The sequence below is a fragment of the Triturus cristatus genome, chromosome 7, assembly GCF_964204655.1.
Source record: "Triturus cristatus chromosome 7, aTriCri1.1, whole genome shotgun sequence".
Classification (NCBI taxonomy): Eukaryota; Metazoa; Chordata; class Amphibia; order Caudata; family Salamandridae; genus Triturus; species Triturus cristatus.
This window is the reverse complement of record NC_140590.1, coordinates 1,821,614,582-1,821,686,670: the sequence shown is the minus strand read 5'-3', so window position 1 is coordinate 1,821,686,670 and position 72,089 is coordinate 1,821,614,582. Positions and strand designations below refer to the sequence as shown.

The 72,089-nt window shown below is 42.9% G+C and overlaps 1 protein-coding gene and 1 pseudogene across 1 annotated transcript; both read right to left on the bottom strand.

The window, feature by feature from the left end:
• Positions 1 to 26,179: 26,179 nt before the first annotated feature.
• On the bottom strand, positions 26,180 to 27,109 carry LOC146813275 (olfactory receptor 5AR1-like). Its single transcript, XM_085615352.1, has one exon. The coding sequence runs from the start codon at positions 27,107 to 27,109 to the stop codon at positions 26,180 to 26,182; it is 930 nt and encodes a 309-aa protein (XP_085471478.1).
• A 6,441-nt stretch (positions 27,110 to 33,550) lies between these two features.
• On the bottom strand, positions 33,551 to 48,671 carry LOC146813274 (protein mago nashi homolog 2 pseudogene; annotated as a pseudogene).
• Between the last annotated feature and the right edge of the window lie 23,418 nt (positions 48,672 to 72,089).

Genomic DNA, 72,089 nt, shown 5'->3' with positions numbered 1-72,089 from the left:
GGCGATGACGCCGAAACCGGTCGGAAGCAAAGAGTGTTGTGAGGCTGCCTGCATGCGACGAATAAAAGTCAGCTTGTCAAGGAAGACGGAGTTGGGCTTTGCTTTCTGTGTGATATATATATATATATATATATATATATATATATATATATATATATATAAATATATAAAACACTTTGACTTTTACAGCTCTGAAGAAGTTCACATATGTGAATGAAATGCGTTGGCTGTCCTCGTGTGTCACCAATCGCAATAAAGATTTTTGGGGATTCTAAACGACCGGATTAGACTGATATATTTATATTGGACTCTTGACATTGCTGTCTACTTCACATGTGTGTGCTTGAAGAGCGTACCCATTTTGAATAGAATGATCATTCAGGACTGCCTTTACTTTGACAACCATAGAGCTGTCTTATGGTTGAATCATATAAATTCTGCATTTTTAGCAGTGGGTTGTCCCAACCTCTTTACACCCCCAGATGGGATCACTAAAGACGACTATCAGTTGGTCAAACAAAATTCTCTAATGTGACTATCAGCTAACCGTGAGGACATTGAGTTCTGTAAACCGTTGGTTTGGGTTTCTTGATGCCTGATTTCGGAAGTCAGTTATCAGGAGCCTTACTTAACCTGGGTGAACAACATTTATCACCGCCATCTTTTATCCAGGTCTAGGATGAATGTGTTGCTCCCACTGGCTAATTTTCCTAAATCATGGGTGGCAGGTTGCTGTTTAGGCCCCAGTGGGTGTGGTGGTTTCTCAGGGCAGTTGATGCTGCATGTTGTAATGCTTTACAGTTATTATACCTTGCCAAGGAAAGAGTATTTCAAGTCCTGAAGGAGGCTACATTTACTCGAGCAAGACCAGCCAGCTTTTTCTTTCCATGTTAGGCAATGTTCACATATGTGTATGTATGGGTCACTTTTTGAGCAGTCTGGTACAAATTTGAGGTGCCTGGCCATAATGCTTCCAGTGTTCTTAAAGAATGTCTTTGGTTTTTATTCGAACCTATATAGTTTGGATTTCCTGGTCGACTCTCTGTTTATATATTCTATATTGTGAGTCAAGTTTACATTTTTGATGTTTTTACTCTGTTTTTATTATATTTTATATATTTTATGTTTATTTATTTAACAGAATAAAGACATTGTTTTCTTCTTCTAATGTTCTGGTACTATGTATATACTTTTCACATTGCCTCTAAGTTAAGCCTATCTGCTTTGTGCAATAGCTACCAGGTAAACTATAGTAGTTCACTATAACAGTTATAGAGTTTATTACTTAAGGTGGGCTATCACCCCCTTAACTAATAACTCAGTTTCCTAAACTAGCATTTACTTTTCAGCTGTAAAGAAGCCCTAAAGACACTAAGGTAGCTCTATGCACTCCTGTGCATGACTTTGCTTCAAATGCGTACGCTGGGTTTTATATGATCATTCCTATTCAATCAAGCATGGTAATTGATGCAAAGCCCAATCTGCTAACAATTATATATGACTCTGGACCAGGGGTTTGGGCGCTGGCGCGCCGAAGGCGCGCCTTAGGCAAGCCCGTCTGCGCCCGTCCGCGCTCGGGTCGCGCACAGCGCCCAAACCCCTGGTCCAGAGTCACTAGGAGCTCTTAGGAATCACGTATACACTAGAGAAGCCTTACTGGGACTGAGAGGTGCTGCCTGCGGGTTTCTGGTTGCTGACACAGTACCGAATGTGCCAATCTGCTGGAAGACTATGGTATTAATCTTGCATTTATTACGGAAACCTGGACGGATGAAGCGTCCGGCCCAGATCTAGTTAAAGCCACTCCCCTCGGGTTCCATTGTGAGGTACTTAACAGGCCTGACAAGAAGGGTGGCGGTTTGGCTATTATTTATCACAATTTGATTCAGGGAACTTTTAAAACTGTTAATCAGCCCGCATGTGAAGCCCTTGCTTTTAATTTCAATCTAACACACCATCACTCTTTTAAGGGCATCTTAATATATAGGCCACCCGGTGCTAGACTCTCATTTCTCCCTTCTTTGGGAAATCTCTTGGAAGATGCATTTCTGGGCGATTCCTATACTATTCTTGGAGACTTTAATTTTTATTTGGAACTCGTTGATGACCCAGAGACAGCCCGATTATTGGATTTAATGGAAGCCGCAGAGCTGTCTCAGCACGTGAAAGGTCCCTCCCACCAAGCAGGTCACACCTTGGATGGTGTTTTTTCCAAGTTTCCAGGGCTATCTTTCATGGGCCTTTTGCCTTTGGTTTGGTCAGATCATGTTGGGGTTTTGTTTAATCTCAATGTGAAGTCTCACAAGCCTAAAGGTAGTGATTCACGGGTACAGATTGTAACCAGAGCTTGGAATAGGGTGGAAGCGGAGACCCTGTGCAAGGTTTTGACTTCGTCTACCACCCCCAGCTCATGTGGAACAGAGGAGGCAGCCGCCTCTTATACAAGATGGCTCACACTGGCGTGTAAAGATCTAGCCCCTCCCAAATCTGTTTTGTTAAAAAGAACTTTACCCTCAGCCACCTGGTACTCGGAGGAATTAAAATTGCAAAAATGCACATGCAAACGACTGGAGCGGAACTGGAGGAAGGGCTATCTCGACAAAGAGAAGCTAATATATAAAGCCAGCATGTTTACTTATAAACAAATGGTTCGACTGGCCAAACAGAATTTTTACGCAGCTCAAATTGAGGCAGCTAAAAACTCTTCTAAAGAGCTTTTTAATACTGTTTCCAATCTGACCTCTCTCAGGCCAGCCTCTATCCAGTCCAGTACGGAGCTCTGTGAACAGATTGCCGCATTTTTTCAAACCAAAGTCACCAATATCTTTTCTAGCCTTTGTGATCCTATAAAAATTGGACTGGAGTCAGTGACTGAAGGCGGAGACACGGTCATGCAGGCAGAGACCTTGGAGTCTTTCAGGTCATTAACCATGCAAGACACTCTGGAACTTTTAGTCAATGCTAAATCTGGTTCCCCTCTGGACCCCTGCCCTTTGAAAATTATTAAAATGGTCCCGGCCCCTATGGCTTGCTATCTTACCCCTATTTTTAATGAGATGTTTGAAGGCGGTCAGTTTCCAAAATTGTGGAAGAAGGCCTCCATTCTACCGCTGTTAAAAAAACCTAGGGCCCGATTCACAGAACTAACTTAAGACTAAATCCTAAACTTAGTACCAATCTGGTATTCACAGAATGCACCTAGTACTTCTGGTATTCACAGAATGAACTTACTACTTTTGCGATTCACAAAATGAACTTAGGACTTTTGCTATTCACAGAATCCATTTACGACCACTAAACTTACGTCCGCACCCGGGCCGGATTTTCCGCCCCCGGAGCGGAGTTTCCGGGCCCGGAGCGGGAAGTCCGCATGCGGGCCGGAAAGTCCGCTCCGGGGGCGGAATACCCGCTCTCGGGCCGGAAACTCCGCTCTCGGGCCGGAAATCTCGGGCCGGAACATCATTACTGTTGCCATTGATCATTTGAGCCAAGGGGAAACACCTGTTCAAGTCCCTACCATCCCCCACCATGCATCAGCTGACGCACTCCAGCCAATCCCAGCCAACAGCTCCAGTTAGCCATCATGTTGCTAGTGCCTACCATCCCCCACCATGATCCAGCTGAAGCCAATTAACACAGATTGACCAGCAGCAAAAAACATTTAAAAGCAGCACACAGTGAAGGCACCGGTTTGGCCACACGCAGTTTGTATTTCCAAGCAGAGACCGGCCAAGAAAATGGAGCTCATGAAGAGAAAGAGGAACTTTACAGCAGAGGAGACCACCATGCTTGTGGAGTTCATTGTGAGGCACCATAAACGCCTCTATGGACTCCCACCCTACTGCACCAGTGGGAGCCAGAAGGCAGCCCTGTGGCAGCAATTAGCCACTGCTGTCACAGCATTGGGGGAGGACAGGCGCACTGTGCAGGACGTCAAAAAGAAATGGCAGGATGAGCGGCTGAGGGTAAAGGATAAATACTCCAGGATGGAATTACAACAGATCCTCCCAGCCGCACACTCTGGACCACGCATCCGCCTCACCACACAGGAGGAGGACATCCTGACGACCATACACCCCCACTTGGTCCATGGGCTGCCTGTCAGTGACGTCCGCTACGTGGTACCAGGTAAGTGGGATGAAAAGTGAAAGTGCATGAATAGAAGGTCTGTGTTGCACTGTCAGTGTGAATAAGGAAGTAGTCCAAAGTGTATTAATTAATCCGTAAGTCACAGACTCCTGTGTCACCCTCTGTATGTAGCACTACAAGTCCCACAATCCTTAGGGATGGAAATGGCAAATCCCTCCTCCACTCCTGAAAACATGGCCACTGTCCAGTTGCATTAATACACCAGCATGCTAAGTAGCAATTGACAAATTACAGCAGAGATGCCCCAGTAACAATGCCACACCCAATCCAACTCTTGTGCAACCGCGGATGCGTCACATTGACAATGCGGTGCACTGTGGCGCTGGGATAGACAGATGGGTGTCGCAACTGATGGCATCAGGGGGATGCTCTGCTGGAGTAGTGTCGCAAGTGTGACGCAACTCCAACTATGTCCATGGACCGCTTACACCTAACGCTCAGGGCAACTCATTACAGGTGCCTCAAGCTGGTTTAAGTTTGCATGGCAACACCCTATGAAAAGTGACTACGTGAAATGCCGTCAATTACAATGCATCACTTGTACGAGGCATAACCAAATAAACACACACCCTGCCAAATCACAGCTGATGCATGTTTAATGTTGCGCAGGCCCGCACACCGTGAGGCATCAACATAGATGCATAACATTGGGAATAAGTCTGAAGCCCTAATTTTCATCTCTACTGCTGTACTCAGAATCTTAATCTCAGCAGCTTGGAAAGATACACAGGCCCCAACATTTCAAATGTGGTTATCCAGATTTCTAGGTATACATAATGTGGAGGCGGCTCTGTATCAACTTAAGGGGAAAAAATTAAGAGAATTGGGGTTGAAGATTTGGGCACCAGTGGCTGCCTGGCGCACTAGTAGATTGTCATAATCTTACTGATTTTCAGAATATAGCTACGTCTGTCTTCTAATATTTATATCTTCATTAGCTATACGTTCCTTCTCGCTCTCTTTCTTCCTCTGATTGTGGCAGATGGCTCTTTGTTTTACTATATGTATCTTAACTTCAATATCAACATCGACGCCACATCATTCTATGATTTACAACCTCCAATCTCAATTAGACACTAGAAATGTAATTCGTCAACCGACTTCTACATGCCTTGTTCTTGCTTTATCCATATTTTTTTTTTGGCTATTTTTGTAATTTGCTTATACCTCATTCAGCTTTCTTATTTAGTCAAAATGTATTCATATTGTATTGCTATAGTGTAACATGAATCCTCAATAAAAATTTAAAAAAAAATTTAAAAAAAAAAAAAAAAAAAAAAAAAAAAAGGGAATAAGTCCAAATGTGTCACCTGTATTACCCCACCGCTGTGACACAGAAGTGACGCAACTGCCGTGTTAATGTATTACAAGGGGCGTGGAAACATGCCACTAAATCTCTATGAAGTAAATCACCCTGTGCAAGCTGAAAGCACAAAGCAGAAGGTGAGAGAACCATCTGGTCCAAAAGTCAGACACCTATTCTGTTGTAAATTTCCCACCCTGCCACGCCACTACGACCCCAATGCACCACTGCTCCTACCTGCCCAGTCAGCAGCAGTACTGCAAAACACTGTTAGCATGCAGAAGAAATGGGGAAATCACAGAAATGTTCCACCAGCACATATTCCAGTTGTTTAGTTTTCTCTCTTCTCACCCATTGACACATTCAGCCAGAGCACAGACAACTGCCGTAGCGGAGGTCCCTGCATCTACTGGGAGGCATCGCCACCGTACACCCTCACCGACTGGTAAGTCAAAGTGGCCAGGAGATGGTCAAAATGCATACATTGCCAGGAGTGACCGAGGGACATGTAGTGCCCACATATGAAAGTCAACCAGAGATGTACAAATCGCTGCATTACTATTGGAGTAGTCAATGGACATCCACCTTTAGATAATTATAATTGTGAACAGCTGAAGACAATATATTACATGTCTTGGCTCATCAAACCTTCGTAATTGCGGAACATGACATGTTTTACAGCAACAGGCCCAGACCTGGGAATCCAATCCTGTTATCGAGTGCCACAACTACTCAAAAGGGTGTCCCCACTATGTTGTAATGGTTTCATCTCTACTGCTGTACTCAGAATCTTAATCTCAGCAGCTTGGAAAGATACACAGGCCCCAACATTTCAAATGTGGTTATCCAGATTTCTAGGTATACATAATGTGGAGGCGGCTCTGTATCAACTTAAGGGGAAAAAATTAAGAGAATTGGGGTTGAAGATTTGGGCACCAGTGGCTGCCTGGCGCACTAGTAGATTGTCATAATCTTACTGATTTTCAGAATATAGCTACGTCTGTCTTCTAATATTTATATCTTCATTAGCTATACGTTCCTTCTCGCTCTCTTTCTTCCTCTGATTGTGGCAGATGGCTCTTTGTTTTACTATATGTATCTTAACTTCAATATCAACATCGACGCCACATCATTCTATGATTTACAACCTCCAATCTCAATTAGACACTAGAAATGTAATTCGTCAACCGACTTCTACATGCCTTGTTCTTGCTTTATCCATATTTTTTTTTTGGCTATTTTTGTAATTTGCTTATACCTCATTCAGCTTTCTTATTTAGTCAAAATGTATTCATATTGTATTGCTATAGTGTAACATGAATCCTCAATAAAAATTAAAAAAAAAAAAAAAAAAAAAAAAGGGAATAAGTCCAAATGTGTCACCTGTATTACCCCACCGCTGTGACACAGAAGTGACGCAACTGCCGTGTTAATGTATTACAAGGGGCGTGGAAACATGCCACTAAATCTCTATGAAGTAAATCACCCCGTGCAAGCTGAAAGCACAAAGCAGAAGGTGAGAGAACCATCTGGTCCAAAAGTCAGACACCTATTCTGTTGTAAATTTCCCACCCTGCCACGCCACTACGACCCCAATGCACCACTGCTCCTACCTGCCCAGTCAGCAGCAGTACTGCAAAACACTGTTAGCATGCAGAAGAAATGGGGAAATCACAGAAATGTTCCACCAGCACATATTCCAGTTGTTTAGTTTTCTCTCTTCTCACCCATTGACACATTCAGCCAGAGCACAGACAACTGCCGTAGCGGAGGTCCCTGCATCTACTGGGAGGCATCGCCACCGTACACCCTCACCGACTGGTAAGTCAAAGTGGCCAGGAGATGGTCAAAATGCATACATTGCCAGGAGTGACCGAGGGACATGTAGTGCCCACATATGAAAGTCAACCAGAGATGTACAAATCGCTGCATTACTATTGGAGTAGTCAATGGACATCCACCTTTAGATAATTATAATTGTGAACAGCTGAAGACAATATATTACATGTCTTGGCTCATCAAACCTTCGTAATTGCGGAACATGACATGTTTTACAGCAACAGGCCCAGACCTGGGAATCCAATCCTGTTATCGAGTGCCACAACTACTCAAAAGGGTGTCCCCACTATGTTGTAATGGTGTCTGTAGACGTAAGCAATCAAAGTAATTGACTGAAATATGGCAATGATGAACAAGTTAGATCCCAGGGTCATTAGTATTGACAATGCATACACTGTCCAACTTTGAATGTTTCCAATATAGATGAAATGCCCAGTCCACACAGCTGGTCATGTACCACTTACATTGTCTGGCTTCTGTGTTGGCCATCAACAAAACACGATAGTGGACCGCACATCAGGATCCGTAGACATGTCATTGTGATATAGGTTGCATCCAGGTAGTGGGCCCATTCGAAGTCATGTGGGAGCAATCATGATATTACGTATAACACATTAATGCAACGCTGGTGCCCACAACTGCTTGTGCTCATCCTTTGTGCCAGAAATCTAGTGCATCACATGTGGCTGCCGGAATGTTAAGTAGCAAAACACACTTATCATTGTAGGTACAACGAGGTCCTCCCAGAATCAAAGACACATACTGACTTCTGCTACAAGGTTGGCTGTGACATCTGTTCAGGGCCCACACACTGTTCCGGTGCTGGGCCAAGGGAGGGGAACCCAAGAATATATCAGGCTGACTGCTCAAGAAATGTGCCTTTCACGTCCGCCGTATGTTGCATGTGTATTACAACACTGTTGTCCTGCATCACAATATGCTCACATATGGCATTTGAACCCATGCACGATCAGACCCTGGTGGCTAATGAAAGGATGACACAAAATGTATGCCAAGTGAGTGCAGAATGGACATTCAATAGTACCATGAGTCATATGAAGTGACCAAAACACAACCGGCTTGCAATTCAATGATAGGAAACACCACGATGATATTGCGTGGCTGAGGCCAACACTTATGCCAGTAGTGTACCTTTGAGATGAATGTAGGGGCTGCTAAGGTGAATCTTCATGTAGTTACACCTGCTAAATGACTAGGCTGAAGAGCAACACGCTAATCCAGTGCAGGCAGAAGGCATCAAAGCCTTTCAGCCTATCCGCAATGTTACATTCTGCTTGCCTCCTCTCCTACTGTATTCACATGTATAGGTTAGTGTTTGACAAAAGAGGTTTGGATGTCTGCTGTACAAGACACCAATCGTCGTCAGCTAAGTAGTACCATGATCTGGGAAATAGAGTACGCAAAGAGAGGACACTCAAAGGACGGACGTAAGACATCTGTGTTCTCTCATACAAATATGTGTGACTTCATGCGTGGGGAAGCACAAATGAGCAACATCATGTCCCTGACAATTGTAAATCTCACACATGAAACCCTTTCTGACTTGACAACAAACAACATGAGACTCTGGAAATATGTAAGTCTGAATGGCAAAGGTGATAGCAGTGTAATGGGGAGGAATCGGGGTCATTTATCCCTTCCTATCAGTAATCTTCTAATACATGTGTGTCTGTTGATGTGTCATCTGATTGATGTCACTGCTGTGTGGAGGGAACGGCTGGCAACTGCTGCATGTGAGCAGGTGCCTAAATGTAAAGTTCAGGAGCTAAACATGCTGCACATAGTCCTGGATTACCCACAAATGGTCTTTGAGAATGACATGTTGGCTCCGAACTACCATCTGTTGTTGCAAAATATAGACCTGTATGTCTTATCACAGATGCTGACCGGATTACACCCCAGCAGCGTGCACCATCCCGGGCACTCAATGACATCCTGGCTGCAGCTGTTCACCCCTCGCGCAGCCGTCCCTCAGGTAATTCTAGCATGAGGTGTCTGTTGATGTGTCATCTGATTGATGTCACTGCTGTGTGGAGGGAACGGCTGGCAACTGCTGCATGTGAGCAGGTGCCTAAATGTAAAGTTCAGGAGCTAAACATGCTGCACATCGTTCTGGATTACCCACAAATGGTCATTGAGAATGACATGTTGGCTCAGAGCTACCATCTCTTGTTGCAAAATATAGACCTGTATGTCTTATCACAGATGCTGACCGGATTACACCCCAGCAGCATGCACCATCCCGGGGACTGTATGACATCCAACCCTCGCGCAGCCGTCCTTCAGGTAATTCTAGCATGAGGTGTCTGTTGATGTGTCATCTGATTGATGTCACTGCTGTGTGGAGGGAACGGCTGGCACCTGCTGCATGTGAGCAGGTGCCCAAATGTAAAGATCAGGAGCTAAACATGCTGCACATCGTTCTGGATTACCCACAAATGGTCATTGAGAATGACATGTTGGCTCAGAGCTACCATCTCTTGTTGCAAAATATAGACCTGTATGTCTTATCACAGCTGCTGACCGGATTCCACCCCAGCAGCATGCACCATCCCGGGGACTGTATGACATCCAACCCTCGCGCGGCCGTCCTTCAGGTAATTCTAGCATGAGGTGTCTGTTGATGTGTCATCTGATTGATGTCACTGCTGTGTGGAGGGAACGGCTGGCAACTGCTGCATGTGAGCAGGTGCCTAAATGTAAAGTTCAGGAGCTAAACATGCTGCACATCGTACTGGATTACCCACAAATGGTCATTGAGAATGACATGTTGGCTCAGAGCTACCATCTCTTGTTGCAAAATATAGACCTGTATGTCTTATCACAGCTGCTGACCGGATTCCACCCCAGCAGCATGCACCATCCCGGGGACTGTATGACATCCAACCCTCGCTCAGCCGTCCTCCAGGTAATTCTAGCATGAGGTGTGTCACTGGCTTCGACTCCAAAGCCATGACAGAGATCCTGATTCCCCTCTGCATGTAATCAGCAGTTGTGTACAAAGTGAAATACAAATCAGGAGTGTCATGTGCCTGTCTGACAATTGGTGATGCAGATAATTGAGAATGTTGTCACTTCCCTCTACAGCTGCTGGTTCAGGGACAGCTAGGCCCGTGAGGAGACAGGTCCAGCAGGTGACACTAGGGGGGAACACCAAGGGACAGAGAGTTGTGGCTGGAGCTGGTGAGTTTGCCTGTATCTGTGTAACACCTCAGTGCTATGGTGTGAGCTGTCATTTGTGGTGGTACCCTACACAGGTCACATGATCCTCATCTGTTGATGCAAAGTACAGTTGATACAAACCCTTGTTTTGCACCACATGTCATACAAGGTCAATCCCTAATACGGTTGCAACCTCTGTTCCAGGGGATGCTGATGACGAGGATGACAGGCCTATGACCAGTGCGGGCTGACGTGGAATCAGAGGGGAGAATCCCCTGATCCTCCAAGCTGTCATGTCGGCTGCAAGCACTGCTCAGGAGGAGGAGGAAGAATATCCTGAGGACCTCTGCTTGGTGGATGGTGAGGACTACATGTCTGACGATGAAGATGGCAATGCGCGATATCGTGCCAGACTGGCTAAATCGGTCAGGGCATCAACTCCTCTGCCAAGCAACGTCCCTCCGCCTCCTCCCAGGCATACCATGGCCTGTCCCCAGACTCGAGCAAACCAGCCACAGCACACACGCATCACAACACAGACATCACTCCCTCACAGTCCTCACGTCCAGGACCAACATGGTGGTTCCCCTACCCACTCTTCCCTAGACAGTGTATCCCTGCCAGCCTCTCCACCATCTGGGGGTAGTACCAGCCCTGTTGTGCTGCTGGAATCCCCTGGGCACCATTCACCTGCCCACAGGCTCCCACCTCCCACCCCACCCCCTGCCGTAGGACCTGCACATCCCATCCATGGCAGACAGCTGCAGAGAGGGCCTGCACCTGGCTGTGATGACCAGTGGGAGCAGGACTTCTTCCAACAGCAGAGCGATGTGAGGCAGGACATTAGTGCCATAGGGGCTACCCTGTCCACCATGTCGGACTCCCTGCAGGACATGGTCCACTTCCCTCAGGCGGTGGAGAGGCTGAGCCAAGTGTTGGATAGGATGGATAGGACTTGGCAGGACATGTCCAGAAATATGCGAGACATGCTATCCATCCAGAGGGAAGAGAGTGCAAGACACCATGCCTTGGCCATGAAGATGATGGAGGGCATTTTGAGAGTGAGCCAACCTTTCCCTTCACGGTCAACGCAGGGAGGGGAGCCATCATATCTGCCCACAGGACAGCACATCCCCACACCTGTACCAACTGCACACCAACACAGCGAAGGGAGACATCCACACCAGCGGGCTGAACTGGCACTCCCAACACCACCCCCTGTACAGTCACTCCTGCCACCTGCACAACCATCCCCACCTGTACAGTCACTCCCGCCACCTGCACAACCATCCCCACCTGTACAGTCACTCCCGCCACCTGCACAACCACCACCACCACCACCTGTACAGTCACACCCGCCACCTGCACAACCACCACCACCACCACCTGTACAGTCACACCCGCCACCTGCACAACCACCACCAACACCACCTGTACAGTCACACCCGCCACCTGCACAACCACCACCACCACCACCTGTACAGTCACACCCGCCACCTGCACAACCACCACCAACACCACCTGTACAGTCACACCCGCCACCTGCACAACCACCACCACCACCACCTGTACAGTCACACCCGCCACCTGCACAACCACCACCACCACCTGTACAGCCATCAAGTGTGCAAACACCATCTGCCACAGCACATGTGGATGACCCTGGACAGTCCCTTGGACAGTACCCACCTCCACGTAGGCGGCGAGCCAGACCTGAGCACTCGGAGCGGTCATCCCCCCCCAAATTGCGGCGTAGCACTCACCAGTGACAGGAACCCGGGACAATGTGATCACGTGTTTGTGTGTGCACCAAATAAACACCTACCAAAACTAATCATCTGTTGTGTATCATGTCCTGTGTAACGTTGCAGGTGGCCTGGAGATGTGAGAAGGTATTTGTGTGTGTGACACAGTTACAAGTGTGACCCATCGTTGCAACCAGCCATTATGTGCATAGCAGATGACCCACCAAATATGTGTCCATATTCAGAACCAGACATTCAGAATGAAGTTAAACAAGTGGAAGTTATGAGTATTCCAAATTGTATTTTGAGAAGGTACATAAGAACAACCGTCCGTTTGGAAGGGAGAAAGGAAAACAAATGAAGATCTTAATGCAGAGGGAGATGGGAACCTGGATTGGGGTGGGGCAAAAAAAATATAACACGTCAGGGAGCGTCAGGGAAAACAGTCTATTTACAAGGGGAAAATGAAATAGTTGTTCACGTCTAAAGTCAAGTGTCCTTCTGGTCATCCTCTAGGACCACAATGTCCAGATCCTCAGAGTCCGATGCAGGCACACGTCTGGTGGGTGCAGGAACAGGCACCACTTGGGTTCGTGCCACACGAGGAGTACGGGGGGAAACAGTGTGGGGCAATGGACAGGGGGAGACATTGACAGTGGTATGGGAAGGGATTGGGGAGACAACAGACGACATGGCTGCGGGCAGTGAATTGATGGCGGTGGTGAGGGTGGCCATACATCGGAGCATGTCCTCTCGCATCATGCGTACCTCCATACACACTTGTAGCGCGATGCGAACGGACATGTCTGGCTGACCCTCACACATCCACATCAGGTCCACTGGCACAGCCACAGGAGGAACAACACCGGGAGGGGCCTGGGGGGAAGAGGAGGGATGTGGTGCCTGAGGTCCGGAGCCAATGATGTTGGGGAGCTGGCGGCTACGATGAGGGGGACTGGTTGCAGGGGATGCAGCTGGGTCCCCCGATGGAATGGGGAACTCTAGAGGTAGGGAGGGGCTGATGGCAGGCCCAGATTGTTTGTTGGCCTGCCCCGAGGACACCTTTTCAGGGACCACAGGTGAAGAATCCTGAGGAGAGTTGCTCTCCAACACCTCATGGTCCGAGGTGTCGTGTTCACCCCCCCCCCATTCAATGTCTGCAGCCTCCACCCGGGATGTGGCACCAGCATCAGGGTGTCCCTTGTCAGTCTGGGTGGGCGCAATCCCCTTGCCTCTTGATGTTGAGGGTCCCTCCTCATCCTCCTCTTCCTCGCTGGTGGAAAGTGGGTGTAGCCGCCGCCGCACTGGTGGCCTCTTGCTCCGGACCAGGTCCTGCTGCCCTTCTGTTCCGCCAGCTGTGCCTGCTGAAATGTAAGCAAAATCCGAATGTTATGTTTGTGTCATGCAGGACGAGACACATTCATAGGATCCAAGGTCAGACTTATTTTCCTCCGATCACACTCAATAGTTGTCAGTGTCTATGAGCTGACATTACGTGTATGTTCACCGTCAGTTCCTGGATTGAGTCTGACATGGCCATCTCACGTGGATGTGTGTGGCTTACACGACTGTATTGGCCAACCCTCAACCTGGCATTCTGGGGACCTGTGTGTCCTGCCACAGCTACATGTGCAGGTTCCACAAGCAGTCCACCAATGGAGAACATGAAGTCCCGAATCTCAGATTATGGCCATTCATAGGGAGTCGCAGCTGTTGAAGGTCTGGACAAGTGTCATCTGCTTTGTAGCATTGTATGGGACACGACAATTGGCGAATGTGGGTCACACATGCACTGAGGCTCTGGCCTATTTCTGTAGCTAAATTGTGAGTCTAGCCTTTGGCTGTCCCCACACATGTACTGACAATCCAGTGGCACATATTGGCTTTGGTGACTGATATGGTAATGCTGTACACCGCTGAACACTGGGGGAATTTAGTGACAGCTACCTGTACATGTGAAATGTGAAACAGGCCACTGAGGCTGAGCCGTCTGTCAGTGAACACCCCTTGTACATTTAGAAGCGCTTAAGAGTGATGAAAGGATGTCAAAGTCTGTCTTGACTCCATGCCACATGATGTTTTGTCACAATTGGAACCCACACTCTAAAAATGCTATGCAAGTCATAGCATCCAATACCCTTTGGCCTGCCATGCGCACACAGGACAGTGTCTGTACCATTGCTCATCCAATGCACACATGATTTCCTAGTGCCAATTGTAGTGGTGCGGGAAGAGCTGATTTCAGTCCAAATGCACAAATATGGCTCATTTAGCCAGTTGTCATGGCGAGACTCCAACTCCCAAAATGCACTCTGCCCTGTACAGTCCATATGCCACAGTGTGCCTTTTTAAGCTTGGTTACTGCTGCATGGACACGGAATCTGTGAATGGAGGCATCGGACACACAATGGTACAGCACTGTTTCACTCACATCATACTCCCAGACACATTTAGCATATGATGCACTTACCATGTCCCTGCTGCTCATGCTCCTCCAGCTGAGCATGGAGGGTCGGCCAAGCTGATCGCAGGACCCTCCTGTACAGTGGGGATAGGCGAGGACGATGCACATGGTGCTGGGAAGACTGACCCACCAGCTCCTCAGCCTTGTGCCGGGCCCACCGTTTTAGGTCCTCCCAGCGCTTGCGGCATGCCCTCGCACTCCTGGTGTGGACTCCCACTGCACTGCAGCGCTCGGCGATGTTGGCCCACAGCCTGGCCCGGGCTGCATTGCTCAGCTGGTGTTCAGGGTCCCCATATAGCTGAGAAAATTTGGCCAGCACCCCCTCAGCCAAGATGTCCAACTCACTTTCAGTGAAAGGGGGTGCCTTCTCTTCGTAACCCTCAGCCATTATGGGGATAATAAGAAGGATGAGAGCAGCAGGATGTCAGAGGATCTGTCTGTGATAGAGGATGACTCAGAATGAACACAAAATGGCAGCAAACTATTTCCTGTGATGTATTTCCTGCCTCCCACTTCCTGTAAAACATTTCCTGAATGAAATTATGTGTTCCGGGTCATTTTCGGAGTTTACGGCCCGTAAACGCAGTTTCCGGTTCCGGAGCGGGAGGTCCGCACACGGGCCGTACGCTCCGTAATCGGCGTTTCCGCACACGGGCCGTACGCTCCGTAATCAGAGCTTCCGCTTTTTGGCCGCAAATTCCGAAAATGACCCGGAACACATTCTTCCATACAGGAAATGTTTGACAGGGAGTGGGAGGCAGCAAATACATCACAGGAAGTAGTTGCCTGCCATTTTGTAGTCATCCAGATCCATCCACAATCTGGGATCACATCTACTGCCATCCTGCTGTTCTGTTGTGGATAAAAAAAGTAAAGACAGTGCATGTGAGAATTAATTAAATGTGACAAGAGGGTGAAGTGACCATTTCAAGACATGTCTGCAGTTTCTGTTTCAGTTTCTCATGCTTTGCATTATGGTACATGTAGTCCATATTAGGTGCTCATTTGCAGAGTTGTGTGATGTGTTCCAGAACATTGTGTTTGAGAAGTGTGGATATATCACAAACACAGGGGGCAGAGTTACGGCTACGGACGCATCTCTGCTAATCAGCAGAGATGCGTCAGAAGAGTTGCGATGCATCTGCCCACCCGTGCGCCAACACAGATGCGCGGCATTGAAATTTCGGTGCACCGTGCAGCTCGGATGTGCAGATGCGTGACGCATCCCCCGTTGGAAAGGCGGCGCATTGCTGGAGTTGTGTCGCATGCACAACGCAGCTCCAGCAAGGCTCGGGGGTGCCCTATCCCTATGATGCTGCGTCAATCCTTACGCCTGCTTCAAGCAGGCGCAGGGTTTTGACGCAGCATGGCCTTAAAAGTGACTGAGTGAAATATTGTAGATTTTTAGGAGGCGTTTCTGCGCACGGAAGGCCCCCCTCCCCCAGCACCAGAACGCCTACATGTGGCGCAGGCCTTTACAACGTGACGCATCTCCCAGATGCTTCATATAGTACATTCCCCGCAGCATGGGACTGGCTTTGCACCACCGCAGCGTCACAAAAGTGACGCGCGGCAGCGTGAAAGGGCCGCAAGTCCCACATTAATCTGCCCCATGGCGTCTGATTGACCCATTGCATCACTCACGTCGTGGGCGCATCATTTGTGGGGGAGTCACATCTGTTGATGGCACAGGGCCGACAATGCTATGGTTATGGCCTTTTCTGATTAAGAGACCCATCCTCATGAGGTCCGGCTGTGTCTCTCAGTACATGTATCATCTTGCATCTGTGGCTATAGATTCTTTCGGGACATCCACTACACTGATCGCTGACATGGGCACATGTGCTGATGCAGGCTCAACATTTTGACTACTGTCAAGAGCTGTGATTAACATGCAGTTAGTGTGGCTTGCAAAGTAGCCTCAGGAAGGAATTTATTGACACAGTCGTGTATATCCAAGTTTCATCATTGGCAACAGACAGCAATCCACATTTGGTCCATTCCACTACAGGTTGCTCATGTGAAGAACGTGGCAACAAGCTGCTCACGGACTTGCATGCCCTGACCTCGGTTATGTGCCATGGCCCGGTTTCCCAGATTCATAGGTAGCCGAGGTTCCAGCGGTATCTGTAAGCCATGCGTTAAGGCAATGTTGTGCAAGACACAACAGGCTAATATGATCTTGCACACTACTTCTGGGGAGTACTGCAGCACCCCCCCTGTACGGTCGAGACATCTGAATCGCGACTTCAACAGACCAAAAGTGCGCTCTATGATGGCTCGAGTCCGTATGTGTGCCCTATTGTACCTACGCTGTGGTACAGTGTCTGCATGCCTGTAAGGGGTGAGGAGATGTGGGGTAAGTGCATACCCAGCGTCACCTGAGTAGAGGGGAAAGGGCAGTTGGTTAGATTTCCCTCTTTGACTTGCACAGGACATGATCTATACTGTATTACATGCATTGTCAGGTGGGCCCTGTATCTAGCTTTATGAATCTTAAAGTACTATGGTTAATTTTGGGGGGCATTCAGACATTTCAAAAACACATAATCCTCCTTTCTAACGCTTGGTACTTACCCAGTAGCCACATGTTGCCAAATTCTCCCGCAGCTATCCGCCGGGCAAGAGGTGATATGCGGAATATGAAGCTGTCATGGGTACTGCCGGGGAACACCGCATGCACATCAATGAACCTCCCTCTGGAATCACAGACAGCTTGCACGTTGATGGAATGCCATCGGTGTCTATTGCAGAAGATGTGTGCAATGTGGCGGGGTGGCTGCAGGGCCACATGGGTACAGTCAATTGCACCCAGCACACGTGGAAATTGTGCAATGCGAAAGAAATCTCGTACTGCCCTTTGTCTCAGGGCCAGTGTCGGTGGCATATGTATGTGGAGGTGGGATCTTGCAGTGATGCATCGCAGTACCTGATGCAGGCACCGCGACTGACTTGCCTGGGATATGCCCACATGGTCACTGGAGACCCTTTGGAATGAGCCAGTGGCGAAGAAATGGAGCGCTGATAGGATCTTGAGGTATGCTGGTATTGCATGTGAGCAGCAGGTCACGGAGTCAAGTTCCTGCTCCCACTCACATACCATTTCCAAGATGATTTCTGGAGGGAAACGGTACCTGGCCCTTATATCTTGACTGGACATTCCAAATAAGTTGATCCTCTGTCTGAAGATCCTCTCTGCTCTGGCTCTCATCCTCCTCCTCCTCCTCAAGTGGTTTTGCTGCATGGCAAGGGGCAGTGCAACAAACACATTCAGTGACATGTTGAAAGGGTTTGTGTGTGTCTGCTCTGCAGTTATACGTGGTGCCGAGCTAGGATTGGCTGGAGTGCGTCAGCTGATGCATGGTGGGGGATGGTAGGGACTTGAACAGGTGTTTCCCCTTGGCTCAAATGATCAATGGCAACAGTAATGATGTCCCGGCCCGAGAGCGGAATTTCCGGCCCGAGAGCGGAATTCCCGGCCCAAGAGCGGAATTCCCGGCCCGAGAGCGAGTATTCCGCCCCCGGATCGGACTTTCCGGCCCGCATGCGGACTTTCCGCTCCGGGCCCGGAAACTCCGCTCCGAGGGCGGAAAATCCGGCCCGGGTGCGGACGTAAGTTTAGTGGTCGTAAATGGATTCTGTGAATAGCAAAAGTCCTAAGTTCATTTTGTGAATCGCAAAAGTAGTAAGTTCATTCTGTGAATACCAGAAGTACTAGGTGCATTCTGTGAATACCAGATTGGTACTAAGTTTAGGATTTAGTCTTAAGTTAGTTCTGTGAATCGGGCCCCTAGTCTGGACCCTCTTGATCCGAACAATTTTCGACCTATTTCTCGCTTGCCTCTCCCCGCCAAGCAGGTTGAAAAGGCAATGAATAGGCAACTTAGTGCCTTTCTGAAGAGGGCCCTTTTGCTTGATTCGTCCCAGTACGGCTTCAGGGAAGGGCACAGTACTGAATCTGCCTTGATTAAAGCCACGGAGGAAATTAGGTTAGCAGTGGATCAGGGAGGCAGGGCGGCTCTGATCCTTTTGGATCTTTCGGCCGCTTTTGATACGGTCCATCAAAAAAATCTTGATTCTGCTCCCGCTCAACTGTCGTAAAACTGTGGTTACGGCCCTGGTTTTATCCAGGTTGGATTATTGCAACAGTCTGTACTTAAACCTACAGCAAAATTTGTTGCACAAACTGCAGATGCTTCAAAATGCTGCGGCTAGACTTCTGACAGGTACCCCTAAATTTGCTCCTATTTCTAACGTAATTCAAAAACTGCACTGGCTCCCAGTTAAGAATAGGGTACAGTTCAAAGCACTTTGCTTGGTTTTTAAAGCATTACATGATGAGGGCCCAGATTTCAATGGTATTCCCCACCGCGCTTGCTACGATCATCTGAAGCTAAGCTGATCACTGTTCCCTTGATAAAAAAGGCCCGATGGGGCGGGCGCAGCTTTTCCTTTGGCGCAGCCAAGTTGTGGAATAAGCTGCCTCTGTACCTAAGAAACATCAATAATCTGCTATGCTTCAGAAAGTCTCTGAAGACCTGGCTTTTTGTGAATTAATTTGTTTCCGCCCGGCGCTTTCTTTGGAGTAGTAGTTAGTGCCAGGACACCTATTTGGTAATCGCGCGCTTTATAAATCGCTTTAACATGACATAACATAACATGATGTGTTGCATCACTTTGAGGCTTGTGTTAACTTGGAGATATGTTTTTATTTCTGCAAATGTTTGAAAGCTTGCATGAATGCTACACTGTAAAAATCTTGGAAATTTTAAAACTAGGTCTTAGCACAGTATTTTACACTGGAAAGGGATCCTTTTAGTAAAAACCCTATGCTTGACATCATTCCGATGCCTTTGAACTGTACTGCAAAGATTTGTGCTTGGTGCTAGGGTGCATTTTTGTGAGCCAGCGCTAGAGATGACAGCAGCTCTATCTGTCTAGCGCTGCTCTGCTCCTAGCATCAAGTAGCACATCTATTTCCAATTCTTGCTGACTCACTCAATTTATGACAAATAGACTGATACTTAGAGTTGAATAATGAAAATTTTTAAATTTACAAACATGTTACAGCGGATGAATTGTCACAACGTACTAAGGTAATCAACACTGATAAATTGCTTTGTCTACAGCCACAAATTAAAAAGCTTTTACCTCATGTCAAGAATAATGAAGACCACAGTTAGAAACATTTATTTTGTAGTCTTTGAGGATTTTGTGGTCATGTGGTTGAAGCTAGCACACTAGTCCATCTTTCTGTACGAATTAGAGTACAGAAATACCAGCATAAGGCTGAAAAATATTATTGGGGACTCCAGTGAATTATCAAGAGTGTCATCGGCCTTAAGCTGTAAAATAACATATCCTTTCTCCTAGTCGGGAAGAATAATACAAACTTATGGGAGAAGATGTGGTCTAACTGTCAGAGGTGCTGTTCTTGGAATTTGGGAACAAGGTTTGAGGACCTGCGTTTGTTCAAATTCCTCTGATCTTGCGCAAATAATTTAATCCCCTAAGACTATGTAAGGTGCATGTAATATGTGAGGTCATAAGCAGTGCATTGTGGGGGCGTGTGTTAAAAGTTAACTTAGGTAGCTGTAACTGTCGAATTTCACTGGTTTCTATTAGTAAAATATGAGCCTAAATATAAACTCCCTGCAACCTTTGGTTGTTTCAGTGATTTTCAAAGGTTTTTCAAAAACTATTTTCAAACTAAAATGTCCCTGGAGCCTTTGTTTTTTAAATGAATTTCCATGTTTTCTTTAAACCTGTAGTTGTGTTTACAGATTGCTGGAGTAAGAGGACCAGGCCTCCACTCAGCTCTCAGGAATTCTGCAGTGTCGGACATACTGGAGGTAACAGGAGGGCCTCTGGGCCTCCAAGAATCCTTAGAATCCAAGAGGACTTCATCCCCCCACCCAGTAGTGTTCCAGGAGGCGTGTTTGCAGAGTTGTGAAGAAAGGGAGCTTGGCCTCTGAAGATCTCTCAGCAATCCTGTTGTGTGGGACTTACTGGAGGTAGTAAAAGGGCTTGTTGGCCCCCATGAACCATCTGGACCCCAGGGGACTTCATCCCCCAACCAGAAGTGTGCCAGGAGGTGCATTTACAGTGTTGTGGAGAGAGGGAGCGGGCCTCCAGCAACTTGCAATGCCAGCCTTTTATTTAAAAATATTTTATTCCGGAAAGGGGGGCAGTGTGGCTAAAAAACCCAAAATAGCAGCAAATGAACTGAGTAAGTGCAGTTCAACACCCTCCGTTAGAAAATAATTGAAAGTAGGGAACTAAAATAAAACCTGTTGAAAGAAAGGCTACATTACATTAAATCAAATAAATTGATGTAGCTAAAAATATAAATAGTTTTGATATAATATTAACAGATTATCTAAATCTTAACTATGCTTTAATTTTAGCATATTTTAATAACCGTTTACATTTAATAATTAATGTAACACTTTTTATTGAAACATAGTTACATCACTTTTACTGAATTATATATATCACTTTAATATTAATAATTGCATCATAAATATATAATTTTGTTACTGTAAGTGGACTTTTTGTTTTTCATTTCAATATAGGAAAAATCAATGTGGAATAATTACATTTTGGATTTAGAGTAAGTTAGCAATACCGATACAATTTTTTATTTTATTTGGTATTTAAAATAATTAGAACATTAATATACAGTTATTTTCAACATCAAAGTATTTGTAATATTTTTATCAAATTCTACTTTTTTTTGCTTTCTTTTGTACTTTACCATAGGAAGATCTCAACCACAAGTGCAGGGATCTTCCTATAGTAAAGTATTCAGGAAATCCAAAAAGATTGTTGACTTAATAAAAAGAAAATTACAAAAAATATTTTGTATTAAATTGTATTGTAATTTAATTTTGTATATTTTTCTATAGTTAACACCCAATACAAAACTACTGCACTATTTGAATTAAATAATTAATCAATTCATTAATTTAACAAAACTAAATTTAATTATCTTGTGTAGATGTATTAACAAAATCCCACCTAAGGCAAAATACTTAGATTATTTATAATGTATTAAACATTAAAAATGCTTCCTATAGAATTGATTTAAATTAACTCTTTTTTACAAATTTAAATTTGATTTATTTTTAAAGCAATTGCATTTTTTATAACTTTATTCATACAGAGTCCTATTGTAAATTCCTGTCTCCATTATTTTCTTTAAGAATGTGTTGCAGTATCAGTATGTTGCCGGACCTGTTTTTGCCCCTTATTGGCAGTAGTAACTCATAAATTTGGTTCAACACTGTTTCAGGGAGTGAAGTTGTAATCCTACACTTTTGAGTAACTTTAAGTTACTCAAGTAGCCTAAAGTAGTAAAGTTACTCAAAAGTGTGAGAGTAACCTTACGGGTACTGAATCTGCATGTGTAGATTTACCTTTGTAAATGTGCATTTCTAGACTAATGCGGTATTCAAAAAATGTCAAGCTCATGGTCACCAGAAAACCCCCTTTTTGATCTCTTTCTTAATGACACTAATGCTGTTGAGGAACCGTATAAATTCCAATCCCTCAATCATTTCCATTCATTCATTTGATCTTTATTTCAACATTTTTTCAGTCATAAAAGATTACAATTAAAACAGTTAAAACATATATAAAACCACAGGAGATAAATAAACATGGTGGAGAGAGATCAGGCATGTGAGCCGCCAGGAGCTCAGAACCCCCTAATAGGTAGCACTAGGAGTGGTGTAATGCCTGTTTTGGGCAGGGAAGTCGATGATCACCTACCAGTATCATCCTTAGCTACCACCAGTTACACTAATCCCCTAGGGAGAGACGATATTTTGCCCGACAGTATATGTCCTAGTGTGGGGAACACAAAATGCATGTCTATATTGTCATGGAATGTGGCAGGCTTACCAAATAAATTAGCTTGTCCGGAGTGGGGCATTTTTGTGGACAATAGTGATATATGTGTATTCCAAGAAACCTGGGCCAGGGAGGACCAACACAGAGTGGGCTTTGCGGCATTTATTATCGCCACATGGTGGGGAGGAAAGGGACGCCCATCAGGGGGCCTTACAATCTGGGTTGGGCTACATCTGGGCTGCTCGGGTGAGATCATCCCGACTTACTCTGATGACATTCAGTGCGTTCTCTTGTCCTGGCCAACCCCCTACAAACTTGCCATCGTGAATGTCTACACACGGCCGGCAAGTGTGGCAAAGGAGTCCAAAACAATTGAAGAGTTGTCATCCTTCCTTGGTTCCCTTAGCAGGGATATACATTATTTGGTCGCAGGGGACCTAAACTGTCATTATGAGCCACTTCGTGGCTTATATGAGGGAGTCCTGACGGGCGAGGACAAATACTGGGGAATTCCGCCATGCCAGTCCCCATATCCGAAGTCCTGGTCCCCACTGGCCATCCAGCTCACGACCCTAACCTTGAACAACTCTATTAGGGCCTGTAACGGTCGGACGCCATCTGATACCCCATCAAAGTGTACCTTCAATATGAGGGGACACGAATCAAGACTAGATTACATTATGGTGGAGACATGCTTATGGTCGAAGGTTGTTGACTTCGAGGTAATGCCTAGGGTGGACAGCGACCATAATGCACTAAGCCTGAGGATAGAGTGCCCACGGCCTATAGAGAATGAAAAGGAATTTGGCCCGGACGTGGTCGAAGGGCTGACCATAACGAATAATAGACGTAGAGTCAAGTGGGAGAAACTGGTGGTATCACGAGATGCTCTGCCTAAATTATATAGCACAATTTTACCCTATTTTACGAAGGTGGGTTCCCTAATCTCCCAGCCTCTGGCACTTGACTTTAATGATAACGTGCAGTGCGTGCATCAGGACCTAGTAGCCTGTTTAGTGGTATTTTTTAACCCCCCTGGCTCTAATAGGAGGCGCAGGGTGCCTGTATCCTCATGGTATAATGCCTCATGCAGGAAGGCAAAATCAGAGCTTATTGTGGCCCTTAAAGATGGGAGAGACAAACTAAAAATTCGCACCCTAAGATCACAATATAAAGAAACAATGAACCTCGATAGGGAGGAGTGGGATTTGGAGAAATGGTCCAACCTTTCCTCTGCATTGGAAACGAGAGATGCACGCAGATTCTGGGCAATAGTTAGCACGGGGTCAGGAGAGCCTAGATCTGCAATAGAACCCAATATTGAGGCGGGGGTCTGGGAGCTCCATTTTAAGACCTTATATTCGGCAGTTACAGGTCTAGAAAGTCCACTGGCACTTACACCTAGACTGGGGGCACTAAATGATCATGAGTGTACAGTGGAGGAGGTCTACATTGCCATAGGGAAGTTGGCCACGGGTAAGGCTCCCGGCCTAGATAGACTCCCCGGTGATTTATTTAGGGATCAACCAGCGATCTGGGCCCCCTACCTATGTGCCCTTTTCAACGCAATTCTGCGAGGTATGGAGGTACCGGGTACTTGGTTGGGAGCAGAGATTGTCCCAATCTTCAAGAAGGGCTCTCCTCTGCTTCCAACCACCTACAGGCCCATTAGCCTCATTGACGTTCCCCAAAAAATCTTCTCCCGTCTAATCCTGGACCGCTTACAGGAGTGGATTGAGGAGTATGATATCCTCAGTCCTTATCAGGCCGGATTTAGGAGGAACACATCGACCATGGACCAGATATTCCGTCTTATAATGTTATTCTGGAAGACGGTAACACTAGAGGGTGGCAGCCTCTACATGGTCTTTGTGGACCTCCGGTCCGCGTTCGATCTAGTACCCAGGACCAAACTGTGGGCGGTGCTCTTGGAAATGGGACTTCCCAACGCAATACTGACGGTGCTGATTAGGTTGCATGCACAAAACTACACACAGGTCAGATGTGGGAGGGAGGGGGTGCTGTCGTCCCGGTTTCCAGTTTGCAGGAGGGTCAGGCAGGGGTGCGTTCTGGCACCAACCCTGTTCTGCCTCTATGTGAATGGCGTTATATCGCATCTGGACGCGGTTCCCAATAACGATGCACCCAGATTGGCAGGCATGAGGGTGCCGGCGATAATGTTTGCCGATGACACCCTCCTGCTTTCCAAGTCCCCCATGGGGATCCAACGAGTGCTGGACGGTTTTACAGACTTTTGCTGATGCCGCGGACTGGAAATCAATGCTGATAAGACCAAATTTATGATTTTCAGCCCCCCGGCATCGACCCGCCCAACACCGATCCTGGGTTCGGTTAGACTGGAGAGGGTACAGACTTTCCAATATTTAGGGGTAATGATCAATGAAAATCTTTCCTGGGGCCCCCAACAGGCGAAATCACAACTTAAACTCTCCCAATTAGTGGACGGCATCCTTAAAATGTCTAATACATCTACAATCAAGCCAGTGAGCCCCGCACTGGAGATTTACAAAGTGAAGGCGAGGGCATCGGCTCTTTATGGTGGGGAACTCTGGGGGTACACCTGTAGGCCCGAAATTCCTAACGTGGAGAACAAGTTTATGAGGCAGCTACTTGCACTCCCCCAAAGCACACCCCTCCTTCCGCTGAGATTGGACTTAGGACTGAGTTTTATCCAGGATGAGCTAGCTCTGAAACCTCTTAGGTTTTGGCGCAGAACTGTCCAATTATAGGCTTGAATTAAAGGATGTGCTGAACCATGGTAGTGCAGCAAAAATCCCCTGGCTTGCATTTGTGAAAAAGGAACTGGGGAAAATGGGACTATCGGACCTTTGGTATGAGCCAGAACAGGCATGCAGGGGTGTTTCATGCAAAATGCTTGCGAAGTCCTTTATGGACTACAAACAAAATATATGGCTGCATGACTCCAAAGCTGGCCCTCTGACAACGACCTTTTTAACACTTAAACATTCATATGTTTTTGAGGAGTTTTTGAATTTTATTTACCCAGTTGGAGCTAGGAAGTTATATATCCAATGGAGATTCGCAACACTACCACTAAGGGCATTCACAAGTAAGTGGTCTACACCAACGAGCAATTCTTGCCCTGGATGCGGTGCGATTAAGGAAGATGAACTACACATGCTCTTTTTTTGCCCTGCTTACAGTAAAGCCAGAAAGTGCTGGTTGGTACCCTTGTGCAAGAACATGGGCTTTGATAAATGTCTTGTTGCAATGAGAGTCCTTAAAACTGACACTTCACCGCACATAGTTTTCGCACTCTCAAAGTTCCTGCTAGCTATGTGGTCCAAGAGAAGTTCTCTCATTACAGTGGCATTCAGGGGTGATTGTATATCATGATTGCATACCCTGCTTGATAATCTGATTTTATGAAATGTTTATTTATCTCCTGTGGTTTTATATATGTTTTAACTGTTTTAACTGTAATCTTTTATGACTGAAAAAATGTCGAAATAAAGATCAAATGAATGAATCAATCATTTCCTAAATGTCATTCACTAGCTTCATCTATTTCTGGTTTCCTAAATGTTTGAAATACTGCTCAATAAATAATTTATTTCAGATCATGCAATTGATATCCCTCAATAAATAACTTATTTCAGATCATGCAATTGATATCCTACCTATGTATTTTTTCAGAGCTTCATTCATATCATTGTTCCTAAGGCTGTAAATCAGAGGATTAAAAATTGGGATGAAAGCAGTGTACACAACGGCAAGCTGCTTATCTTTATCTGGTGAATAGGAGGATGCAGGTCGCACATACATGCAGAACATATACACATACAGAACAGTGACAACAGTGAGGTGAGAGGTGCAGGTAGAGAAAGCCTTATGCCTCCCCTCAGCAGAGCGAATGTTTAGAATTACATAAACTATATAAATATAAGAGATAATAGTTATTGAAAAAGGAATGAGACCTACAAAGATAGCTTCAACAAAAAGCAGAGATTCAATGGCATGTTGATCACTGCAGGAAATCTTCATCAGAGCAGTGAGATCACAGAAGAAGTGGTTGATGATTTTGGAGCCACAGAAGGACAATTGTGATCCCACGACAGCATGGGGAAAAATGTTCAGGAAACCAAGCACCCAGGAAAATGCTACTAACAGTAGGCAGGATCGCTTGTTCATGATGTCAGTGTATCGTAAAAGGTGGTGGATGGCCACAAAGCGATCATAAGCCATAGCTGCAAGAAGGTAGACTTCTGTGCTTGTGAAATACAGAAAAAAGAACATTTGGTTTATGCAGCCAGCAAAGGATATAGTCCTGCTTTTGTCTATGAAAAATGCCAAAAGTCTTGGAAAGGTGACATTTGTGCAAAAAATATCTAAAAAGGACAGGTTCTGGAGAAAGAAATACATTGGAGTGTTCAGGCAAGGTTCCACAATTGCAATCACTATGATCACAAGGTTTGCCCACATGATTAAAAGGTATATAAATAGGGACACTATAAAAATCAGTGGCTTTAGCTCTGGTCTAACAAGGAAACCCACAATTATGAATTCTTTCAGGGTTGTTTGATTTTCCATGTTCTCTTCAGACTTTATCTCCTGGGGAAAAAAAAATTAAAATTAATAATAATTTAATTATTGACTACATCATATTAAAAAAAGGTTCATTGGATTTTCAAGTGTTAAAGAGCAGAAGGTGCAGCTAGACAGGAACTGCATAGGCCTGATTCATCAAATGCACTTTGCAGCACTATAAAACATACAACTAATGACAATTCACACAGTACGTGTGGAGCTTTATGCATCCACAGGACCTATACACATTGGTCCAGGGTTCCTCACCCTGACTGCAGAGTCTCTGCACATGCAAGTATAAGTAAGTCAGTCAAAACATATGTTTATTTAGACCAGGGTTTCTCATAGTACGGCCCGCGGGCCGCTGGCGGCCCGCCCGGCCTTCATTGGCGGCCCGCGGACCTTGATGGAGTACAGTACACTTCTCTGGAGTAAGCAGGGAAGATGGCCGCAGGAGCAACCGTTGTGAATACGCGTTTAATACGTAATCACAACGTTTCCTCCTGCGGCCATCGTCTCTGCTTCCTGCTTTCCTCCGATTGGCCTGCCTGCCTCTGATGTCACGCGAAGCTCAGGTCCTTTAAAAGTCAGCTGTAACTAGCGCTAGTTACAGCTGACTTTTAAAGGACCTTTTGGTGAGCTTTCTGCGCCCCTGGTGTCACGACGTCTTTCCAGCCCCGGAGAACCTTCGCAGAAGCGCCTGCACAGGTATGTTTTTTTAATCGTTATTCCAACAGCGGTGAGAAGCCTGGAGCTGCCGAGGCCACCCCTGCCTCCAGAGAAGGTGCCTTCATACCTGGGCTACTCCGTAGTGACCATGGTTTTCTGTTGCCTACCTCTGGGGATAGCCACACTCATCTTCTCTCTCATCTTCGCACAGCTATGTACATTTGTTCCATATGGCTCCTGCGCGCAGCCTCCCCAAGCCCCTATAAATTAAACTGTGAGCGCATGCCCCGGTGACGGCCTCTAAGCCTCCGAGTCTTCCCTCTCTTTCGGTCTCGCTCCTCAGTGAAAACCAAGACTTCAGGAAACGGGTATTACCTTCTCTTTCCTCCTTTCCGTATTTGCTGCCCTGTGAAATGGATCCAAAAAAGAAAACATTTTTGCTGGGAACGTCTTTTTCTGACACCAGTGTAGCCTCGGGGTGGAGAGGAATAAAACATCCCAAATGTAAAAAATAACTAATTAAAGCAAGACCGAGTGGTTGCAAGGTGGCCAGATTTATTTATTTACACCCAAACACATTAGCGCCACTTTACAGTGTTTGCCAGTGAAGTGATACTTTTGTTTTCTCCCCTCTTTGAACAACATTGTTTTCCCTGTGTGGGAAAGTGCACCTTGCCTGGAGGTACTGAAATACCTGATTGATGGGTGAATTGGAAAACAAAATGTATACAGCGTCTGTGTGTTTACGAATGTGGTCTTTTTAAGCCATACCGCCTATGTTTTGAAAGGGTATAATTATAAGCAATGGGCACTGAAACGGGTCCTTTCCGGGCCCTGTATTCATGGCCTTACCTTTTCATGCGAAAGCACTCGCTGCTTACATTTCACATGCTTTACTTAATCTTGCATTCCCTATGAGTGTTTGCTTTTTCTAGGATGTTAATTTTTTGTAGGCAGCATATTGTTCTTGTCAAGTGCGTAATTAGAATTGAGTCACATCCAGGTGTTTATAGCGGGTCAGTGCACTGCAAGTTTCTCTGAGTGGGGCAATATGGTGATCAGTGGTGATCTTTGTAGTTGCATCTGATTGTGAAATACAGCATTGTCAAATGTTTTGAAAGGTTTTTTTTTACTCTAGCTCCGCCCCCACTGATCCCGCCCCCACTAACTCCACCCCTACCAGTGCGCCCTCGGCCACTAACCACACTGTAATTTTGGCCCCCGACAGAAAGTTTGTGGTACCCCTGATTTAGACCCTGGTCTTTTAAACAGAAGTTCTTAAAAACACAGTTAACAGATACAATCCCAAAATAAGTGACACTCAATATAAAAACACAGATAAAACGGATTTTATCCAAAAACATACAAATGTACATATCCTAGATATTCAGGGGTTAAAAATTGCTACTCACGATTCTTTTAAAAATGTATCAATTTGACAGTAAAAATGCATCCACAGATAATAAAAATCACCTCATAGCACATGTCCCATCCAATAATCTAATTTCTATCAAACGTTTAGTCTCTTGCTCCCTATCCTTAATATTGTATTTAATAAAAACAGGTATTAATAGTAACTTACATTTATCTAAAAACGACAGACAGTCTACAAGGGTGTGAAGTAGATTTACCAAAATTCAATAAGCTTCGGATCTCAGAACATGATTTACGCCGCATCTAAATCTCAGGAGTCTTTGGTGCGTCTTTATATTGAGGAGTTTCTCCAAATACAGGAAGGTCTCATCTCCCATTCATGATTTTATTAGGCAGGAAACAGATTTCTTCTTTTTTTTTATATATAGGATGCTCCTCTCTGGAGACCTGTATTGTTGTTTTCCTCAACTCTGCGTTGCTCACCCCTATCTGATCAATATCATCTGCTGTTATAAGTTTTAATTCACTACACTAATTAAGGATCCTCCCTCTAACGTATTGTGGCCAGGTAAGCTTACTTTGCAATATCTCCCTTTTACATAGCTGAGACGTTTTGTTAATTTCTTCACAATCTATGCATACCCATATTTTATTACATCTGCGTGTGCTAAGTAAGTCCACCCCATCAGACCCATTTCTATCTGACTGCCTGTAACTTTGGAGAAGACGGGTGAGAAAGTATTCTAGCTTTTTTTGCCTCCTATGCCGACCACCTTGGCCCCGTACTGAAATTGCGATATTCTCTTAAGCTAAAAGAGAACCACATACCTAAGTATTTATGTTTTTTGACTCTTTCAAATTTTGACTTTCTTTATTGCCCAAGCCAAACTGATCCTCATCTGCCCTATCAGGATCACTTAGGTCTTTTCCATGCTTATTTAAAAAAATGTCATCTTTCAATCATCTGAGAATACATCTAATTTGTTTCTGGAGACGAATTCCTGTCTAGTCAAAAATTATTAAATTGTTCTCATATAAAAGACAGCTTATACGTGTGCCTTTAATTTTTGGGTTAAAACTATTTGATTTGCTAAGTACAATAACAGGGAAAATAGGGTCGGTGCCAAAACATGCCCTTATCTCAGGCCATTTCTTATATTTCTCCTCTTACAGAAGGATTCCTCCAGGTCTAATGCTACCTGGGCTCAATTAACCCTATGGAGTTCTTGTAAGATTACAAGTAGTTCATTGGGAATTCCATAGTTCTTCAATGCTTCCCATAGCAAGGCCTGATCAACAGAATCGAATGCAGAGCTAAAATCTACAAAACAGCAATACAGTACTCTACACTGATCTATTGATTTCTTAGCAATGGCCATAAACTAAAACAGTGAACAGTCGTAGAGTGACCCCCCCCCCCCCTTTAAAACCTCCTTGCTGTTGGGATGGTTGAATTTGCTTCTGGCCACTCCTTTAACATCCCCAAAAGTATTTTTGAGAAAATATTAGCATTAACATCTAACAGATTTATTTGCTAATAGTTTCCTACAAAGGAGGACTTACCACTTGTGTTTATAGGCTTGATTACCACTCTCTTTAAACTATCCAGAAATCTTCTTGTCAGAAGAATTTCCTGAAAAAGGATCTGGAACACGTTAAATCACCAGGCAATATTTGGTTTTATTATTACTGCTGGTAAATTATCTGGCCCAGCCACCTTTGTAAGTGTTATTATTTCAATATTATTCTTAATTTAATTACAGAGAATCTCTCCTTTGTTTCTTCATTCATGAGGAATTTATGGGGTGCTGCATAAATGTAGCATCTCTATTATAAACCTCCTCCAATAATTCTACCCCAACATCCTCGCCCACCAGGCCAGTCAATGTTCCATAGGGTTTCCCTATCCTACGCTGACCCAACCTCCAAAATGTCCTTACATTTTTGGTCTCTATTGTCTCAATCATTTCTTGCCAACATTTTGCTTTCAATTCCAGCTTGTTACTACCCATCATTTTTTAAATCGTTTTTTAAACTAAAAAGGTGTAGCATGCCAATTGTATTTCTAGAGAAGCTTGTATATCTTTCAAGTTTCCTTATTTCCTGTCTTAAAGTCTGCATTCTTTATCTAACCAGATATTCCTGGTCTGCTTCACAGTCTTAATTTCATTTTGAGTATTATTAAAAACCTTCAATACAATTTTTGAGTGTGCAACAACCTTTTTTATTATTTTCTCATACCACAGTAGAAGGTCAGTGGGTACCTTCCCTGCTGTAAAGTCCCGATATTTAACTTAAAGGGCCAAAGCGTAAATGCTTCTCAGAAATTCTTGTTCTTTGGTGTTTCGAGGATCCCACCTTTATAGGGCGAACCTTTGTCTCCCTAGTACCAATATCCTGGTTGAGGTGTGTACTTAAAGGGTAATGGTCACTCCCCTCCAGTTGTAGGACCGCTAATTATCAGATTAGGTCAAAAGTCCCAACTTGCACAAACACAAAATCTATTGGGCAATTCTGATTACTATACTGGAATGTTTTCTTTGGTGGGATTCCGCTGACACTCGAACATTTAGGCTCAAAAGCCATTTGAAGTGCTAAAGTCTAACAGGGTTATATACCTTCCTGTGGCCTCTTTAGAAGACCAACATGCAGGTTGTGTATTAAAAGCAGGTAAACAATCCTCGTACCTTTCATCCACTATCTCTGAAAACATTTTTTTTATGGAATCCTCCATTAGAATGAGCAAGTATTGGGGATACAGCACACCTATGTTAACCACATCTTCGTTAAACAATTCCAAATCTCCATTATAGTTGGGAAAATTTCTTGCATGCATATAGATGTTCAAAATAATGATTCATTCTTCACCCTTACTTTCATTTACCATTTTTTTCCACAATCAAGGATCCATTTACAGCATGTCTTAACTTCCCATCTCCTGGAGGCACTTTTGGTAGATATAAATGTTAATGTACCCCTAAAGGCTGTCCTGAAGTATTAACTACAACCTTCGGGTGGACTTCCACAGCCATGTCTCCTGGAAGCACAACACTGAATACTGTTCTATTATTTCTCTGAATACCTGCTGCTTCATTATATTGTTTAAAGTATGAGCATTTAAGGAAAATAAACTGATGCTGTACAGGGATACCAATCTCTAGTCTACTTTGCTTACGTTATTCCATACCATGCATCCTCATCCCAAATTAGACAATAATACCTGACCCTTAAATATTTGCCTACTGTACTTTCCATGATGTACCTATGCCCAGCGTGTTCCCCATGCAGGCCCCCATTTACTTGATTAGCTTGGAGAACACTATGGCATTTCAGAAAGCCCTGACTTGGGGGTACAAGCTGTTCTGGATCAATTTCCCTGGATATTTTCACCCCCTGGGATTTTAGCTCACTGTTAACCTTAAGAAGGGTATATCTGACCACCTCTGATTAAAGCAGGATTTTTTTACATCCTTGCCATCTCTATTTTCCAGAAAGCCCACTTGTTTTAAGTCAGTTGTAGATATTGAGTGAAGGCTTGGGCATCAAGAGAATAGTTTGAGAAGCTGAGACCTATTTAAAGGTTTAGCTTCTTTAGTTTTCCCCCGCCTGTTTCCTGGGGCTGGTTCTACATTTACCCATAGAAAGTTACCCTCCCTCCCCTGGCCCTTTCTAGATCCAAGGGGGAAGGGGACACCCACCTTTCAGATATTACCAGAGCATTTTTGCCCTCTGAGATGAATCTAACCTCAGGAGTGCGTGCCTTCATATCTTTTCTTCCTTCTCTAGGTTCCTACTTTATTTTACCCTCCTTATTGGATCCCACATTTTGACACCATAGGGGGTTCTTCATTCATTATATGCCCCTCCCATGCCTTACCGGGAGTCCCAGCTAGCTGAACTGGGAGGGCGGACACTTTTTCTTAGCTTACAGGAATTGCTACTGATTCTACTTGACCTAACCAGGGATGGAGTGGGTGGACTGCCTTAAATCAGAGTACTAATTGTAGCTCCTCCCTTTCTCATCTCTGAGCTTTTCGCTATGGGTTGAGACTGTTGTTTGGCACAGTGGGTTTTCCTTTTTCTGACCCTAGGTTTCTCCAGCATGTCTTGTGTTCTCCCTTGACTCCTCCTCTTTCTTTGCATCTTCTTGATCCTCTTGACCACCACCTTGATACTTTCCTCTCTTCCTCTTCTTCCGCAATGTTCACCAGCTGTGAGGATGGCTTCAGTTAAGTGAATCGGTCATACACTTCCTCTCAACACACACATCCTCATGAAGACCTACTGTATCACATAAAAGATACTAAGATACAGAAAATTACAACACCATATTAGGTACCAAGGCATTGCCAGACTAGATAGAAGCAAATGTGGAAAGAAAAGACGAGAAGGCACGCCTTCTCAGTTAATGTACTGTGGATCTTGAACAGCATGCCTATCAATATCAGAACAGTTCTGGCCCTCCTCCTAATTTAGAAAGAAACTCAAGAAGCATCTTTACTCAGAAAAATATAATCTCTCTCACCAGATACCCACATGCTCCATGTCAAACTGCAAACATGTTACATAATGTTCCTTGGGCTCGCACTCTTATGTTCAGCATTCTGGTTCTTCATAATTAGGTTTGCGCTATACAAATACCCCTGCATGCATACATATAATTCTATTTTATGCTGTTCTTGTATTTTCTGAAATAACCAGGAGGGGGTATAAAAATATGTGGCCCCTTATCCGTAAGTGATTGGGTCACGCTCAATATGTCTATGAAAGATCCTTTATGAATTTAATGAGGCTTTAAGCATATGAAACCAAGATGGCATGTAGTTAGGGGATTTGTGTGCCTTTTGTTTGAAAACCAGTGACACTAATAGATGTCTCAAATAACATTGTTTTTGTCAGTTTGTCACACACTACACACTACACCACTGGAAGGATCAGAGGTGCAACATCATTTTCCAGGTCTCAGGACACTTGCTCTCGCCTTCCGGCCCTGGCTCCTTAATGCTGTTGATCCTCTCCTTTGGGTCACAGTGAGCTACCCTGGCAGAGCCGGCCACAGCCGACCAGGAGACATGGGTGATGTGGCATCTTGGCAGCTACAATGTGTACCGTGGGAGTGCAGGTGAGGCCCTAGGGGCTGTGGCCATCTCCGTGTAGGTGGCAGAAGCGGCTCAATCCTGTGGGGAGTTCATACCGCATATTGCGCATGACATACCGTGCCTTACGTGCCATACCCTGTCCGCTCTCATAGGTCCCCAATATTCCAAAAGCACTCACTGTGGCCCCCTCCCCTATTTGCCTCCAATTGCCATATTGACATTAGCCATCTGACATTTTATGGCAATTAACTAAGCCTGGTAACCGGTTAACCCTATGGGTTATGGCACAATCCAATGAGACCAGAGTAACTCCGTTGAGCAGGTTGAGGCTCAGTAAAGAGGAGAAGGAGTGCAGCTACAGGATAGGTGCCACAGTCAGGATCACCCATGTACCCCAATCCAGGGGTTAAGAGGTCCAGGTGGAAATTCAGCTTTCATTTATTGTATTGGGAAGAGTGAGCAGTGTGGTCTCAAGACTACTAGCTTTAATCAGCCACAAAATCACCAGATATCATCAGACATAAACGACAAGCTTAAAAGTGGGAAAGTGGACAAGTTGGTCAGGGCTGGTCCCACTGGTCCCCCTTTCTCCTCCTTATGATTTAAATTGGCCTTTGATAAAGAAAGGTGTGGTGTACAGTGCCTGGAAAACTAATCTTGGTCTGAAACAAACATTGCAAGCCTCAAGGTGGTCGCAATACAAACCCAAGCACCAAATCTGACCAAGCACACCCTTTCACAGACCCCAAAAACCTGATCATATGTGTCATGCCCCCCTCTCTATAGCCTCGTTGAAGCCTCTGGATAAAGTGAGGTGTGTGGCAGCAAAAGCCAGGAACAGTTGAACTTCTAATAACATAGAATTAACACAGAATTTAATTAATTAAAAGGAAAGACCAAAGATAAAAACAAAGGATTAGAACAAGAGAAGAATCTGTGATACAAATCTCCCCACAGGAAACTCATAGACAAATATCCTGCAAGAACAGTAGGGAAATGCAAATACGAAATGCCACATTGGTGCATTTACAACCCATCAGCGCCTGTATAGACGGCAAAAAGGCAAAAAGACAAGATGCTTTATCCTCACAAAGGGGGACCGGGACAATTTAAATTCCAAGCTCTCAAGAAATATGAATTAAACAATGATCAGATTTCAACAACAAGTAACCCCTCAGATACAAGTCACAATGCCAGCAAACAAAAAAAGTGACATCAGATGCTATTTGGCACCGACGATCAAGGGGGATCAACTTGCCCCTACTCAGGTACTCTCAAGTCCAGAACAACCCAATTACGCTGAAAGAAATATATAGACCTGTGAGGGCAAATATAGTACTGCAGAGCAAAAGAAGAGTTCAACTAAGCCCAGAGATAATAATCAATGGAAAACACATCGGCCACCACCATGAAAAGGGCGAAGAAGATATTTAAAGAGGAACCAGTAGTAATGCTACCCATAGACCAGGTCACCGAGCATCCAAAAAATTAAAGCACAAATTATATCTTGTTGAGGTCAACTCCACCAGAATTACAGGTTATCCCAGCATCATCTATTTCCTCATACATTACCAGACTAGCCAGTAACATAATGAAGGATAAAATAAACACCACTGTTGGAGGGCAGCGGCCCAAGATAGCCCTGACAGGCAATTAATACACAATAAAACTTTGGCTACCTACTCTTTACATTCTGGCAACTCAGAGGTAAGTCTAAGCTATGGGTGGGCTTAAGCTCGCCGATGTCGAGCTCAATCAAGGCCCAACCCCCTCAAGAGACACTAAAGGGGACTTGGAACTGGTGAATGATGTTCATATCCAGCTGGTGTTCAAGTTTTTCCAGTTCATGTTTCATCAACAAAAACAATGAAGCAAAAGATTTCGAATATGAGGCAAAAATAAATCATCCACTCTGTCCCACTCATCTCTCAATACTTTAACAACTATAAATAAGATGCTGAATTTCATGGCCAATGCAGCATTTCTCCATGCTGACAAACTGGATATTCAAATAAACATATTACAATCTTTGACAACTTCAATCATGACAATTGATAACAAACTTGATAACAAACTGGACCACCTGAACAGCTTAACAAGCAGAGAAAAAGACACACTTGAGCTGACACAACCACAGGACTCATGCCATTGCAGCCCTGTTATAAAGTAACCTGAAATAATGAGCTCCTCGATTAACAACTTAAAGAAAGAAACAAGAGGGCCATTGGGTTTTACCAACCCCTCTTGGCAAACAAGCACCAGAAGGAGCACAGTCATGAGCAGAAGCAAGGACATGAGCACCCTAATCATGAAGATAGTGACTTAAACAGTGGTTCAAATGCACAGGCAGCGGGAAGCTTGCCTTTATCAAGTAAAACAAGAAAAAATTGAAAAAACTCAACATTACCAGTAAAATTAGAGAAGCAGCCCTTTTACACTTGTTCCAGAATGACAGCAACAAACTGAATGGAAAACCAACAGTTCCATCATAAACTCCAACAATTCCACCGGCTGCAATCCCATGACAAATGATAAAGAGGTGGTAGGCAAATTTATAACAGATTCCCCAAAGGTGAATCAAAATAAAATGTTAGAATACCCCTCAGTTAAGCCTCTAGGTGGCAAAGACATGTGAAAAAAACACAATGCGGAATGTGCTGAAGCTTTGTACCCAAATCCAAGGATAAGAAAATATGGCTTCAGCCGATAATGAAGGAGTAGCCTTCCTCTCCCCTGACACGACATGAATGAATGCACCAAAATAACTGTCTTTAAGCCAGAGCTAATAAACATCTTAAAACACAATAAAAACATTGAAACATTGAGACAATAGGGAATACAAGTTAGAGAAGTGGCCCCACTGAAATATCTGGCCTTCCTAACAGAGAAATACGAGGAATCAAATGAGGTCTTGATTCAAGCTAAGAGTAACATCAACAACAAAGGCCCATGATTAGCTCCACTTTAAGGGGCATTAAAGAGGAAACTAGACCCTTGTCACCCGGAGAAGGGAATCTACAAATTATAGCATACATAGGAGGCACATGCCAATGCATCATGCACACACAGAGACACCAAGATTGGTTGTGGCTGCCAAACGCTCTCAGCTCGTGACCCTAGCAAGCAAAAGCCCTTCAACTGCAACCTATCATCAAGTTCTAACTTAAAAATTCATAGAACATACGTGGCTTAACAACTACCATTTGAGGCTGCATTTACCTCCAAGGTCAAAAAGAGAGGCCTCTTGAAAAAATGAGAGGGACCCTTTGTGCACCAAAGGACTAGGGTTCAATCTAGAAAAAAAATATATATATCCTTTGTTTGCCAAATACTGAGTGAACTCCGTTTTAGGACGAATTAGTTTCAGTAAAGACAATCGAGATTTCTTATTATTCCAGAGGAAAGTGGATAAAATGGAATTAATCTTTTTAATTAATTTGGAAGTAATGGGGATTGGGATATTCGAAATAGTGTATAAGACTATAGGTGAGAGCATCATCTTTATAGTGTCCAAGTGGCCCCACCAAGACAGATAAAGGGGATTCCATTTGGACGTCAATTCCGTAATCTTTTGAAGGCATTTATTCATACATAAAGATACCGTTTCTGAAATTGAGGGTGTAAAACATAAACCTAAGTATTTAATATGATTTGGACTCCATTTAAATTGAGAAGCTTGAAAATGGGAACTGAAAGTATGTTTCGTTAGCGGCAATATTTTGCACTTATCATTATTTAACTTATATCCGGAGATACACGAAAAGGATTTCACCTCCGCTAAAAAGGCTGGAGTGGAAGCTTCCGGTTTGGACAAGAAGAGGAGGATATCATCAGCACAAGCCGTAAGTTTGATATGCACATTCGTTGTTTGGAATCCAAAAATGTTTGGGTTTTGTCGTATTTTGCACAAAAATGGCTCTAAGGCCAAATTAAACAGGAAGGGAGAAAGAGGACATCCCTGGCGTACCCCTCTACCTAAATTGAAAAATTAGGAAATTAAACCATTAGCACAAATTGCTGCATGAGGATTAGAGTAAAGAAGAGACACTAAATTAACAAAATTTGGACCAAAACCAAACCCTTTAAGGGTGTAAAATAAGTATTTCCACTCAACTCTATCAAAAGCCTTTTCGGCATCCAGTGCGATTGCTGCCAGAGGATGATCAAGATGCAAAGATTTGGATAAGATATAAAAAAAGAGGCGTGTGTTGTCTGTAATGACTCGCCCTTTGACAAAGCCAGATTGTTCCTTGCCTAGTAATTTTGGAAGGTAGGAATCAAGACGTATAGCTGAGGCCTTAGAGAAAATGTTATAATCAATATTGACCAACGAAATAGGTCTGTAGTTTTTGCAATATTTAGAGTCTTTACCTTCTTTAGGAATAAGACAGATATGGGCTTCAGAAAATGATCCAGAATAATTTTTTGAGGTATAAAAGTAATTTATAAGTGAGTGCAGTTTAGGTAATGCAAGTTTAGAAAAATGGGAATAAAATTCAACGGTAAAGCCTTCTGGCCAGGAGCTTTATCCTTTTTGAGAATCTGAAGGGCTTTTAAAAGTTTAAGATGGGAAAGGTTCGATTCTAAGGAGGAAAGATCCAAAGGGGTATGCTGAGGCTTTTGGATGCTGGAGAAGAATTGGGAAAGTAAATGATCTGTAGGTTGGGTTTCTGATGAGTATAAAGATTTGTAAAAGAGGGAGAATTCATGTAAGATTTCAGTATCTTTAAATTTTAAGACTGAGTGCTCATCAAAGATAGATTCAATATTTAGTTTATTTTGGCGGATTTTTAAGTAATTTTCTAGAATTTTACTAGCTTTATTTTTACCTCTGTAAAATTTTGCGCTGGATTTTAATAAATAGAGTGAAGCATCCTCTGTTGATTTTTTATTGAATTCCAATTTAGCCTTGAGGAGGGTCTTTAAAGTTGTATCTGATTTTGATGTATAATATAAATGTTCTAATGCCTTAATGTCTTGAAGAAGGTCTGTAGTCAATTTACGCACAACTTTTTGTTTCTTTGCCACGTAATCCAAAATAAAACCTCTAGCTGACGCCTTGAAGGCATCCCAAATAACTGCGGGAGATACGTAACCTGTATTATTCCTTTCAAAATATTCTGTGGAGAATAAAGCAAAAGCTGTGGTGAAATTGGGAACGAAAAGGAGTGCATTTTTGAAACGCCATCTTCTAGGAGTATTATTCCTAGGGAATATATCAAATCCAATGGAAACCGGTGCATGATCTGATAGGAGAATAGGGCCAATGTCTGCATGTGTAAGGGACTGTGAGATGTTATGAGATCCAAAAACATAATCGATTCTTGATTGGTTATGGTGGGAGGAGCAATAGAAGGAGTATTCTCTGGTGGTCAGGTTACAAATGCGCCAAGCATCAAGCAATTTATGTTGATGTATGGTGTGAGTAAAAGACTTCTGTGATTTGTTGGGTACAAAGGACACTCTTGAATTTCTATCTAAGAAGGGGTCAAACACCTGGTTACAGTCTCCAGCTAAAATAAAATTATCTTCCATATGTTGAGAAATACGCTGTGCCAAATTATGCCAAAAGGAAGCATCCCCACCTGTAGGAGCATAAACGTTATGGAGGGAAATCAAAACACCCTTTAATGAAAGTTTAACAATGAGCCACCTCCCTTCATCATCTGATTCCTGTGATACCAATGCAACTGATAAGGATTTGCGACATAGTATTATCACATCATTTCGTTTGCCATCTCCCGGAGAGAAATAAGCTTCACCCACCCAACCTCTTTTCAATTTGAGAGATTCAACGTCTGTAAGGTGGGTTTCCTGTAAGAAAACAATATCGGCATTCAATTTGGCTAGATGCGACAAAACTCTTTGTCTCTTGATAGGGGAATTTAGACCCCTAATATTCCATGAGACTAACTTAAGTGACATGAGGTATTAAGGTGAAATGTCAAAAACAACAAAAAATAATAATCCAATGCAGTAGAATAAAGAAAACCAACAGCAGAATGATACAAGATAACAGTGCAAAGGTCCAATATCGTGTAAAAAAATTGTATAACAATAAAATATATAGAAAGAAAAGGAGAAAAGGAGACTGAATTAGAGCAGTGAGAAATATAGAAAATAAATAAGCAAATGCAAGAAAAAATTAAAAAATACATTGGATTGATGGAACAACAGTCTAACCTTCCATAATAAAGATGTAAAGTAATCAGAAAGAAAAGGATGAAGTAAAGGAATGATGTAAGGTAAAGACATAGAAAGGTGTAAAGAATAGATGACCAGAAGCCAGGATGAAAAATAGAAGTAGAAGCATAAGAAGAAATGAGCTGAAAAGGAAAATAAGAAAAGGAAAAAGGGTGAGATAAAATAGGTAATGTAACAACAGATTAGAAAATGCATAGATAGAACGAGACAGAGGTGTGATGAACACCGTACTCAGAGGATGTAAAAAAATATAGAGAAGAACAAAAGAGAGAAAAGAGAGCGAATGACATACCTACAAGAAGGGAACACAAATGTAGGGGTAGGTGGAAACACAAGGAACAGATGAAGCGTCTAGTGAGGATTGAACCGGACCAGGGGGAAACACGTCAGGACTTGGACATGACTGTGGAAGCAAGAAAAAATAGGAAAGATGAGATGAGCGTAAACGAAGCGGTAACAATGAACAATAAAATTAGCAATAGTTAAAAATATGAACATGTGATAGCAAAAGTAACATTAATCTGTGAATACAACAAGGATATATAGCATCATGGAAGCTACAAAGTAAGGAGAAAATGGTAATTAAGTAAAGAAATTAAGAAAGTCAAGTAACATGTGAAGAAGATGGTCTTGAAGAATCCATGAATTCTGCTCTATGGGCGTTGATGAAACTCTGCAGTCGTACCGGATCCTCGTAGGACGTTGTTTTATTATTGTAAGTGACTTTAAATAAACATGGATGAAATTGGCCATATCTGGCGCCCATGGCTCGAAGATCTGGTCGCATATCAAGAAAGGCTTTGCATCTAGATGCTGTGACTTTGGAGTAATCTTGTACAAAGAATAATATGGCACCAGACCATGAGATTCTTTGAATGGCCTTAGCCGGCGCCAAGACTTTTAATAGGTCAGTGTACTCAAGAAAATACAAGATGACACCTCTCGGCCTTTGTGGAGAAGTAGAATTAGTAGGAGACCCAACCTATGAGCACGCTGGATGTTCAACGTAGTGTCTTCTGGCAGGTGCAAGAGCTTGGGAAGAAAGGATTTAAAGATGTCAATAGGATTCGCACCTTTGACCCCCTCCGCCAAACCATATATTCGTAGGTTGTTTCTCCTATTCCGATTTTCAAGATCCTCAACTTGATTTTGAAACGTTGAAATTTGAGAATGCATAGAAGGTACACTTTTGGCAACGACATCTAATGGAGAGACAGTATGTTCCACTGTTGTAACTCTAGCATCGAACTGCAACCAATTGTCTGAAAGAGCTTGTAGTTTGGTGTTGGTTTCCTCTACAAATGGCCTGAGGGCCCTAATTTCCTGTAAAAATAATTCCAATGAAACTGGAGAATTTGGTTTGGGCAGCTTAGGAGGATCTTTCTTAAGACGCTTCACATTTGATTTCCCTGAAGGTGGTTGTACAGGATCCAAATCCGACTTATTTTGGTCCATCTCAATTGCGTCTGAGTTTTCTAATTTAGACAACGCAGAGAAAACCCTTGAATTTTTAAGAAAAACCCATTTGGGTGTTAGATTAGTAGAGAGGTTGCCTTTTGTTCTGCCCATCAATTTATAATGAAGAAATTAGGAGGCGCAAATACAACTTGAAAGGAAGGGTTAAGCAAAGGCAAGCACACGCCAGATGGGCAAATATATGACTGAGCAGATAGGTGCAATTGTGATGAGGATTCACAACCTATTCTGGGAACACATGCAACTATTAAAGATAAGGATCATCCAATTAGTAAAACATTGATGATACGCCTTTCCCTTCATAAACAAAGTCACTGATATAGAACAAATCCCAGAGGTAAGAAATGTTCAATATTGAGGGTGTAGCTTAAAATACACTTGTAATAGCACAGAAGTGCAACCAGAACTTCGCCGACATGCACCACAGAGTCACTGCAGGTGGGAATGTTGTTATTTCGTGAGATGACCACCACAGTATTAAGAAATGAAGGTGAAACAGGGTTGTCACGCCATCAAGAGCAGCAACAAAGAGATGAGTTGTAGTGTCAATAGTATATCTGCCCCGTCACCAAATTCCAAAGTGCAGACAACACGATAACCAGAATATTGTACCTTAAACAGCTGATCCGGAGCGCCGTCTGAGGAGAAACAAAGAACTCTTGTTTTGCGCTAGGAGGGCGAAGGTAGCATTATTTAGTGCGTACTTCCATGAAGCGCGAGCTGACAAAAAGTAGATGGTAAAAAAAAAAACAGTAAAAAATTCCATGAAGAGGAACATCGTGTGGTCGGCATCTTATTAGCAATAAACCGCAGGTAAGAGGTGATAGTTCATGAAATGGCGGCCACAAAAGGAGCACAAAAACCCTATTAACAAATGAGGGTAAATAAGGTCGCCTTGCATCCAAAAAAAAGCAACTGAGGAAGTGGGAGCGCTCTACAGGCACAAGCAACAGTTCATTATCTTGAGAAAAGAAAAAAAAACATAACCGGAGTTCTCCTGAAGAGAATGAGAAGCGCTGGTACCGCGTTACATCAGACAAAATGGCGGCGCTTCATGCGTGACCTCCATGAGGCGCGCGTTGGCACGAATTAACAACAAAAAGTACCGGTAAAACTTCCAGGCGTTGGTACATCATCGCGAGTGAGTTTTCACCAGTTGGGAACTTATTTGACCAATAATTGCTGAATTTCATTTGGTGTCTTGAGATAGTGGAATATTCCAAATCTGTAATTGATGCAGGCAAACACATGTACCGAAAGCTAAGGCACAGGAGGTAACACCAGTTTTTTAAACGTTAGAAACAGAAAGTCCAAGAGTGCGAAAGTAAAAAGTGAAGGTGAGTGGAGAAAAGTCCGACTGTGAGGGAGCGTTGTCACTGGCAACTAACATCACAATACATTAGCGACTAGGAGCCATTCAGCTCGTTACCAACACTGAGGAGGACTCACAAACAGGTGCTGTAGCCCAGGACGGCCTCTAAGGCGCAGCTTCTTAAACATTGGTGCAGAATCCGGAGGGGCCTCCTGTCCCAACATTTCTGTGCAGAGCAACAACTCCTCGGAGGCAAATTCAAACCTTGGCTCTTTGGGTGCAACCTCTCACTCTTCTTTGCTGACAAGTTTAGGCAGTGTGTGAGTGTGCTTTACTCTTTTAGAGTTTATAAAGAGCATGTGAAAGCAAATTCCGCCTGGAAATAATGTTTCTATTTATTATTTTACGAGGCAATGACATTTTGAAATGTGTGGCCTTTTTCAGTTATGCCCCATGTACACTTTATTCTTCTGTTTTTCGAAAACATTAGTAGTGGAAAACGTGGTTTCATTCTTTTTGCTTAAAATTACGTCACCATAATGGCAATTTACATTTTTTTGTACCTACAAAAAATCTTTTTATTTAGAATATTTTTCCCTCAGTTAAATAATTGCAAATTTCGTAACTGAACGTTATTATTTTATCTAAAACATGACATTTGCGCAGGCAAAGTTTTCCAATGTACACATCTCGAGTTTTCGCAAAGTCATTAGAATTCTGAAGGGGAAAAGATGGCCCCTCTGTTTTTGCTAACTACAAAGACATTTGCGTTTCAGTCATTCTAAACCAAGGTGTGTGGCTCGTAGAAACATCCTCTTCGGTGTCCCAGATGCACACAGATGCAGAAGCCCAGCTCCCATCCCTGATTCACAGCACACTTACCTACTGACAGAGTCTCAGAGGTGGCAGACAAGAGATCTGAGTCCATCCAGGGTTCTTTATGTCTTGCTAAAGAAACCAGGGAGGTGGCAGCAGGTTTGTTTATTCATTTTTTAAAAACTGCTGGCCCTGTTGTCACTACCCAACTGGGGTTGCTTTCTGGAACTCTTTGTGGAAAATGACTCCTGGGATTGACCCTATTAAACTGTTTCCCAGCAGAGCCCATCAGTGCTCACAAACCTTTTCACACATTCTTATCCTGAATATTTTCTAAACTATTGGTTTGCAGTCAAAAGGCCAACGCAGCAACCATAAACCTTCTCATGATTCTCCACACAATTCCCTCCACTGCAGGCCATAAATAGGAGTCATTGTTTGCAACATTTCCAAGGACAAATGCCCATGTTTCTTAAGGCCTACAACATTTTAGATAATGTGAAGTATCTCAGATCCACACCAGGGCTGCTAAAAAAAACAGGATCACTGTTGTAATGGTGACCATTTCAGACAAGATTGCAATAATCAAAGCTGCATATCACCAGTGGTGACCACCCCCAGCGCATCAGACATCAACAATATCAATAAGAAATCCCTCCACATGTGAAATGAATTAAAGCCACAGCAGCAAGTGCCCTGTGGTACCAAAGAAAGAACATGAGCAATAATTCTCATAATGTTTGTCATTATTCAAATAACAACATGATATTGTGAGTTTTATGTTAGGTTATACTAAAGGTGAGTGCAATGCTTACTTGGAACAGAGAAATTAATCACATACAGAACTCATTCCTAATTCTGAAATAACATTCTAAAAAACTAATTATGAGACGACCATAATTTATGATCTTAACACAAGACTTATGAAGGCGGAATCTCCACATCAGGACAGTATCTCTACACCAAACAATTTGCATTACAAGTTATTGACCCAAAATAGCCATGAAATGAGACCTGGGCCCATTTACATATGCCAAAACTAATTATGGGTGTTTTAAGACCCAGAGTTTGATACATGCCAGGAAGAAAATTTCTTATTGCAAAAAACCTTTTAGTTAGAAGCAATTTTACTTCACCACTTTTCATACTTCAGAAAAAATTCAATCCACTATGTTTACTCCCAAACCTAAAATACAATTTCAGCTACTTTAAAATCCTCAAACATTTCTTGTAGCACTTTAATTTTGAGTGTTTTCCCTGCGCAGTCCCATCATAAAGACAAATTGATTTTTGCTCTTAACAAGGCAAATTTACCGTCCATTTCCAGTATTATCTATCCACTTTTTTATGGTAACACGTTGTTAGATATTCTAAGCTCAAGTCAAAAACCTGTATTGTTTTAGTCCTAATTCTGAGGCAACAAAAATATACATACAATCAACACTTCACAAATTCATCATCCATTTCAGCCAAATCAATTGTAATAATTTGCAGATTAAATGCGCTTACACATGTCAATATAAATATATCGTAAATTAGAACATTGGTATGTGGAGTACTCCATTAAATACAATGGAGTGCTCTGTGCTTCTATGGGCCGGTAAAAGCCAGCAGAGCAACATTCCACATTGTTCCAAGAGGCTGTCACAAAGGCCTCTCAGAGCCCGAGGGGAATTAAACCCCATCGGGCTCCGAGAAGCCTTTGTTTTATTTGTTAGAACATTCTGCCCTCTATTGGCAGAATGTTCTAATAGCCTTATAGCCCTTTGTAACTGGACTATACCGGTCATTAAAGTCCCGCTCCCTTGTAAAAGGTCCTCCCCTTCAGCTTGGGCCTTTAACACTGGAATGGGCCTTTAATGGCCGGTACAGCCCACTACAGCTGGCTATAAGGCTATAGTAGGTCATTTTGTTTTCTGGATTGTTTAAACACACAATCTTATCAGATTGCTTAAAAAGATTGCATAGTCTATCCTTTCTGTTAAGATTTTCCCATGCCCCTATAATATTCCTTAGTGGCATCATATATATTCTTACAGGGAGAGTTAGTCAGCAAACTCCATGGTCCAAGTTCCATTTCAGATGCAGTTGTAAACATTTTACCATACTCGAGGAACAGATCATTTTACATTTAACCTTCACAATGCAACATACCATATAGAAAAGATTTAAGTTCTAATGCAGACATGGAAACAAATGCCTGTAATTGTAGCTCAAATAAATTTAAGGTAAAAACAACAATTCAGCAAATTTTACTATCTGATCTCTGCAAAATAATTATATCCCTCCACAATAATTTCCTTAAGGAATTTTCATCAATCGCAGCCACTAGCGAAGGTCTGCTGCTAAACCCAGCACATAACCACAAGTTAAACCTACCTCAAGGTCTATTGCACGAGTTGCAGCTAGAGTATTCAGATTATGCAATTTATGTAGAATGTTTCTTTCCATAAAGATCCATTTATCTGATATTCCAGGATTGTGTGTTTGGTAACTTAGCATTCAAGTCATCTACTATAATTGCCAATGCACATTCTTCAAATGCAATAATCTGAGTTATTTGGGTAAACAGTGTTTTTGCTAATGAATTAATCTTACATCCTGGTGGAATGTAGACATTTACCAGCATTTTTTATAAATGTTCCAGGACAGGGTTGAATACCAATATTGTATTAAAGGATTAATTTGGTGTTTGTAGAAAAATATCCCAAACCATAAATTAAAGTCTTTAAATGGGCAAACTAAAAAAGAAGAACAAAAATAGAAGGAAATCCCAGCCCACCCCAAAGCAGCATAAATGTATAACATTTACAGAATATTTAGAATGTTTGATCTTGAAGTGTAAGCGGATCAAACTGAAGATGAGTCATTTGAGGTCCTTCACCAAGAAGTGAAATACTCGTAAGCCTTCTGGGTCCTTTGACTGGTTTACATCAGTAAGGGAGACCATTTCTGAGGTGATGAAAGAAATGTGTTCATCTCCATTCACAATTTTGAGTTTCCGCTGTCCTACTCTGTCAGGTGGTGTCCACAGGGCATCATCTTTCTTTGCAATTTCACTGTCATCAATAATTTGCTTTAGTTCTTCCATAATGCTTTTGTGCACATAGGCCTCTTTTCTGATCATGACATCATTTTTGTAATTAATGTTGTAAGCATATCTTAATTTTCTGTCTGGACAAAACTCAAACTCAAGGAACTCGTAACCCAAACTTGCGCTTATGGCACACATAGTATCGCAGGTGGAAGTCGCTACCCTTAGCCACCACTCTCAGACTCCCAAGTGGAGCTGCCCCTCTGGCAGAGCATGCGAATACTCAGTGATTTTAATGCATTGGGCAAAATTGGATGCATGGGAAAAACGGGAGTAGGACCAAATATAGTAATTTTTTAATAAAATTGAAGTTACCCCACTGGCAAGCCCTATTTTAGGCAATTTTGCGGGCCGGTTAAAGGTAAGATATTTAGCTAGCTGGATCGACTCCGATACCTGAGCATCTTCACCAGCGAGGTTATATGAAGCATGACAGGCCAGTTCCAAGGAGGGAGAGTGCTTAAGGAACTTCGGTGAAATTGAGATAGGTGTACATCTAAAGAGGTTTTTCTCCAAAGCACCTGAAACAGATTGAAGATGTGACTAATCGATCCCGGTTTTATAGGCCTCTAAATACTCTGGGTCATATATATGCCAAGTTGACACAGTGCAGCACAGCCAGTCACCTTTCTGCACTGCACTGTACTGCAGCACTGTGAAAGGACAGGAATGCTGTGCAATTAAGACAAGTGGTGCATTCCTGTCCTTTCCTAATGCAATGGCAAGGAATGGGCTGCCAAGCGCCAATGCAGGCACCCTTGCACCATGGTTGAACAGTGCCTGCGTTGCATGCAGAATTGTTTTTGTGAAATAAGGGGACCTTCCTTCACAAAAATAATCCTGGAATGCATTTTCCTCTATCTGTGTGTGCTACAGACTGCAGCACACATGGAAAGAGGAAAAAAACAAGGAGAAATAGAGATATTTCTCCTCTTTATGCCTCCTGTGGAAGGTGTAAGGTTTTGGTGCATTCACAGGTTTGAAAGTTCTTGTAAATCTGGGAAAGTATCAAAATCCATGGAAGTTGTGTGGGAACACCTGTGCAATGCCCATGGAATGACTTCTCAAGGCAGAATAAGGCAACGCAGCTATTTGCCATGCATTGCCTTACATTATATTTTGGAGCCACTCAAAGCCACGTAAAGTGGCTTTGCGTGACTTTAAAAATATGACTTATGGTTGATGTCATGCATGTACCCCGTTACGTGGTGCAAGCATGACGCAACCAATCATAAACATGCCCCTCCGTATTTATATCCGGTAGAGTGTGGTCCTCAGTTCACATTGATGCCAGGATTGCTAACTTTTTTGCACACCATTAGTTGAGCTATTAGCTGGGTGGACCTGAGAAGTTAAACAGAGGGAATCCTTAGTTTCTTACTCCGATAGTAAGTGCAGTAAATAAGGAGACTGGGGTGCACCATCATTTAACAATGTATTTCTAGGGACTTCATTTTCGGCTGTGATGCTGTGCTCTTGGTTTATAGGAGCTGCTGCAGCAGTACAGTCTTCCTTCTCCATATTTACAGAACATTTTGGGATTGGGGCTAAACCTTTTATTGCTTCAACATGACTTAAATTATTCCTCAGTGGATTGATTTTGTTTTTTGCACATTCTTGGTGCCATTATTTTTCTGGATCGCAATTTGTTTGCCATCATCTTTTTCCAAAAGCTAAAACGATATTGTATGAGACAAATATTGTTTTTATCCCTAGGCAGGCTTATTTTCCTGGTCAATAAGGACTGTTTGAGTCAAAGTAAGAAAGTCACCCTGGAAAAATCAAAGGTAGTTGAAAGATAGTTCAGGGTGATTTAAGGTGGTTAAAAACAGCCAGACCTTCTGTAAAATAGTCGTAAACAAATCTTCTGCATGTTCCCTACAACAGTAACTGCAAAACATCCAAGAAAGAAGGAACAGACACTGTCACAGGTGAGATGTTAGTAGCAGGACTTGTCACCAGCTCCACTTAAACCGCATAAGCTGCAGTTGTTGCTAGGCACCACACATGCACAGATGCTGACTGGGGTAATGTGGGGGCAGTGCTGATAGCAATGTGACCACCCCTTTCTCCTCACCTTCTCTGCACATCACCAACGGGAGACCAATTCCCTGTGCTCCACTGAAACCCACTCCCTGGAAACCCTACCTTACCATCCCACTCATTTGTGAAGATAAAAAAGCTGAGCGGTGTATTCTTTGACACCGTCAGAGGTATTGTAAGCCCATCAAGGCATATATGTAGCTCTGGCTAATAAAAAGCAAAACAGATGTGTACACCAAGTATTTTCTTTATGGCATGGCTTATTGAATATTAGAAATGGATAAAAAAAGGTCATACTTTCTAAAGAAACTATTGGAAGTTATCAATTGAGGTCTATACTCCGACCCCTCTTAAATATTATGCAACAACACCACATTTTGTGTACAAAAATGAGAATCTGCACTCCAATATCAAGCTCTGTGCATGTTCATGTGCACTTTCATGCACAACTGTCATAGTGAGTGGAGACCTGGTTCTCCATAGCCTCTACAGGTTTGAGACATTGAAAAATGCCATGCACAGGTTTAATTAGTGATTGGGAGAATGAAATGGAAGAGAACAAACATTACTGATAAAGATATGTTGGAAGGTGGTTTATTTGTAAGGGCAGGTAGGTGCCTACACTTAGTATTAACAGCAAAATCACAAATAAGGTCGATTCAAGTTCTCAGTTAATTAATCCTTGCTCAACCCTTGGGAGCTTGGCTGTAGGCAGACAGGCTTGATGACAGGTTTGTAAAGCATTTAAAACACCGGGCCGGATTCACAGAACTAACTTAAGACAAAATCCTAAACTTACTACCATTTTGGAATTCACAGAAGGCACTTACTCATTTTGGTATTCACAGAAAGCACTTACTCATTGATGAGTATGTGCCTTCTGTGAATACCAAAATGAGTAAATGGTAGTAAATTTAGGATTTTGTCTTAAGTTAGTTCTGTGAATCGGGCCCACCAATGCAGTAAATAAGTAAAACACAACACACAAAACAATCCAACACCAATTTATAAAAATAGGAAACATTTTTATCTTAAAATGTCCACTCCCTAATCGTTTTATAGCCTGGCAAAGTACTCTTTTGTGAATCCCAAACTCTACAACAGGTGCAGTCCTTATAAGTACAATTCACTTCTAGCTGAGACCAGGGGTTCCACAGGGCAGTCCTTTTTCTCCTGATGTTTCCAGGCAGGGATATGAGTTGCTGGGCAGCTCTCCCATATGTATCTAGGTTTCTAGGCTAGCAAGAAGGGGGGTACCCCTGACCAATGGGGTGCAGGGTGCCACCCTTGGTAATGAGCAATTCCCCTGAAGTGTGACATTTTCTTGTCCCAGAAAGCACTGTTCTGTCACATGGCCCATGGGGACATTGTCGTCTTCTCTAAGTTAGCATGAGCACGCTGCAGATGGCCCGCTGCTTTGCGCTCGTTACTACATGACTTTATTTTTGCAATCATTTCTATGGGTGTTTTCACATGAGAACTCTTTGCTGTGTTCACACTCTGCAAGTTCTTGGGATTTTGACTAAACATTGTGAGCAAGGTCGAACAACAATGCCCCTTGTTATTTTGTTCTGGCTAGGCCTTAGCCGTTAGACAAAAAAATTGGTTTTATTGGAATACACTTGGAGAGGGACATTTCCAGGGAGAAGAGCAAGACAGCACCTATGATGTAGATCTACTCTCTATAGGCTAAGGTATGGGGTCTGCTGACAAAGCCCAGAGATCTTCTAATATATAATAAAACTGCTTCGTAGCAAGGGAAGGGAGGTTAGGCTCTATTGCCTTTTCTCTATTGTCTTTTAATGATGACATCTCTCTTCATGATATATGGACTAGCTGCTAGGCAGACTGTATTTGTACTATGCATTTTCCTGCTTGTTGTGGCACGTATACTGCATGTTAGGGCACGTCAGTTACAATAAATATTTTTAACTGTTCCATGTCTCTGTCAGATCCTATTGTGGACAAGTACAAGTATGTGAGCGAAAGGGTGTGTCTTGCTACCACGATTCCTAAGAGATCTGGTTGTGTTGTGTTCTGGGGTGTCTAATCATTTGTTTCTGTGAGTGAGTGAGTAGGAGAACAAGTGAGACACTATAGCTAGTTGGTCCTGTGCTCATGGGTACAAAGGTGGTAGGATGACTCAGTCCCTATACACTAAGGTTCCATTATCCTACGCATAGCTCTGTTTTTGGGCAGAATACCTGCAACAGTTCACAATATTCAACAATGGAGAAACTCTCTCCTGGAGGTTCAGGGTTCAGGGTGTGGATAACTTTCCATAACACTCACCTTCCAGCCTCTCAGCTAATTCAATTAGAGGAGCTCACATCTGGCTTGGGGTGCAAGAAGGAGGGGAGCGCCTTGTTCCTGTCCTTACTGTCTTTCCCCCTTTTGAAGACTAGTTTGGTTACTCAGCCCATTTTGTGCCTTTTGTTCTGCAGCAGCAGGTCTCCTCCCACCAGATGTGTCTTTGTTTCCTTTCAGGCCTCTTCACACCTCATTAAGGCAGCCTGGCTCAGCCTGTTGAAGGCTAGCCAATCAGTAGAGGCTGCTCCAGAGCTGGATTCAGGCACATCAGAAAAGCAAGTACTATAACTTATTTTCTGTCATAATTACTATCAACCCAACCTTGGCAAGTTATTGGATTCATTATACCTATTATTTTGACACTTTTCATTATCATTTTAGCTCACTCCTGTCAATGGTTAGACTTTATTAATGTTAAATAAAGCCTTGTGATATTAGCCTATGGAGTTAATGCACTACAATGATGGAAAACCAAAATTGGCAATATTTCCCACACACAGGCATATAAAACATCTTTTATAATGTCCCTGCTTATTCTAACATGACACCCTACCCTTGGAGCGCCTAGGGTAGACCGTAGGGTGACTAATATGTAAAAATAAGGCAGTACATGATTTTAAGAGCAGCTGCAGTGTTTCTTGGACTGACGCCAGCTTCCATACGACATTTCACCTGATAGATACTGTTGGGAAATTGAGATTGGCGGAGCGGTGATCCCCTTCCATAATTGCCGCTATTAATTTGGATTGATCTTTAAACTGCCGCCATTAATTTGGATTGATCTTGATCTGTTGATCAGTGACAGCTCCGACATTTATATAAGCGGGATTATTTATATCTCCACGATTAGGACTGATCATGTTGAGCCGAATTAGAAAAGGGTCCTTCCTCATATGCAATATCTACTGTCCTGAAGATGGTCTGACGGACTGACGGCATTTAAGACCGAAACGTTAACTCCATCATCTGTTTCCGAAATACTTATTGTATTCAAGTGACCATTATTCTCATTGTTGATTTTTTTGGAATAGATGGTTTTTTCATGAAGTGTAGGACAAATGTGATTTCTTCTCTTTCATGATCTATTGCTGAATTTATTGTTCATATGTACTCCTTTTTAACTTGATTTATATATATAAATATTTTTGTATATTCAACAAAAGATATCCCTGTGTTTTGTGCTTTGTATATTCATTTATTGGTTTTGTTAAATGACAATTGGGTGTGTGTTCTAATTAGACTCACTCGCAGAGTAATTGCAGTATAAATAATTATAGAATTTTCTTGAAACAAAGTCCCTTGTAGGCATCTTTACCTGTCACTGCAAGGCAGGGCTGGTTTTTAAAATGACAGCAGGTACCACAGTATCTACATCTAATAACCATGTACCTTTTAAACAGAGCACAGGCCCGAGCCGAGTTAGCAGAGCCCAGAGCATATTCAGAGTCAGTAAACACCAATTTCAGCCAAAAATGAGGCCAAGCAGTGTGGGGACCCAGCAACAGCTGTGTTGTTTTCTCACACAATGCATACAAGTATCTATCAGACATAATTGAAATAAAGCCCACAACGCAGGGCTATGCACACACACCTACTAATTGCCAGGATACATTTACGGGGGCAGGGCGCTTTACAAACGCACACAATATAATCAGCACCCAACAAACTCTATGCAAATGATTCCTGTTGGAGAAGTCAGTGTTTGGCTGATTTGCTCACAAGCTGTCATTTTGCTACCTAAAATAGATGGGGCCATGACTGCAAAGTCTCATTTTATTAAAAAACAACGTATCACTCAGGAACACTAGCAATTACTATCAGCAACGTATCTGGTCAAGTATATAATTATGACAATTAAACTTCTCAAATAAGAAAATCATTCACTCTGCAGTTTAAGGCCGGAAACACATCTGCCAGTTATGTTACATTTGAGCACCTTGGAACAAATACCATCTCTGAAGGGCCAGAAGGGTTCCTTCCTAGAACTGGCTGTTTTTGATTACCTCATTAGTGGATTCCTGTATCACTTTATGTCTTGTTTTATTGATTTTAAGCTCACTATTCTGTAACAGTGCTCTTCGTTTACATCTGCCTCAAATATAAATCACTGTGGGGTTCACAGTTTGAAAGAGCAGCCTGGCTTATTCTACTGTCAAGACACCTCAATGACCAACAGAGGACGATAAATCATTAGCTGCGTAAATGCAACTCTTGAAATAAGTTGGTGTATGTATAACAAAAACTATTACGGTCAATACATCCAGTAACAAAATTCATGGCTTTTACACCTTCTCTGTAAATCTAGTCCAAGAATTAAAACATGTTTGTCTGAATGTTTCAATACAAAAATATCACAAGAATTAGCGCCATCTACCGGTACTCTGATAGACCGGTGCTTTGATAACCTTTAACTAGTTCCTCCTGCCCTAATGCAATAATGCCAAACTGTGGCATGGGTCTGCCTCCCTTGAGACCAAGCTCGACGTTCCAGCTCTCATGGTGTCCTGGTTCCTTAGTATTGTCACAGTGTGGACATAATTGATTCTCTGTTAAACACCGGTTTTGTATTTTTACTTTCACAGCTATGGACTTGACTAGATGAATATTGGGCTGGTATTTGTGGATGCTGTCTTTTGAAACATATTTGACTTAAACATGGAGTGATGCTCCTTTATTGAAATGTTATGGGCATTAGGTCACTGGAGGTCAATGTAGATTTTGTTTTTCTTGATATCCACATAGGTTATGTTTACAAACCAATATGCTAGAAGGATATCATGAAAATTTGGCATAGGGCAACCAACCCAGAGATTCTAAGGGACACCCCTGCTCTAGGTGATATCTTCCTAGATCTTCCTAGATCTTAACAATGGTCAAAATATGCTCATATTAACTTTGAAAACTAAGAGCTCAGCATGTACGCTTTCCTTTAGGGCTTAGCTTCAGCAGTGTGTTTGTGTTTCTGTCTGTTGACAGTTCTTTTGGTAATACAGCTAGAAGACACATTTCCATGAAATATCACTGTGTTGAGAGAAATCCTTCCCTCTCCCAGTGTGCTTTGCTTTCTATGTAAAAGACCCAACACTTTGTTTGTGTGTTAACTTCGTTAATGTTGTCGGTGAGAGAATATTGAGCTCTCTAAGGGGCATATTATCAAGACAGGCGTTAAAATTATCGCCGCGTTAGCGGCAGAAAACTGCCGCTAAAACAGCGATAATCGGCTTGATAATATGCTCTATGGAATTCCAATTGAAGCCCATGTTAGAGGTGAAGGACATCTTAGAGAGCGTCATAAAAATGCTATAACACTATTTGAATTAAATGAGTAATCAATCAATTTATTTAAATAAATTAAATTAACATTGTTTTCTAAAGATATATTAACAAAAATCCCATGTAAGGTAAAATTATTATATAATAATTTACTAATTACATTATGTATTATAAATTACAAATGCTTTCTATAGAATTAATGAAAAGTAACTATTGTTTTACATATTATACCTCAATTTAATTTATCTGTTTTCATAAATGGTTCTATCTTAAATCACTGCTTTCATTATTTTCAATGGGAGGGTACTGCAATATAAGTGGCTGGCCATGTGTGGTGCTAGATCTACTTCTGCTTCTTTTTGACAGTATCAACTCATACATTGGCCTACACCCCATTCCATAGAGTGCAGATGTAAGTCTACACTTTTGAGTAACTTTCACAAGGATTTTACAAGTAGTCTAAAGTATAAAGATAATCAAAACTGTAAGAGTACATTTACTAGTAGTAAATTACATTTGTAGATTTACCTTTGCCAATAGGCCTCATAGTACATAAATATGTGCATTTTTAGATTAATGAAGTATTGACAAAAGTGAAGCTCATGGCCAGGTCACCAGGAAGCTGCCTTTTTGATCTCTTTCTTAAGGACACTAAAGCTGTTGAGGGACACAGCTCTCAGTTGGCCGATACTGCATTTGAGTGTATTGTTCTCATCGAAGTGCCTGAGAAGTTGGGAAATGTGCAAACACATACATTTCAAACCATCAATAATTTCCTATGAGTTTTTTCAGAGCTTCATTCATCTCTTTGTTCCTAAGGCTGTAAACCAGAGGATTAAAAATTGGGATGAAAGCAGTGTACACGATGGCAAGCAGCTTGTCTTTATCTGGTGAATAGGAGAATGCAGGACGCACATACATGCAAGACAAAGATGCATACAAAAAAGTGACAATAGTGAGGTGAGAGGTACAGGTAGAGAAGGCCTTGTGCCTCCCCTCAGCAGAGCAAATGTTTAGAATTACACTAATTATATAGATATAAGAGGTAATAGTTATTGAAAAAGGAATGAGTCCTGCAAAGACACTTACAGCAAAAATCAGAGATTCAACATCATGTGGATCACTGCAGGAAATCTTTATCAGAGCTGTGAGCTCACAGAAGAAGTGGTTGATGAGTCTGGAACCACAAAAGGACAATTGTGATGCCAAGACGGCATGGGGAACCATGTCCAGAAATCCAAATCCCCAGGAAAAAGCTACCAGAAGAAGGCAGGATCTCTTGTTCATGATATCAATGTATCATAAAGGGTGGTTGATCGCCACATAGTGATCATAAGCCATGGCTGCAAGAAGGTAGACTTCAATATTTGTGAAAGACAGAAAGAAGTACATTTGGGTTATACAGCTAGCAAAGGTTATAGTCCTGTTTTTTTTTTTTAAACAAGCGTCATCATTTTTGGAAAAGTGACACTCGTGCAAAAAATATCTAAAAAGGACAGATTCTGGAGAAAGAAATACATTGGCGTTTTCAGACGAGGTTCCACAATTGCAGTCACTATGATCACAAGGTTGGCACAGATGATTAAAAGGTAAATACATAGGGACACCGTGAAAATCAGTAGCTTTAGCTCTGGTCTAACAGAGAAACCAACAATTATGAACTTGTTCAGGTTTGTTTGATTTTTCACATCTTCTTCCGACATTATCTCCTGGAAGAAATTAATTTGAAATTAAAAATGAGAATCAAAATATTTTTTTTTTTTTTTTTTTTTAGTCCTCATTTTGCAATACTTGTGCAGGTTTTGATATTGGAGACCAGAGCTGCTATTTCAACTGTCCCGGGCAACTCAGAAAACCCTCAAAAGAAGGTTTTTCCTTGCAGCTGGAAGCCAGTTATCACCTAGACACAACGAAGGGGGCCATCCACCCTTAGTTATTTAGTGTATTGCCTGGGTTAAATCATTGGACTTTAGTCACAAGGATTAGAGAAATGCTCCCAAATTTCCCAGAAGTTGTATTTTTTCCTGGGCTTTCCGCTTCTATCTAATCTGTTCACTCTACCAATGGATTTCCACCAATCCAAGTGTTTAGGAGGTGTGGTGCAAACCCAGTTAATACATATTTCTCTACGTGCTAAAAGAATTAATACAAAAAGTAAATTCTCCTGTCTTAGACCTAAATTACTTGTATTTACAATTGTTTTGAAGATCCCAAAGATTACCAATTCCATACTTACAGTTATTTGTTGACCAAGAAGGTCCGTCAACGTCTTACCAACTTTTAGCCAGAAGTCTTCGAGATGGGGGCACTGCCAGAACATATGTATATCATCTGCCTTATCTTCGCCGCATTTTGGACATTTTTTCACTTGTTGATGACTTTGGAACTTAGAAAGTTTTTTTGGGGTCCAGTAGGCTCTGTGAATAGTGAAGATGTGATTTCTCCTTAGTGCGGCGGACTGAATGATACCCCAGCATTTCCCCATTGATACTTGCCATATGTCTTGAAGATCTGTAGTAGGCAGCGAGATCCCCCAGGTCGAATCAGGAATCGTAAAATGTTCTTCTCCAGCTGCTATTAGAGACCAGTACCACAATGATACTTCTTTTTTCTGGAGACCGACTCCAAGCATCTTGAGTTCCAGTTGCTGGTTACCCTTAAGTGGTTCTGTTATTGAGTTTATCCAGCTCAAAAGTTGGTAATATTTAAACTTTGATAGGCGATCTTCTGTGGCAGATGTTAACCGATCCCAACCAATCAATGTGTTATTTGGGATAAGTTCCCCCCAGTTCAGGATTCCTGCTCTCCTTAACGGTAAGGCCAGTTGATCTTTGAGGCAGTCCGGAGTTCCGGGGGAATCCCAGACTGGAGAGTATTTACTATAATAGGGGATCTTTAAAGTTTTCCTGATTTGCAACCATAACTTAGCTGCCGACAGGAGAATTTTCAGTTTAATCTTTTTAAAGAATTTTTGATGACCAAATTTAAATAGGAAGTGTCCTCCTGTGTCTACCATCGCTTGTAAGTGTGGTGGATATACTTCATAGTTTTGCAAGAGTATCCTAGTGTGTTTAAATTGAAAGGCCTTACAATACTCTAGTATGTCTGGACTTGCTATACCACCTTGGATCTTTGTTCTTCTTAGTTTTTTCCAGGCTATTCTCCGTCATTTAGAGTTCCATATAAAACCGTTTAGTTCTCCCTGTAGTTTAAGTATAGAAGACTTATTGAATTCCAGGGGAATTGCGCTAAAAATAAAGGTGAATTTTGGGAGAATGGCCATCTTGATGATGTTAGATCTGCCTAAGAATGTTAAGGGGAGCCCGCTCCAGGTTTTCAAAAGTTTCCTTACTTCCGTTAGGACTCTGTTAAAGTTTATTTGTGGTAACGCATCAATATCCTTGACTATGTCCAACCCAAGGTATCTGATCTTTGATTTCACCAGCTGCAGGTTGCTTATAGTGTTCCACTCCAGGATTTCTGATTTTGATTGATTTATCTGATAACCTGAAATGTAACCAAAGTCTTGTATCATTTGCTCAATTTCGGGGATTGCTTCAGCGGAGTTGTTAGTGAAGATCATTAGATCATCGGCATATAATGCAACCTTTTTGATCCAGTTTTTGTGGCAAAATGGTTTTATCCTTGAATTATTTCTGATAGAATAAGCAAGGGGTTCTATATATAGGTTAAAAAGTAGGGGGGAGAGCGGACAGCCTTGTCTGGTGCCTCTTTTAATAGCTATTTTTTCCGACAGGTTATCATTCACTAAGATTTTAGCTGAAGGGGAGCTATAGATGTTCCTTATGGCCTCCAGGAAATTGGGCCCTAACTTGAATTTCTCTAAGACGGCATGTAAGAAGACCCAGTTGACTCTGTCAAAAGCTTTGGCCGCGTCTAATGTTATAACAGAGAGGGGCACCTTTTGATGGACTGAAATGTCTATTGCTCCTATGAGTTGATGAGTGAGGTCTTGTAGCTGCCTGCCTTTTATGAAGCCTTTTTGATCTTCATGGATGATATTCTCTACACATTTACTCAGCCTCTTTGTGAGAATCTGTGTATAGATTTTATAATCACAGTTTAAGAGTGATATGGGTCTGTAAGATTCACATTTGGCTGGATTTTTTTCTGGTTTTAAGATTAGTGTTATTGTTGCTTCATTCCATGAGGGTGGTTGTCTCTTTTTTTCCAGAAAAATATCATTAAAGAGGGATGTTAAGTAGGGTGCTAAGGTTTCTTGAAGAGCTATATATAATTCATTTGGGATGGAATCTGGGCCTGCCGCTTTTGCTTTTTTAAGTTCTTTTAATACCTGAGTAACTTCTTCTACGGAGATTTCAACATTTAGTTCTATGCTCTGGGCCGAAGAGATGCTCGGGAGATTCAGGTTCTGTAAATACCTATCTATCTGTGCTTTTGTGGGGAAGCAGTCTTCAGAGTAGAGGCCCCCAAAGAATTGCTCAAATTCCTCCTTAATGGTTGTTTCATCCAAGGTTTTTGTAGGGGGGTTCCCTGCTACAAGCTCTTTGATTTTGTTTCTAGCTTGGTCCGATTTTATTTTCCATGCGAGTAGCTTACCACAACCTTCACCATATTCGTGATGGCCAAGTTTACTCGTCTCCCACTTTTCTTTTACCCTTGCCTCCAAAGAATCTCTTAAAGATGTTTCTTTATCTTTCCTCTCCTGACTAAGAGATCTGGTTTTTAAATCTGAATTGGACTTTTGGAGCTGTATATCAATCGCTCTTATTTCTTCTTCTAATCTGTTTAGCAGTTGTCTCTCAGTTTTCTTTTTAAAGACAGCAAAGCTCTTGACAATACCCCTCACCACTGCTTTGTATGTATCCCAGACCAGCTGACTGCTCATTCCTTCACAATTCTGCTCAAAGAACTGGGTAGTTTCTAACTTTAGGTGGTTTATGAAGGATTGATCTAAGAAGAGGGATCTATCGACCGTCCATCTCCTATGGATGGGAGACTGTTCTAATTTCAACACTATTTTGACTGCTGAATGATCCGAAAGATGTGCCGGGAGATGCTCCACTTTTTCTACCCTTGCCGTTAGGGTACTATCGAGTAGGAAGAAGTCGATTCTAGAAGAGTGGCCCAATCTTTTATTCTGAAAAGTGAACCTTAATGATTGGTCTCCTTTAAGACTCCAAACATCCCTAAGTCCTAGATCTTTCATTGATATTCTCAGCCATTCCCTCATTTTTGGGAGAGAAATGCCTTTTTTAACTGGAGATCTATCATTTTTTGGATCAATGGTAATATTAAAGTCCCCCCCCCCAGATTATGGGAGATGAAAAATCGAGTAATTGTGTATATAGGTTCTGGAGGGGCTCCGGGTCATCTAGGTTGGGGCCATAATATCCCACTATAGTGAGCTGTTTTTGGTGCAGAATTACTTCAACTATTGCCCATCTTCCCTTGTTATCTACCCTGGAGGAAATTACTCTGAGATTCAAGGATTTATTAAAAATAATTGCTACGCCTTTTATATTGCATGTCTGGTTTGTACAAACTGAAGTATCTATCCACCTTAGATTTTTAGTGAAATCTTCCCATTCTTGTTTTAACAGATGAGTTTCTTGTAGGATTAAGATTTCACATGCTGAGTTTTTTAGATACTCGAATATGGTTTTTCTCCGCTTTTGTGTTCTTAGACCATTAACATTCCACGTTAAGATACTAGACTTTACATAATTATCCATTTTGTTTTAGAACAATCTGAATGCAGCGCTGGTTCTCTCCAATTTTTCTAATTTCTACAACCTGAGGACATTTTTTTGTTTTTTTCCCTAATTTGCTCCCCACCCTAGTGAATCTGTTTTTTATATTTTGATCTTTATGCTCCTTCACTTGTGCCCTCCCACGGGGGACCTCCCTTCTTCCTTTAGCGGGCCTCATATAGGCCCTATTCATGCTCCTTGAGTCCGGACTTTGAGATGCGATAAACCATTTGGGAGTCTGCAATTTATTTTTTTTGTTTATTTTGTTTCTTATGAATTCTTCATTTTATCCATTAGAAGCGTTACCTCCCTGGGTTCCCTTATATTGTACATCTTGTTTTGCCACATGATTCTCAGGTTGGCTGGGAAACGCATCTGCACAGTGGCTCCTAAGGCCTTTAATTGAGGCATCAGCTGGCCTAACTCCCATTGTCTATCCTGTGTGACTTTGGAGATGTCTGAGCGTATTTTATAGGACCAGTCATTGCATTTAAGATTATCTTTTTTCAAGGCCTCCGACAGTAGTTTCTCTTTAAGGGTATAGGATTTGAAGTTCACTAGGATTTTCCTTGGGTTCTTTTTTAGTTTATTTCTCCCAAAGGGGTCCCGATGTACTCTTTGTATATCTTCTGCCAAGTTCTCGGATTTGACCCAGGGGAAGCTTTCTTCCAGCAGAGAGAGGACAAATTTCTTAATATCCTCATTTTCTACCCCCTCTGGTACATTCAAGAGTCTTAAATTATTGCGTCTGGATTGGTTTTCCAAGGACTCAATCTTCTGTTTTAAGGAGCATTCATTAAATTTTAAAGTGTCAATATCATTCTGATGTGTTTTAACTTCTTTATTAAGGGATTCTATTTCCAATTCTACTGCTGTAACCCTCCCTGTGAGGGCAGTTAATTTGATGTCCAATGCCTCACAGGTATCTTGGATCTTCGACTGGTTTTTCTCTGAAACGTCAAATCTGCTCCTAACTTCCGACAGAAGTAATGCCAGAACTCTGTCTGAGTTAGATTCTCTCATCCCCCTAGAGGTACTACCCTCACCCTCGTCCTCAGCTCTAGCATTTAGTATTTCTGCATCTTTCTCGCCTGTTGCTCCTCCCCTGATCGTTTCCTCGCAAATGATTTCAGTATCAGCATCTGGAATAGCACCCCCCCTCCGGGTTGCGGTCACTTGCTTTTGTGGAGGCGACAACAGAGGGGATCGTGAGGCAGGAGAGGCCACTGGGATGTCAGGGGCTCCTTTTTCTATTATGGATTTTGTGGCCATGACCTCAGCTGATGTCGACGGGCTCAACCCCAGAGAAGCTGCAGATAGAGAGGACGATGAAGGCAACACAGGCTCAGATAATAGCGAGACTTCTTCCAGAGATAAGTTCATCACGTCTGGCCCATTAACTTTTTGTAGTTTAAAAAAGGACCTGAGCGAGGGAGTTATCCGGCAGTTTGAGTCGTTAGGAATGCAAGGCACCTTAGCTCTACTTCCTTCTTTAAGCACTGATTTAGGTGAGTTTCTCCCTGAGCTAGTTAATTTTTTAGTTTTTTTTTTTGTGTTGAGTGGGGTAATGCCTGAGTCCGTTGCGCTCAAGGGATTTTTTTCGAAAAATTGTTTGCTTCTGAGGCAGTAACTTAGACCCTTACCCTTACTCCCTTTATTTCCTCCTCCTTTTTCTAAAAATTCTACTCGACTATTTGTTTTTATTGGGATGCTACTATCATGGAGTTTAAAGCTCTGAGGACCACCTACAGGCTCGGGCTGCTCTCCCTCCACCCTGCGCGTACTGCTTGCACGATGCATGCAGGCTTGGAGGCTCCAAGTATTCTGTACCTCCTGTACCTCCTCTGTAATGGAATCAGGGGAAAAGCTTGAATGGGAGAGGCGCCGAGGGACTGAGTTTCTTGAAGCCACTGAAGCCACTGAGGCCGCAGCTCTGCCCTGGCCGACCCGGAAGGAAAATCTCCCGGTTGCCAGGCGATAGCTTCGCCGTGCGTCGAGTGCAACTGACCAGGCGCCGAAGGAAGGTCTCGCACCCCAGACTGAAGCAAGAGGGCTCGAGGGTTTGCTTACTAGGTAAGAGACCGGACTGCTGATGCGCATAGCGATATAGCGGTACAGCAATACAGCGGCAATTCAGCGGGAAAAGTAGGGGGATTTATTTTTCCGCTATTTTGTTTTTTTTCAACTCTCCGACTCTTTGAAAACCCCCCGCTTCTTCCGATGCTGGTTGCCTGAGACAGGGATCCGTCGGGAAGCCGAGCGTCTTTTTCCGTGAAAAATAGGTTTTCAGCTCCTAACTGCTCCTAACAGCCATAAATGTACATATTACATATTACCCGGCAAAATGTGGGCGCAGACATCCCGGACTGTCTTCTTGTTTTGTCCGAAGCTCAGGAGCGTCCGACCAAGCTCCTTAGCCGGCCGCCATCTTCCCCCCCATCATGTTCAATTTTACTCAAATCTCGAGAATCAAAATATTAGCTATATCACATTTGAAAAAAATAATAATTGGGCAGTCAAGTGTTGCAGAATTTAAGGTGCAGTTAGCCATAAACTACATGGGCCTGATTCATCAACTGCAATTTATAGTACTTTAAAACTTACATCAAATTGAAATTCACTACGTACGTAGGGATCTCTATTCTTCCGCAGGATCTATACGCATATGTCCAGAGTTCTTCACCCTGACTAGGGAGTCTCTGCACACACAAGTATACATTTTGGTAGTAAATGTGGGCGGAACATAGAGGAGTGGCTTAAAGAAGTAGCGCATTTTATACAAAAGGATGTGGTATTAAGGAGTGGTCTAGCGAGGCTTGGAGAGGGGTTTAGGGAGGGACTTCATCCATTCTCACAAGATTAAGCCAATTGCCATAATTAAGAGGTGGAGATGTGTAACATACCCATCTTCACCTCTGAAGTAGTAGTAAGTTCTCACTCTGTGTTTGTGAATATTGAAAGTAGTAATCTTACTACAAATTGTAAACTTACTCAAAAGTCTCTGCAATAAATTGCTCATGATCAGAACTTCCAAACTCAACATTGTGAGGTTTGGTAATGTAGATTAGGATATCACCTTATTTAAATCTTGTTACATAGAACTAGCAAATCAAAATTTCTCCAGTGGTTCCGCCTAAATTGCTTTTTGTGCTATGCATAAAATAGATACAAATTTCAATCAGAGGTAAGTTGGAGGCAGAGCAGATTAGCAGGTGTGAGATAAGGTTAAAAAGTGTGAAAATAGGGAGAAAATATAATTTAGCATCGCCCATCTTTCCTAACAAGACAACTAGAATGTTTTGAAACTGTCTACAAGCAATTATGTTAATGAGCTTCAGGATGTTATTGCAGACACTTTACATGTTTTTGGCATTACCGCCAGATGTGTGCCACTGCGCGTAGTTGAACACATTTTCAACACCACACGTTTTGACGGATGAAAATATACAGTTCAATGTAGGGTGGCCCACATTTATCAAATGTTCATGCAAAGGAATGCAGCAATCCACCTTCCTGCACTGTGATGCATTAAACGGGAAGGGCAGGAATGCACTGCATTTACCATTATATAGCACATTCCTGTCCTTTCCTATTGCTGGCACACTTTTGTCTGGCTAATGCCAATGCAGGCGCCCTTGCATCATGGTGCAAAGGTACTTGAGTTGTAAGCAGCCATGTTTTTGTGTAGGAAGTGAAACCTTCCAGCACAAAAATGATATTGAGTGGCAGTTTCTTCTTTCTACGTGAGTGGCAAAATGCAGCCCACATAGAAAGAGGAAGAAACTAGAAGAAATATCTATATGTAAAGTGTCATTTTGATACATTCATAGGCCTACCACTAATGGTGAATATAGGAAAGTGCCAAAATCCATGCGCAGATGAGTGGGATAGCTCATGCTCCACCCAGGAAACGCCTCCTTGCCGCAGACTAATGCAAGGCAGCGATTTCCGCTGCCTTGCATTACTCTAGATATATCAAGTCATGCACAGCCATGTAAGGTGGTCTTGCATGACTTGATAAAACTCACTAAGGTTTTGCGTCGCCATTGTACACCTTTGCATGATGCATGGACGACACAATCCCTTGATAATTCTGTTCCCAGTGTGCATAAAAAACAGTGTAAAAAAATCTGTGAGCTTTTTCCCTTCCCGTAAGCAATAGAATGAGGTGCCTTAATGTATGAGAGAGCCAATCCTCCCACCTCCTCTTCCAACTGGTGTGGTCTAGAGAACTCCTACCCTAATACAGGCAATCTTCTTCTATTGCATGTGGGGTCTCAGATCCCAAGAAATGGAACATGAAGGTCAAGCATCACATAAGGATGTATCAGTTGTAAATCAACTGCGCTTTTCTTTCCTGTAGACATGAGGGAGGGTTCAATTATAATCTATCTGTTTATGTATTTATGTACCTTGGATATTAGCTGATGTAGGTTATGCTGAAAGAGAGATACAGGCTCATTGTTTTATCTAATAAGATCTAAATGCAAACTGTTATAATTAATTTAAAATCTTCATGGGGCATCAAATGTCTCCAATTTAGTTCTAATCTAAGGAATGGTAATTACATTTTTCATCTGGTGAACAGGGAATTAACAGAGAAAATTTCAGCTTCCATCAATTCCATTTGTTCTAGGAGACCTAAACATCCCTAGAGTCAAGCACTGAAGCAATATCATTAACCCTTTATACTCTTCTCAAGACAATCTTTGAAATGACCTTCTGCGAAGGTGACACCCTCCACTTCATCACAATAGTATCACATTCTACCCACAGCTTGGACCTTTTATACTGGATGCTTCACTAATCTAGCCTCTTCTCCATCTTCCACACCCCACCTAGACACCATGGATACCTAAATGCAAAAATCAACCTAGTCTTCATTCTAAGATCACCCTTAAAATGAACTTTTCAACTATTCTCTCACACTCAAGTTCTCACAAGACTCTATACATAACAAAGACAACATACCCTTAAAAACAAAATCGAACTCAATCAAACAATCAATAAAAAAATACTTTGTTCAGTTAATTAAAACCATAAAAGTACACTCACTAAAAGCCAAAAACATTTTAAATCCTCATAAATAATCACAACATAAAACACAAATTAAATTCACACAGATAAAATGTTACAACATAATAATAATAATAATAATAATAATAATAATAATAATAATAATAATAATAGCATTTGTAAAGTGCAACAGCTACCTCAAGCAGAGGTGTCCCGGCGCAACGCGGTCACTGCAGGTGAAGGAGGTTCAACCGAGATTTTAGCATTGGCTGAAGAGCCAAGACTTCAAGGTCTTTCTGAACTCACGTTCGGAATTGATCAAGCACATATGGGAAGGCAGGGAGTTCCACAGTCTGGCCGCCCCCACTGTGAAAGACCTGCCTCCCACACGGGACGTAGCAAAACAAGGTACACAGAGCAGATTCTGGGAGTTGGATCTCAGCATGCATTTTTGTTGACACAGGCAAAGCCTACATTTTAGATATCCCCGGCTGCTATCCTGCAGTGGACGAAAGGCCAGAGACATGAACTTGAACTCTATCCTTTTAGCTATAGCTAGCCAGTGAAGTTGTCTGATGTGTGGAGAGATATGGTGACGGAACGGGACTCGACAAACTTGTCTCGCAGCTGCATTCAGTACCATCTGTAATCTATTGATCAGATAGAAACGTAGCCCCAGGTACAGACAGTTAGCATAGTCCAGCCGAGATGTCACAGTAGTGTGGACTATGACCCTTCAACTATCCTCCGGAAGTAAATACAGGAATTTCCTTAAACTTCTCAGCTTCCCAGAGCATGAGGCTGATATATGACGGACTTGGGCCAAGAAAGTGAGGTCCGTGTCTCAATTGACACCCAGGTTTTTCGCTGTGATTTCCAGAAAAGGTGGCAATCCCATTTCAACAGGCCTCCATAGTCCAGTGGGGGAGAAGATGCCTGGCCGAAAACAAGACCTCTGTATTGTCCGCATTAAGTTTTAAGCTGTTATTATTCATCCAGAGTGAAATGTCCTTCAGATGCTCTTTAAATCTCATAAAAGAATCAGCTGAGTGATCCTTAAACAAGAACACCAGCTGGGTGACATCCACATAGGATACTGCCTTCACTTCTCAAGAAGCAATGAGGGAGAAAAGTGGCACCAGATAGGTGTTGAAGAGCAAGGGACTCAGGGACGAGCCCTGCGGCACCCCACACCACAGTGGCTTAGGTTCCGACTTATGGGGTTGGAGAAGGACCCTTTGAGAGCAGTCTTTAAGGTAGGACTACATCCAAGAGAGTACTACCCCCTGCAAGCCCAGTTGTTTGAGTGTGTCCAGTAGGATTGGGTGCGCAACCGCGTCGAATTCTGCGGACAGATCTAAAAGGACCAGCACTGCGGACGCCCATGCATCTACAGTCATTCTTTCAGAATCTGCTACCTACACCAGTGCAGTCTTGGTGCTAAATCCTGAACGGAAACCAGACTGAGTATCATGCAGGATGTCATGACCTTCTATAAAGTTGGAGAGTTGGCGTTGCACTAGTTTTTCTAGCATCTTCAAAGGTGCGGGCAGTTGTGAGATCAGGCGGTAATTGCTGAGCTCCGTCGGGTCAGCATTTGGCTTTTTTAATAGAAGCAGTAATAGGGCATGTTTCAAAAGCTTGCATCAAGATGTAATTTCTGTCTCGACTCGACCGGAATTGTGCAAGGAAGGGTAGAAACCAAGCCAGTCCAAGGCATGTTGGCCCTATATCAGAGAACCTAACCCAAGTACGTGAGAGAGAAGAGGTCGAGGAGGATTGAACCGGTGCCAGGTAACAATGCCCTGAATGCTGGGCACACACCCACTGCAAAGGATCCACTGCAAAGTAAGGAGGGTGTCACCAACCCTATTAACCCAGCTCAAGGTAAAGAAGGTGGACCCACACCGGTAGTGGAGGAATCCCCGCAAGACAAGGAGATCCAAAAGGGTGGTGGCCTGGTCAGAAGTCTCAAGGAAGAGGCAGGTCAAACCTCAATCATCACAGACCATGTATTCCCTGAGACCTGGGTGTCATTAACTACGGATTCAGCCATCGGTGTAGGAAGGGTGGCTCCTGGCTGGGAAACAGCCACCGTGGATCAAGAGGGCAGAAGGTAGCTCTCTGAAGCTTTCCAAAGTCTGCACGTGTCAAAGGGAGCACCCATCGGCAAGTTAAACCCAACTGACTCTAGTTGCGTGTCATTTGTTTTTATTGACCTGGTCTTTTAGCTCATATGGAACCCAGAATTTAAATCCAGGGGCCCACGGGGCTAACTAAAGCATGCAAACATTATAAAACTAATAAAGGAGCTACCATACTTAGATCACACTGTGTCAGAGGATATACATGCCATTAGGTTTTAACCAGCCAGACGAAGACAGTACTTGGCCCCTCGCTTGTCACATTTTCTGCCAGAAACCTCCTTGTCAATGGAAGGAAAAAGTTGCTGAAGTCCTGGTGCTTTGAGGTGATAACCTTTCAGGGGGATCATTACCCCCACCCGCTACAAGAGCATTGGCATGCCGTCAGGACCGCAGACACTACTAGATCCGTACTGAAAGGCGCCTTGGTGGCCACCCTCCCCTGTAACACTTTGCAGGTGCATTAAGGCACTCTAACATAAGAATTTAAATAACCAGTGGTGACTGGCAGCGAGGGGGTTGAAAAATTACAACACAGCGCAAACCTGACAATGGCTAGAGTTGGCTGCTGGCTGCAGTCGATCGCCTCTGAATGGAATGGCCAACCATCTCTTCCTAAAACATGGGCGGGTCTGCAGGCAAAAATTGAAGACACAGCTCTTCTAGATTTTCTGAGTTCATTTGATATAAAACTGGTACAGGAAACCTGGCCCCAAGTCTGTGTCTCACTTATACAATTCATAGACCATAGCAAGTTGGCATCAAAGACCAGACCCTTTGGCAGGGCAAATGGCAGCCTGTCAATCTATGGCAACTTCAATTTGTCAGCAACGATCCCAGAGCTGAACATAGGTGAACCCTGGCTCCTGGCCCTGCGTATTGATACTTGGGCTAAGCATTTATGCAACCCCCTAGTAATCGTGAACATGTACATTAATCCCAGGAGGAAATCTGCAACCGCAGACACGTTTGTCACACATATGGTCCAGCTGAAAAACATGTCCCATCCATCATGCTGGCTAGTTTCATGGAACTTTAACCCTAATTTGTTTCACCACCCGAGGGAGGAGCACACAGAGGTAATTGGACCCCTCCCAGATCAGAGCATGCCACACTATAAACACCAGGACAAGATTGGAGAAAACCTAGCCAAAGCATGAAAGTTCACTGGTCTTATTGCTCTGAATTGCTGCAAGCCAGGTGACATTCCTCCAATATGGACGAGGTCATCCGGCAAGTCGGTCTCATACCTGGAATATATGTTGGTGAACCTCCCAAGAGATGACCAGGTGAAGGAATTTAGAATAACCAACCGCCTAGAGAGTGTTCAACATCTACAGGTAATCCTGGTTGGGGCAACTTTGTGCAAACACACAGCAGAAACAGCTCTGCCCAGAGATGATAGGACCAACAATTAAAAACTTCTGAAGTGGAGCTCTAGTTCAGTTAAGGACCGGGCTGATGAAGTGGTGGACGTCCTTGAGACCATGGCTCAAGCAAATTCCAACCAGACAACAGTTGGGAAAACCTTCACAGGAATCCTGACAAATAGATACCCCATCAGAGGAGCCCTGCTTGGACAGCGTAAGTACATAGTCCTGCCAAGACCCATCCACCTGAGAAGAGCCAAAGTAAGCAGAATACTCAGGCAATTACAGTGATCCCCTGAGGACGGAGATTTATGAGGGGCTGGAAGGAGAGGAGACTTCTGAAAATGGAAGATATGGGCTTTTAAAAGATCCAAGCAAGAAGCTCTGTGTCAAATACCTCAAAGACATTTTGGAATTTGATCAATAACATCAAGAAAGGCCAAATTGCAACTCACAAAGCAAATATAAGCGAGGTTCATTGGATTGAGTACCTGAAGGCTCGCTTCAAGGGAAGCATCCATGACTCACCCCCTCACCCCCCCCCCGGAGCAGCTACGGGGGAGGACTGGACCACCAACTCTCCGTGCCATTTAGCAAATATGTCTGCAGAGATAACTAAGGTCATCAAAAAAGCTCAGACTGACTATGCCCCTGGTCCAAATGGGGTATCCTGTAAGTCCTCTTTAAGCACTTCACCCCGCGGTGAGCCCGTTTCAAGGCCAGGGTGTTTAACACCATGCTGGCAGAAGGAGTTATTTCCAAAAGCTGGAAGGTTTGATCATCTACACCGTCTCCAAGGGAAAAATTGCGTCGCCTCCAAATAACTATTGTTTCATTGTGCTGCTGGATGTAGACCTTAAGCATTTTTTCACTCTGCTGCTACAGTACTTAGAAGCATAGGATTCAGAAGCAAGGATACTCCTACTAAATTGGCTTTATGAAGACCCAACGTACATTAACCAACATTATGGTAACAGGTCTTATCCTCAGCAGAGCAAAGGCCACTTGTACACCTCTCAGTATGTGCTTTGTTGACTTAAAAGCGGCATTCGATGGCTTCCCATGTGGCAAGCTATGGGCAAAACTCCAACAGTGGGGAATCCATTCTGCCTTACTAAGGGCCATTAGGCTGCTATACTCGTACACTTGGGCCAATATCAAGATTGGGTACAGCACCCACTTCTCAAAGGAAGTGAGAACCTTGACCAGACTGCAGCAAGGGTGCGTCGTAGCGCCACTCCTTTTTAATTTATACATTGTGGCCCTCTCCTTGGCATTAGATGGACAGATATCCCACACCCACGTCCGACTCTTGGCGGTCATCCAGTGTCAAACATCCTATATGTGGATGACCAGCTATTACGTAGTAACTTAGTAACACCAGAATAGGTCTGCAGAGATTACTGGATTGCCTGGGATCTTATGTAGATGACAACAGGCTGGAGATAAACTGTAAGAAAACAAAAGTCATCTTGCTTGATCTCCGCATTTTAAATCAACGCAAAAGCACCTTCTCAACATTGGCTAGATCTTTAAGGGGCACAATCTCCAACCACTTGGCAGCAGTAATGAAGGCAAAATGGCACAATTGATACCAGCACTCTCTTATAGAGGCGAAATGTTAATGAGTGCAGACGCCACTCTCCTGGAAAAAATCAGGAGAAGGACCTATAAACGAGCCCTCAGGTTACTGAAATGTGCATCGCCCACCCAAGTTAGACTGGAATATTCCCTGACAAAGCAGTGCCTAGACAGGATGGCGGGGTTTGTGAAATGCTGCTATGAATTGAGATCAGCTCCTAAGGGGTCACTGGCCAGCCTTGTTTGGTCCTAAGGTAACCTCCAAAAAAGGGAATGGAGAATACCAAAAGTACCTTGGAGAAAGTATCGATAAGCTTGGCTTGGGCGGCTTTTGGAGTTTTAACCCCATCCGGCCAAATATTCAGAAGGGCGGTAACAAATCCATTAAGCTGCAAATCCGGCTGGAAGAGAAAGGAGAAGTGGCCAAGCAGGTACATGGATGGATTGTGCTGAAATCGTACGATGATCTAAAAGAGCTTCCCCTGCTGGAGACCACCTACTCCCTTAAGATCAAGCAGAAACAACTATTACTGTGACTAGGTGATCTTCCGACTCTGGAGTTCATACCAAAATGGAAGGAAAGCCAAAGTGGGGATCGTAAATGTTGTTTATGTCATCAGACAGACAAAACTCTACAGCATGTTATTTGCATCTGTTGAACCCTAGCCCACCAGCGGGAAACCATATTTATGAGCGAATTTAATGCACTAGGGATTTGGTCCTGCAGGTCAGCAGTAATCGAGTGTTTACACTCAAGTAACACTATGCTTAATATCCAACTGGTACCATTTTCAGATACTTTTAAATCCTTTGTCAAGTAAACGCCAGACTTAAAAATGGGAGACGGAAGATGGTCAGCAGTGACCTTAATAAGAGACAGTGGATTTTGTCCACTTTATGGCAGACTGCTAGGAACAATCTCTGGGGCAGATTTACAAGAAATGGCGCATCTCTGCATATTAGCAGAGGTGTGCCAGTTAATTTGCGTCACGTAAAAAAACCCTTGCGTCAGCATGGATGCGTCGTATTTACAATGCGGCACACAGTGGCGCAAGGATAGACAGATGCGTGTCGCATCTTTAGGCGTAAAGACAGCGCATTGCTGGAGTCGTGTCGCAAGCACAACGCAACTCCAGCAATGGTCAAAAATGCCTATTCCTATCATGCTGCGTCACTCCTTACGGCTGCTTCAAGCAGGCGCAAGGTTTTGACACAGTGGCGTCGTAAAAATGACTCCGTGAAATCTTGTAGATTTCACTGCGTCACTTTTACGAGACTTTCTTGTGTTGGAACGCCCACCCCGCATACATTATATCTGACGCAGGTATAATGTAATGCAGGGCTTTACAACGAGACGTATGGAGTTCTAAGGGGGAAAAGACTTCTGGGATTGTCTCTCTTAAACTGTTTCCCAGCAGAGCCCATCAGTGCCACAAATCTTTTGACACATTTTATCCTGAAATATAT

Coding starts and splice junctions, on each gene's coding strand:
- LOC146813275 (XM_085615352.1), bottom strand. CDS start 27,109: ATGGAAAATCAAACAACCCTGAAAGAATTCATAATTGTGGGTTTCCTT.